At 39.6% G+C, this 72,089-nt stretch overlaps 2 protein-coding genes across 2 annotated transcripts; one reads left to right on the plus strand and one right to left on the minus strand.

Annotated features, from left to right (window-relative positions):
* Positions 1–8,729: 8,729 nt before the first annotated feature.
* LOC141651494 (protein FAR1-RELATED SEQUENCE 5-like) lies at positions 8,730–10,400 on the plus strand. Its single transcript, XM_074459204.1, has one exon. It carries the CDS (start codon positions 8,730–8,732, stop codon positions 10,398–10,400), a length of 1,671 nt encoding a protein of 556 aa, XP_074315305.1.
* A 19,657-nt stretch (positions 10,401–30,057) lies between these two features.
* On the minus strand, positions 30,058–30,684 carry LOC141651502 (uncharacterized). Its single transcript, XM_074459211.1, has one exon. It carries the CDS (start codon positions 30,682–30,684, stop codon positions 30,058–30,060), a length of 627 nt encoding a protein of 208 aa, XP_074315312.1.
* Positions 30,685–72,089: the final 41,405 nt, after the last annotated feature.

Here is a 72,089-nt window from a genome sequence, read left to right on the forward strand (position 1 = left end):
TTTCGTCCACAAAGTTATTCACAAATTCATCAGACACTTCACTTTCTCGAGGAGGCATCCTCGTTTGCACGGCATATATTCGGCCTTCGATTGTGACAAGGCGATCGTTTACTTGGTCTTGAGTGACTTGGAGACGAGCTAGCGCGGCTAGGATTTGATCATTACCATACTGGAGTTGGTTGAAGTTCACATCGCTTGTTTCAGGCATCTTGGAAACTGAATAAGAGATCGACGACGAATCAAAACACGATCGACCATTCTAGCACACTTACTTGAAAAAAATGTTTTGGCTTGCGAAGTGGGAGTGTGCCACTTGTGTCAAGTGAGTTTTGAGGAAATGATGAAGTTTGAAAATGTTGGTCCTAGTCAACTTTACTGAAGTTGTAGGAGTGGACTCGAAGTGAGGTTTTGAAATGGGTTTTGAGGCCCGAATTTTGACTCGCCAATTGGACAGAGTTTCGACTGGTTTTGCGCTAATATTAGGCCTAAGTTTCGAAATTTTTACATTTTTAAAAGGGATTTTGATTTTACAAAAATCGTCATGGTTTTGTTTAGAAATGGTGATCACATATGGTAGAAACATTATACAAGCATTATAACGGGATGCTGAGTGCATTTAGAAGGGTTTTGGTTTAAAGGGTGGGTTGCCATACCGAAGAATCAAACCCGAGGTCTGTGGAGAGGCTCGTGCCAAAAAAGAGTAAGGCCGATTCCTAGTCCATTTCCTCAAGTAGTGAAAGCCCTTGATACAAACAAGAGTAAGTACCACGGTATGGGTGACGTCAATCGCTATCCATCCTTAGGCCCAAATAAGAATTAGGGCCGTTTAGACGGGACGATTGGTCGAATGGGTTGGGTTGGGCCTAGGAAGGCCAAATGAAACGATCTAAGAAGATCGAGTTATGAAAACCGACAATTGTCTTGTACAAACTATTCCCTAACCTTGTTCAAGTTTCACCCTTTTGGCTACACGTAAGTGTATTATCCCCAGCGGAGTCGCCAAACTATGGACGCGGGCCCACGGGGGCGAAAAGCGAAGCAAGCTTTTCACTCTTTGGTTTATTTGAATTTGTGGAGTCGCCACCAATTTATTGTGGAAAATTGGAAACCGTTCGAATACCTCGTGTCATGTCAAGACACAAAGTATTGACATGAACACTAAGCACTCGTTACCCTTAGCATTCTATGTCTAGAATGACTCTCGTGGATGCCAATGAACACGGATGTTCACAGAGATCTGGAGTAAGGGGTGAGGGTACGTATTAGGAAGCTCTTTTGATCGAACACCTAATCCCGCCCGCCTCGATAGCCGCCTCTACTAATGATTAGGGAAATTGTCTATATTCGATATATTGTCGATTATATGCATGCAATGCAACATCCGACGTTTTAATCCTAACATGTGAAAAATTAGACTAAGTCGGTGAACAATTAATTTAACATACAATTAATGTCAAGGTAGAAATTTAAGTTGATTATATGTGAAGGCAAAAAGCAATATGACAAAAGAAACACAATAATAATGCAATAAAGAAAAATTACAATAATTACATCGGATTTAATGATTTATGTCGAAAATACATTTAAAACGGATGGTCTTAGAAAAGAAAGAATAAATAAATACACGAATAGATTATTAGGGTGATAAATACGAATAATAGTTAATTAAATACGTAAGCTAAACTAGGTCAAAGCAGAAACGGGAGTTCAGGGACAGAAATCAACCGGGAACAAGCCCATCAGAGCTGCGTCCCTTGGAAGAGGCGCAGTAGTCGCTGCGTCTGTTCCTGGGTTGAGTTCTGGCTGTGAAGTCGGAACCGCATCTCGTTAATATTCATTGGTGAATTTAATGGTCGATTAGTGAATAATTGACTCGGATGAAAGTGATTAACATATTATTTACATATGAATAGGGTCATAAAAACGATAAAACATCAATCAAACTGATTAGAACGAATTATTACAAGATTTATAAGAGATTAATTAATTACAAATTAACAAACTAAACAAATTAATTAGGTTGAACAAGTTATTAATGATGAATTAATGATGGCGACGGTAAATAACAGATACAAGTATATCAAAGATGAATTCCAGAGATTCAATATGGGTAAATCGAATCTCTAAAACCCGAATTGCCTTTAATGACGAAAACCCGCAAATATGGATTATAAGGAATTTAAGTCGGGATTTTGAAAGATGAATAAATTAACAATAAATTAATGAATTACAGGTTAAAATTATCATGCTTAAATTATCATGTTAATGAAACAATGAACAATTGAAAACGAAACAAAACAATCGAATTATCAAAAGACGAAGGAAGAAGAAAGGAAGCAGGAACTGCGGCAGCCTCACGAAGAGGCGCAGCAGGTACTCCGTCCCTTCGAAGAGGCGCAGCAGTTTCTGCGTCCTTTCTCGACGGTTGTCTTCTGATAATTCGTAAAAAGGGTTTTTAAACAAGGTTTTACAAATCGGTTTTAAGAATACTTTCGACATAACACTTACATTAATGATTACAAAAATAAATAACAATAAATAAAAGAAGGATTTACACCCTCAGACTTACATGTTTGAAACGAGATGAACTAAGTTAACGTTTAGTGATGCTCGACTCGAATATAGACGAAAGTGCCCTCTAGGAGGAAAACGAATAAGATTGATTAATGTTGATTGATGTGGAGTTGGTCAAATTGGTCGGTCATGCAAATTGAGGCTGGTACTCAGAAGGATCCGAGTTTACGTGGTCGAAAGTTCAAGCACGTAGACGCCAAAAAGTAAGAATGTGGCCTCGAATGCAAAGGGAGAAGAGAAGGGCGGACACTCGCGTGAGAAATATGTGAGACCGAAGGTCTCTATTTATACTAATCAAACGGAGGAAGTAAGGTTTTTGGAGAAACATTGGAAGTGAATCTCGAAAAGATCGGAAAATACGCAGAAAAGGACTGAGGAAGAGGCGCAGCAGGCACTGCGTCCCTTGGAACAGGGCCAGCACCTGCTGCGTCCTTTCCTCAGTGGTTTCCTCCTGCGGAAGAAATATTTCCACGTTTTTATTATGCAATAGCGGATTAATCACATTTCCTTAATATTTTGTGTGAATATTACAGGAGATATTTTACCAAAGATCAAAAGATTGGAAAATATGGAGTAGAAACATCCGGAACATTCCAGAACATTCTGACTCGATTTTAGAAAATAAAGACGGCTTTTTGACCCGGACTCCAAATGTACTCTAATTACTGCCAAAACGACCGTATCGGCACGTAGATGACAATTAAGAGGTAGACACAAGTGTTTGAGCGACCACTTGACGATAAACTTACGAACTGTCAGAAATCGTTCCGTATACCAAACATGCGGCCCAATCATCACCGGGTGGTTTGCGGGAGGTGCAGAAATGAGGTATCTACAACAGCAACACTAAGCAAAGGCTTCTTACCTTTATTCTCAGAGCCCAACGGGTCAAACGGAAAAGCAACACGCTTACCATTAGGATTCACAGCAAGTGTGTCAACCACAACAAGGAGCTCCCGACTAGCATCAGAATTATTTGGATCAAGATGCAAAACATGCTCAAAGTCATCAAGAGCATCTTTGAGATGATTCAGCTGCTTATAAGCAAAGCCTCTCCGATATAAGGCTTTGACATTAGAAGGGTTAAAATGTAAAAAAAGTTTACAGTAACGGCTAGCCATATCATAACGGGAGGGTTTTAATTCGCAAGAGGCTAAATTAAGCACAAGGGATAAGCCTAAGGCCGAGGTACCCTGTTGATCACAAAAGGACAAAAATCCGACAAAGCACAAGAAATTTAAGGCTTGTCTATAAAGACTACTTGCAAGGGCTATATTTCCTTTTTTAAAAAGAGATTTTCCCATATCCTTCATCAATCGAATAGAGGAAAAAGATGGCTCTACTAAACTCATAATCTAGGCAACCAGGTTCGCATCGTTTACAGTGTCGCCATCGAAAATAAACAACTCACTAAGATTGGAAATAAAAGATTGATAATTCATCGTAAAGGAAATGGAGAAATGAGGAAAGGAAGAACTGAAGAGAAGAAAAAAATAGGGTAGAAAAGAAAGAGTCAGACAACAAGAGAGTAGAAATCTACTACAACCCACCCACACAACACCAACCCAAACGACCACCTCCGCCAAAGACGCGACCAAGAAAGACGCCACCTGAAGAGAAGGTCCTGACAACTTATGGTACAACACGAACTTTTGAAGAAAAAGGTCCAAATTGCAAAAAACAAGCAATTGACATACGACATGTTGTAGAAATCAAACTTAGTAAAAAGACCAAATCAGGTAGAGGGAATGAAGCACTATAGCGGATGTAAAAATCAGAAATGAACTAAAAGTAATTAAGACGATTTATTATCTGAAATTAGAGATGAGCTTACGAATATGAAAAGAAAATCATGGTAGAAAGTTACTACATCTCTCCAAAAATCAGATGAAAGAGAGATTTGACTGAAGCGAAAAAGGGAATAAAGCAATCCCAGTGACCGACATATAAAAAGGAGAGAGGATAAACCGACATACCAATTAAAGTGGCGGCCAAGATATGGGTGAAGAGTGCCGATTACAACCACTAGAACAACAAGTTCAAACAAATCAAATTCGTCTCGGGACAAATGGATAGAAAGACGATGTTGTAGAACAGGTGGGTCAAATCGGAGCTAGGAAGCGAACAAATTCTTGGTCGAGCGATGGAAGCTGCCAGAGAGTAGCCTTAGGACATGCCACATCTCCGGCAGCACCGGAGGGGAGGAGGGAAGGTCAGAGAGGGTGGCGGTGGTAGTAGATCAAGAATTACTTAATGGGAGAAGAAAGGTAGAGAGAAAGGGGGATAGCTTTTTTCGTGTTTCTTATTTTTTGGTCCTCATACTGCAACATATTAGTAAAATCTCTTCATAAAGCGAGAACCGTAGAAGTATTAAAAAAACAGCTTTTCATATAGTATAGTATATATCTGGTATGGATTTGGGAAGTCGTACATAAGACAGTAATATAAGACAACATTTATTTTAGGCGGTAAAGAAAGCCAGCATTTGTTTTAGTTTAAGATTGCTATTGTCTCTAATAAGTGACAATAAGTGACGGACATATCCTCGCAAAGTCATAGTGCTTCCGTCGCAGTGCTTCCCGCACTTCTGATTTTCTTTCTCGGTCATAGTGAATACGAATGCGACTAATATTCTGACTCGGAGTGCTCTTGTGCTTCTATCTATATTCAACAAAAAACTCAATCAAACAAAAGAATGTCTAAGCTAAATATGTACTCTCTTTTAGTAACAAACATAAATTTCATATACGATCAAGTAATCAACTCAAAAGACCACGGGACTCACTCATTGTAATTGTATATGTGAAAATTTGTAGTAACAGAAATATATGTTACATGAAAATTGTACTTAGTATTAACAAAACTACAATTTCATATACAATTAACATAATCAGCAAACTTCATCCAAAAGAAAAACATCATAAGCAAACTAAATAAAAAAGAAGATAACTCTAATCATTTTACTTGAATTAAAAATCATATTAAACCACAAATAAAATTTCATATTGAGCACCAAATTATCTTTCAAAATTTAATTACGAGCACTTATATGTGATCAGGTATAATTACCTTTGTATTCGATCTTGCATGAATATTGAATATGCCAAGATGAACCGATTAAGCAAAAAGGTGGTTTAAATACAATTTCAAATGGACTAACAATCCAACATTATTAAATAAGGTTCATTCGTCCTCCTATCTCTGAAACGAAAAGCCATGAAAAAACGTTAAGATTACGAAACTATGTCCAGGAACCATTAGGCGAAAAAATAATTAGAACTCAATGTTAAACATGTTACAGTAAATACTAAAATTGGACAAATAAGCTAATATCCGGGAGGGCAAAGAAGCTAAGGCTCTGTTTGGCAAAACTACCTGAAAAGGTCGCTGAAAACTGAAAAGCTAACTGAAACCTGAAAAGGTAACTGATAAGGTAGCTGAAATTATGAGCTGATAAGGTAACTGATTATATAAAAATGTGTGTGGCAAACTAGCTGAAAAGTTAGCTGATTTTGGTAAAATGACGTAAAAGGATATGAAAATTATTAAATAATATAGAATAAAAGGGTAAAAAATGGAAAATAAGTCATTTCTGGTACCTGATTTCTCAAATGCTACCTGAGGTAGCATTTCATTTCAGGTACCTTATTTGACCAAATAAACTACTTGCCAAACATTTGCTAAAAAATCAGGTAGCTGAAATTTTGGTCAAATAAGCTACTTTGGTCAAATAAGCTATCTGAAGTGTCATACCAAACGAAGGCTAACTATGAGTCTATGAGGAAGGAGAAAGACGATCAGGGGCATATAATATAAATAGTGTGATTAAATTTCCCATAATACTTTAAAGACAAAGAAGCTAAGTTTAACCATAACCCATAGGGAACACGTACACTACAAGTTCACACAGTGTTAATCGTTTTTACCTTAATTTGGATAAAGACTAAGCACTCATCACAATGCAATGAGTCTACCCCATATAAACTAATCATGATGCAAAAATTAAAAACAAATAAATCAATCATCAGGTCAATACCATGAGCAAAGGGATAAAAATTAAGTGTAAAATAAAAAGAAAGATTAATGGTGAACCAAAAGAATTGACGAAGTGTGTGTGTATATATATATATATATATATATATATATATATATATATATATATATATATATATATATATATATATATATATATATATATATATATATATATATATATGGGCGGGTTTAGGTACGAACTACCTTATTGTACGAACCACCTAAAACGGGAAAGTTAACGTGCTGTAATAACTCACAACTCACCTAAAAATCCTACAACAACAAAAAAAAAAATTGTTCGAAGACACGCGAATCTCCATTGCTGCAAATCATCCTACTTTCCGCCATTTTTCTTCCTGTCCACGCGAATCTAAGAGGTAAGCTTTTATTCAGATTTCTATTTTGATAATCGAAAAATTAGGGTTTGAACAAATTGAAATTCTTAAAATTAGGGTTTATAAATTTTAATCGTAAATTGTATTTTGGGATTTTAATGGTAATTTAGTTTGTGTTTTGATACTATTTTTAGGATGGTTATAATTTCATCATCTTCTACTGCTTCAGGTATGAATTATTGTTGTAAATACATTTTTGGGAACTATTTTTCGATTGAATTTGGGATCCATTTCTGAAATTGCTTAAGGTGTTGTAGGTGATAACGGAAAAGAGGATGATTCAATCACAGAAGAAGTTATAGGTACACATTACTGTTTTTTCTTATTGGGGGGATGTCAGATACATGCTTCTAGCTAGAACTGAACGAGTATGTATCTACAAAACTGAACTAGTGTATCTAGGACCACAAAGATGTGTATCTATGTATAATTTTTCTACCTCTGGATAATTTTTATGCCTATTTTTGTATTTTTTTGTGTTTAATGGAGGCATGACAGAATAAAATTCTTAGCCAAAGATACATCTCTTCAAGCTGTTAGATACATGATTCCAGCTAATTTGAAAAAAAAAATGCATCTGGCTAGCTAAAACAGTGTATCTGAGGCATGGTGTTTATGTATTTGATCAAATTTAGAAGTTGTGTAATTTATAATTTGTGGGTATCATGTACCTAATGTGGCATTTTGTGGAATATTACTCAACCATATTGCTCTCATCTATTTTTTGGGTCGTAGCTAGCATGGTTGCGGCTTGAGTGAGAAAGTCTGTGCTCCGTATTTGATAAATACTCGTATTGATTATGATTTTGTGCACTGTAAAGCAGACTTTCAAAAAATTGAGCTAGTATAGCATTTGAAAATTTTTGGATGAACCTTTAGCAGTTTGAAAATCGCAACTTCTTTTTCTCTACAGCAAATTGTTGATGTATAGTGACATATGAATTATTGTATCTAATTTGAATGAGATGTGTACCTCTGCAGATAGTATAACTACTACTAATGTCCATGCCTCAGATACACTGGTTGTACTTCCCTTGACAGATGCAACAGATACAAAAAATGTAGCTTGAGCATGTATCTAAATACATTAACTATTGTATCTAATATCATAGTAATGTGTACCTATGGAGTATATTTTTTGGCTGATTTTAGTACTGGAACATAATTCGTTTTCTACTGTGTGTCATTTCCTATGCAGACAGTATAGCTGCTGCTAATGTTGATGCTCTAATGAACAATGATATACCTCATGTGCTTCCATTGACTAATGCACCAGGTAAAAAAAATTGTGGCTTGTTCATTAACAAGATTTGATTTCACTAATATAATGTACTTGCCTTAAAATAACAACCTTTTGGTTAAACCATCTTGTAGAAACCCCAAAAGTTAGTTCTGAAAACACAATTTTTGGATTCCCAAGTTGTCCAGAATATCTAAAACCAATCAACGGTATGATATTTTCAAATTTGGAAGATGGAATAGATTATTACAACAAATATGCAAAAGTTTGTGGATTGGAAAGGTTAGATTCAACAAAATTAGTTAATGGGATTATTACACACACGCGTTGTGTGTGTAATAAAGAAGCCAAAAGTAGGAACAAGGGGACTGAAAGAAAGAGAACTGTTACGAGAACAGCATGTGAAGCTAAGGTTAGTTTTAAGAGAATTGATACCGGTGAATACCAAATTTATGATTTTGTTGAGGTACACACACACACACATAATGGTTACACCAGCTACAATGGTTCATATGAAACCATCTAGGAATTTGAACCTCTTTCACAAGAAAATGATCATGGATAATTCAAGGGTAAATCATGGTCCGGTGGATTCCTTTAGCATGTTTAAAGAATATGTAAAAGGGTACAGAAATGTTGGGGCTTCTTTAGAAGATTTCAAAAACTTTTCAAGGGATGTTAAGAAATATATCAAGGAATATGATACTGAGATGTTATTGGAGACTTTCATGCAAAAGAAGGCTATGTCTCCATCATTTTATTTCGACTTTGAGGTGGATGATGAAAAAAGACTAAGTAAGGTTTTTTGGGCAGATCCAATCTCAATTAAAAACTATGCCCTTTTTGGTGAAGCCGTCTCTTTTGATGCTACTTATAACTTCAATGAATATAAAATGGTGTTTTGTCCGTTCACTGGTGTGGACAACCATAAAAGATGCGTCACTTTTGCGGGTGGTTTGTTAAGAAAGGAAGATGGAGAATCATTTACCTGGTTGTTTGAGAATTTTGTGAAGGCTATGGGTAATTGCTATCCTACTACAATTATAACTGACCAATGCAAAGGCATCAATCAAGCTGTAAAAGATATGTTTGGTGACAAGACACAACACCGATTATGCATGTGGCGTATAATGAAAAAGTTGTCAGACAAAGTCGGGCCACCAATTTGCCAAAACACAAACTTTTTGAAGGAAATAAATTCTATTTTTTGGGATGGAGATATTGATACACAAGAATTCGAATTGAGATGGAAATCGATCCTTTCTTCGTATGAGCTTTCTGATCATGAGTGGCTAAAGTCAATGTTTGTCATTCGTTCAAGTTGGATTCCTGCCTACTTTAGAGACAAATATCTTGGTGGGATTATGCGCACAACATCAAGGTCAGAATCTAAAAATAGTTTCTTTGGAAATTTCACAAACCCGCACCTCACTCTTGTTGAGTTTTGGATGGGTTTCCAATCGGCTATGGATGCGCAGCGTTGGAAATATGCTAAGGTGACTGCTGATGATAAGAACACTTCTCCAAAATTATCAACATCTCTCCTTCTAGAAAAGAAAACTTCTGAATTTTACACCACCACTGTTTTTTATCAATTTCAAGAAGAACTCCAAGCTGCGTGTTATACTTGTGGTCTTTCACCGAGGACAACTGAAGACAACAATGAGCATATTTCAATAATGGACCGCGAGAAAGACAAGGTATACAAAGTTGATTTAAGTGGTAATAAATTTTCTTGTTCGTGTAAGATGTTTGAAAGAATTGCGTTACTTTGTAAGCATGTTATGTGGGTGTTAAAAGATAGAGGGTTTGATGATATACCTAGGGAGTATCTATTAGACAGATGGAGCAAATATGCAACCTATCGTCCTATTTTTAATGTTGTTGGGACAACCCTCCTAGCTGATTGTATGTCAATAGAAAACCACCAAGGCAAGATAAGTGAATTGTGGTCGGAAGTATTTACTTCAGTTTCGCTTGTTGAAGATCATGAGGAACTTAGTGATGAGCTGCATGAACTTCTTCGCGGTTTCAACGAGAAATTGATGATTTCAGTTAAGCGTGGGAAGTCAAAACACAAGAAAGCTGAAATTGAGATGCTTATTGGCTCGAAAATACCGTCTGAAGCTAGTGTTCTACCACCAGAAAAGTGTTAGAATAAGGGATCAGGAAGACGGATTACTTCAAACAAGGAAAAGGCAGTACAAGAAAATGCCAAGCCTTTGAGGAAATGTCGTGCTTGCGGTGAAATGACTCATCATGATAGTAGGAATTGCCCTAGTCGAGCCACTCAAAAGTGACTCCAATATGATTTCAGCTAGAAAAAGTTTAAGTTTTATTAAGTATTCTAAAAACTTTCTAGTATGTAAAGACTTCTAATAAGTATGTTGTATTTGACTTTAAATAGTGGTCTTTCTAGTGTGTAAAGACTTTTAAAAACTTTCTAGTGTGTAAAGTCCAAGGTACATTGTCATGTTTAATTAACGCATCTTGGGCCATAATTCCTTAGCGTGCTTTGTGCTTAGTTATGATGGATCCCTATAGTCGCGATGGTTTGCTTTTGTCTAATGTCTCACATTTACCGTTCAAACACTTTGCTTCTCTATTATTATACAAACTTTAATTGTGTACCCTCAAAAGTCGAGCTGTGACACACGTAAGAAATATTGATTGATATAGAAAACATACAAAGTAGTTTTAGGCCGAAGGACGATAAACATAGTCTTCTTGTTTCTACATATGTAGAATAGTCTACATGTAGGAAGGGGTGGAAAAATAGTGGTGGTACCATAATTAAAAATAAAATATTAATACAGATTGTAGATTAAGTTCATTATTTCATAAAAATTGATGAAACAATGTGAATACTGAATTGGTGTAGTTTTTCTCGTATCTTGAATGTTGCATGTGGTGTTTCTTCTTACCATAATTGTCATATGTGTCATTACTACCTCGCCTATTGTTCTCACCAAATCATTACTAAAGTCATGGTAGCTATACTTAGCTACAAATCGTTTGACCCACATCAATTAAGATTATTTGACCCACAAATTGTTCAGAGGAATTTTGATGAATTAAAAATTAAATTTACTTTATTGGTTATAGGAATTTAATAACTACTAGCTGGGTATTATTAATAGTCGCCATGTATATACACAAAACATGAAAAAAGTAACGTTAAGTTAGTTTAAAATAATTGTATCATCTCCGGCACATGTGTATCCACAAAGCTGGGGATGTGTATCCAGACAGCCAACAATGCTTATCCACACAGATGCAGGTGTGTATCCACACAACTGCAGGTGTGTATCCACGCAGCAGCTGTGGTGTATCTGCACAGCCGAAAATCTGTATCCCCACAGGCAGTGTACCTAGAAAGTCATAGATGTGTATTTACACAAACAGTAATCTGTATCCACGCAACAGCCGCAATATTTGTTAATAGGAATTTAATAACTAAATAGTGTTAATAGTAGCCCTACATTGAAAAAGGATTGAAACAAAAACCATTGTATCAAAAATGTTCCTGGAATGTTTGAACACAACACTATTAAATTCGATTACACTTCAGTACGCACAATACATCCACAAAACACACTCCCATCTGCTAAAATAATCTACGAACTCACCTGGCCATAAAACATGAAAAAAGTAACGTTATGTTAGTTTAAAATAATTTTATATGTAAAATAAAATTAGCATCTCCGGCACATGTGTACCTACAAAACAGTAGGAATGTGTATACACAAAGTTGGGGCTGTGTATTCACACACCAGCGGGTGTGTATCCAAACAGCCAGAGATGTGTATCCACACTAGTGGCAGGTGTGTATCCACAGAACAGTAGGAATGTATCCATCCAACAACGGAGGTATATCCGTACATTCTGATATGTGTATCCAGACAGGCAACAATGCGTATCCACACAGCTGCCGGTGTGTATGCAGAGAGCTGCAGGTGTGTATGCAGACAGCTGCAGGTGTGTATCCACGCAGCAGCTGGGATGTATCTGCACAGCCGCAGAAGTGTATCCACACAGCAGGAGGTGTGTATCTACACACTGAAAGAAGTCAATCCAGCAATTTAAGATTGTGTGCCCTACTAACGTGTTCTATCGCACCTACATATATGTATCTATCAGTTCCACATATTCAAAAATTACCTTTGCAGTATTTTTCTCCCACTTGAGTAGTTTCAACATAATTTGTCGACGATAAGCAATCATATTCTGCAAATTAAAATGATGATAAGCAATGACACGTAAAGTGAAAAAACCGTAAAATATGAAAATTTCTTATCAAGTCTATTAAACTCCCTTTGAAATAGTTTTGGTCCTCCCATAATTTCTTATCGTGTATTGCACCCTCCAGAAACTTCATAACAAATAGTCCGCAATCATAACTACACATACAGTATGAAAGTATTAGATTGAAAAACTGCATCCTGTTAAAGGACAAAACTTTATAACAGTGGAAATCTAATATATGAAACCCCCCTAACCCCAGCTTAATAAATAAGGAATTTTTTAGAAAACTTACGTGTTTTGTTGCTGAGGTACATTGATAACAACAGTAGTAAACAAGATGATGCTCCTAAGATGATTGTAACCCTTGTGGGGCTCAAACTGATTTGCAACATGGAACACCTTTGAATGACAACAACTTATCAAAAATAGTAATAAAATAATTTCTTCCTAACTGATAATAAAAATGCAAAAATATAACAAAAAAAGTGGAGTCCATACAATATCCTCCACATAAGAATTATACTCCTCAATATCATCTGCTTTTTCTAAGTTTGGCTTGCATGAGTCCAAGATATAGTTTTCCTGCTTCTTGAGGTCCGACACACAAGCTAACCAATGATTACCATTTTTGCCAATTGTGAAAAACACCTACCAATGTCATAGCAGCAAAGGTCATACAATGACATTCCACCCAACTCCAAAACAACTTTTCCACTAGATTCTCAACAAATTTACCTTTCCAATAGTTGCTCCATTTTCAGGCTTGTAGTGCATCTTAAGATGAGGGCACTAGACAATATTTCCCTTCTGAGGACTTAATGCGGGCTTAGCAAACTGAAAATTATAAAATTATTTAGATATTGAGGACTAATACATCTGAAAAAACTGCATTTTTGAATCTGAATCAACATGTATAAATAATAATAATAATGTATAAAAATGCATTTTCGAATCTGAAAAACTACATTTTCGAATCTGAATCTTAATTATCTACCTGCCCTGTTGTTAGCAAGTAGAGAATATCAGTTCTATCATATGTGCACATCACACCATACATATCAAGCACCTACATATAAATGATCATGTTCTAAATATCACAAAAAGATCAGTATAAATAATAATAATAATAATTATATAAATAATAATAATAATATAAATAACAATAGTAGTAATAATAATAATAATAATAATAACAATAATAATAATAATAATAATAATAATAATAATAATAATAATAATAATAATAATAATAATAATAATAATAATAATAATAATAATAATAATAATAATAATAATAATAATAATAATAATAATAATAATAATAATAATAATAATAATAATAATAATAATAATAATAATAATAATAATAATAATAATAATAATAATAATAATAATAATAATAATAATAATAATAATAATAATAATAATAATTGTTCCGGGTGTAATTCCAGATCAAGTATAGTTACCACCCTTGGCTTGTTGAATGATGTCTTGAGTTGGATTCTCCTTTGGTCTCAATCGTTCCTCACGGCCTCTCCTGCAACAATGAACGAACTGAGGGCTTGGCTTTGTGCCAAGCGTACTCACTCCGACGCTCAAGTCAGTAAACTTAAGAGATAAGTTGTTACTTGGCTGAATGTGTATTGTAGAGAGATAAGGAAGATATTACCAGATGAATAGTGTATTTAGGTTGAATTGTGGATCCTTTCCTCAATGAAGGTTGAGGAGTATTTATAGGCTTTCACCTTTTGTCACGTAGTGGCCAAGTGGCCAAGTGGCTAGCAGGTGGAAAGACTGATCTACCCCTCGGCCGAGGGGCCTATGGCTGGCCGGCGGATCCTGTTGACTCGCCGCCGAGGGGTCTTGGATATGAGTACGCGGATATGTGTCCCGGCTGGCAGGTTACCATGCCGAGACCAGTGACAGTGAGCCGATGGGTCAGACGGCTAGGGCCGCATAAGTCGTTGACTTGCTGTGGGTATCTTTGACCTTGCTCAATCATGTTGACTTGGTCAGCGGTGCAGAATATGCCCCATCAATTTGCCCCCAGCGTAGTCTATGCCGTGGTATGGGCTCCGATGTATTTTTGAGCGTATATTCTGCGCAAGTAATTTGTAAAAAATTTTCCTGCATCGGCTTCTTCTGCGGCGGCTTCTTTTGCCTCGGCCTGGTCTTTCTTAGGCCGTACCATATCCCCCCTCCACATGGATGCGTAAAGGGCATCCGATGTGGAAAAGAAAGTGACGCTGGCCGAGACCAGGGTTGAGAGTGCCGGTTGTTTTTGATTGCCCCCGGCCGGCGCTTTTTAGCTTGGTTGATTATGTGGCCGGCGGAGAGCAGATGCTTGGGAATTTGTTGAGGAAGGTGAATAGGCAAGGAGATATGAATAGGCGTGTTGAAGACGCTTGGTCACTGTTGCATTGATTGACGTCTAACTGTTGCAACGATTGACATCCCGTGGTTGCATGTCCGACACGTGTCTGCACGCTGATTGGTTGACGCTTCATGGGCTGTTCTCTGATTGGTCCTTCTTCATGGGCTTTTCCCTATAAAGAGGGCAGTTATCCCGTGAATTTGGCCACCAATTTCATTCTCTAAAATTTTCCTCTGAACTTTCAAGGGTTTTCTTCGTCTTCGATTTTTCAGAATTGTTATTCCGGCGAGTGTTTTCTTTAAGGTAAACAAACAAACTTCCTTCTTATTTTGTTAAGTAACTATTGCTATCATGTCTTCTGTCGACGCTGGGGCTAGTACTTCTGCACCGGGGGGTGCTAGGTCTCCTTCTCCTGAAGTTGATCCTCGAGTTTTGGAGGAATGGGATGACTCCGATGAGGTTGATGACGATTTTGGTGATGATGCTGAAAAGGCTCGCCCTAATGAGGAGAGGCAGCGCGTTATGGATCACGGCGACGCTTGTAAGGTCAGCCTTGACTGTGCTTGGACCCATAAGCTTGCCCGTTGTTCCGGCGAGAGACTTTTCGAGAACCATTTCTTCTTTGGCGAGGGGTACGAGATCGTTATTCCTAGGGAGGGTCAGGCGGTCTGTTGTCCTCCCCCGGGTCATACTGGTGTATACATGCGGCATTTGGAGTACGGGCTCCGGTTTCCGCTAAATGAGTACGTTATGGCTATTATTAGGGCCATGAACGTTGCCGTTGCCCAACTACACCCGTTGGCCATGAGGACCATAGTCGGTTTTGTTTGGCTGTGTCTCTTCAAGGGAGAGGCCCCGACAGTGAATTTATTCCGCCGGCTTCATTATCTCCGGCCATCAGTACCTAACCGTGTCGGATGGTACAGTGTGCAAACGGAGCATGGTTATGCTTCGTTGACAAACTTACCTCCCGCAAGGACCGGAGGGATCGGTGGGTGTACGTTAAGGTGCCGGATGACTATCCACGCCTCGCTCCTTCCGGCAGACCGGTTAATTTGCGGTGCGAGACTAAGGCGGAGCGTGACAAGTGGGTTTCATACAAGAAGCTCAAGATGGATGCCACCGTGTCTACCTTAACGCGGATGAGAAGGCGGCGATGAGGCTCTTTGAGACGGATGAGAGTGGCTGCCGAGAAGATGGATTCCCCGACGCGAGATCATTCTTCGGGATGAGCCGCTTTGCTATGTCGGTCTCATACCCGCCTAGCGCGGGGGGTGAGTGGGGTCGGTGCGAGGCCCATCATCGCTCTCAATGTTCTTGTTCTTCGAACTTTGATTTATTTCTTCCACCTAATTCCTGCTTTGTTTCCTTTGCAGACCACTTTGGGCCGGACCTGTCTGAGAATATCCTCCGGAGAATGGGGCTGCACAAAGATAAGACCGTGTCTCAATTGCATCCCAAGGCTCTAACCCATGACCGCAGGACGTCGCCGAATGAGCTTATGGACCAGCAGCTGAGACGCTTGAATGCGGTGGAAGCCCAGGCGAGGGTCATTAGTCAAGTGCCGCGCCGTACGCGAAGAACAAAGTCTTCGGCGGTGGTGGCGCCGACACCAGTTCCACCCCCCATCCCCCCCCGTCGAAAGGAGACGGTGGAGATCGTTTACATCTCTAATGGGGATGATTCTGACGAGGAGGAGGGGTCTCCCCTTGTCCGTAAGAGAAAACAGACGACCTTTACCGCTGCCGTTGCTTCTGCTGCTGACGAGGAGATGTGCCCATCGGCCAAGAAGGCCAAGCACGGTACTGATCTATCCGGTGGCTCAGATTTAGCCGGTTCATCGAGCGCCGATGACAAAGCTCTTCGGCATGTCGATGTATGTTGATACTGATGCTTTCTTTAAATTTTGTAGATCAGCCGCTGTCAGTCGCCGCTCCTGTTGAGCAGCAAGTGAGTGAGAAACCCGCGCAGGCTGATCATGACGTCGCCATTGGGTCCTCATCCCAGAAGGTTTCCCTTTCCCGACCGCAGACTAGCGATCGAAATGTCACTGTTGACCCTTCATCCCAGAAGGTTTCCCCCTCCCGGCTCGTGGCGGAAGGTGCGAGGTTGGTCGAGGAGCTGGCGAGGTGGAACGAGCTGGCCGGTGCTCGCATTATAGAGCAAGAGAAGGCCGTGGCTCAGTCCGCTCTTGAGGTTGATGTCACTAAGAAGGTGGCCGCGAAGGCGAGGCTGGATCTCCTCAATGAGCGAAGGCTTAGGGAGGACGCTGAAAAGGAGGTCCTTGCTGAGAGAGCCAAGGCCGAGGCTGCTGCGGCCGAAGCTGCAAAGTTGCTGGAGAAGTGTGACCTTGTTCAGAGGCATGCCGACCTTTATCTCCAATGAGAGGAATGAATTTAGGAGCAAGTTTCGAGATCCGGGGAAGGTGATCCGGAGCAAGGAGGCCATCATTCGGCAAAAGGAGGACGACATTGAGATGCTCCAAACCAAAATGCTCCCGACCCGTGTTCCGACTTCCGGATCCGGCCGGCAAGCAATGCCAGGGAAGTAATTGAGGAGCTTTTTCCTCTTGAAGGTTCCTTTCCGTGGGACAAATACGACAAGCTGTTTGACGATAAGCTCGAAGCTAAGGAGAAAGCCGTGGAGGAGAGGGTCAAGGAGGCGGCGAGAGTGAAGATAGAGCAAAAAGCGGCCGAGGAGGCGGCAGCTATCGCTGAGAAAGCTAAGGCGGCCAAGGCGGAAGCCGACTGGGCAAGGGCAGTTGAGGCTGCCGAGGCTAAGGCTGGGGCTGCTGAAGCTGAGGCTGCCGAGGCTAAGGCTGGGGCTGCTGAGGGAGCTACTGGGTTGCCCCTTGAAGAAGGTGCTGCTACCGCTGCTGATGGCGAGCAACGGCAGACATAGGGAGATGATATCCGTAGCCTTTTGTCTTTTGGTTTGTCCTTGTAATTTCTTGTAATTCGTTTGAACATTTTTTTAATAAGAGCTCGTTTCTTCTGCCTCCGGCCTGGCCGAGGTTTTTACCTTACCTCTTTTTCTTGCGCTAGTGTTTGAGCCTCAACTGTACTTTTAGCGCTTCTGTCTTCGTCTGGGTTGTCTCCTTACGTTATTAATTGAGTGTCTCTTTTGTTTCCGCCTCGGCTTGGCCGAGGCAGTCTAGAGCGCGTATCTCAATCGTGTTAACGCTTCTAAGGCATTTTGATTGCTTCGCGAGTATCAACTGCGATGGTCGTGATTGCCGCTCTTGTCGGTGTGACAAAGGTGAGCCGATCGCTTCTTCATGAATCTGCCGTGGCGTCTACCACTTGGAGTGACTGCGACGGCGTCCAACCTCTTGGGGTGACTGCCGTGGCATCTACTACTTGGGGTGACTGCGACGGCGCCTATTTCTTCATGAGACTGCCGTGGCGTCTACCACTTGGAGTGACTGCGACGGCGTCCAACCTCTTGGGGTGACTGCCGTGGCGTCTACTACTTGGGGTGACTGCGACGGCGCCTGTTTCTTCATGAGACTCGCCGTGGCGTCTACCACTTGGAGTGACTGCGACGGCGTCCAACCTCTTGGGGTGATTTGCCGCTACTTGGGGTGACTGCGACGGCGCTGTTTCTTCATGAGATCGCCGCTCTTGTCGGTATGACAAAGTGAGCCGACATCTCAACTTCGATAAAGACTGCCGCTCTTGTCGGTATGACAGTGTGAGTCGGCGTCTGCTGCTTTCTAGCGACTATGGGAAGAGCGAACATTTTGGTGGAAGACTTGGATGATTTTTTATTTAGGTAAAAACATGCGTCGGGGTGCCCACAGCTGTTTTGGACACCTCCGCCGCTACATAGGTTATTCCCGAGATTACCAGCGTCCTAATGGCCTGTCGAAGGCACAACGTCCTAGTCAGCCGCTAGTTACATCCATGAGGTCGCCCTCCTGTTGTAAGGATAGACCTTTCCCTTTCTCTGATTTCTTGGCCACTTTGAGGGATTGCATGTTGCATCCTCTGGCGGCTATCTGGACGTTGACCACCTCGTCATTCTCGTCTTTGGAGACGAGCTTATGCGCTTCCCCCCGGTCCGAGACATACATCAGTGTTAGGGCCCGGATGGACATTACCGCGTCAGCCTCGCTCAGGGTGACTCGGCCTATGAGAACGTTGTAGGCGGACGAGCCGTCGATGACCACGAACTCAGCTAGGACATTTTTAGCCGCATTCTTTTCGCCGAACGTCACCGGAGTCGATTGATCCCGGTGGTACCAAGCCGGCCCTAGAGAAGGCAGTATAGTGGGTTGGTGCGGGGGCTCAAGTCCTTGACTTTCGGAGGCCGAGGAAGCACTCCCTGAACATGATGTTCGTGTACGCGTCTGTGTCAATCAGGCACCTCTTGACCAGGTGGTTGGATATGTCCAAATTGACTACAAGTGGGTCGCTGTGAGGAGCGATGACTCCTTCGTAGTCCTTCCTTCCGATGGTTATATCGGGGATGTTGGAAGCGGGGATCGCTGTGTTGGGCACAAAGTTGATGGCCTGATATAGCTCGTTCAGGTGCCGTTTGTGCCCATGAGCGGACCCTCCGTTCTCGTTGCCCCCGATGACAACATGGATCACTCTTATCCGTTCGAAGACGGATTTCTTACCTGAACTGTCGGCATCAGTCTTTTGGCCTTTGGCAACGTACTTGCCGAGGCTCCCCTTCCGGATCAGCTCTTCAATGGCATTCTTTAGATGCCGGCAGTCGTTGGTTAAATGGCCGGTGTGGCCGTGGTACTCACAAAGATCGGCTCGTGTCACCGTCACTTTTTGGCTTGGGGGGTCTTTCCCACTTCTGGCCCTCGCTTTTGCTCAGGGCAAAGACCTCGGCGGCTGATACGACGAGAGGGGTCTTATCACTATACCGCCTCTGGTGGTACGTTCCCGAAATCCACCCGGCGCCTGTCGAGTCCTGTCTCCTGGCAGGTTTGTCCGACCGTGACCTATTATTCTCACGGCGTCTTTCATCGGACCGTGACCCGTTGTTGTCGCGGCGTCTCTCATCCGGGTTGTCCTCCCGGTGACTCTTCTTTTCTGAGTGCTCGGCCTCGCGGGGCCTACCCGTCTTGTGATAGTCCTCTACCTTGATGGCCTGGTCGGCCATTTTTCTAGCGGCGTCCAAGTTCAGCCCTCCGCACTTGATGAGCTCATTTTTCAAGTCTCCCCTTGGGAGGCCCTTCATCAGCGCGAAGGCCGCCAATTCGGGATTAATTTCTCGAATCTGCTGGACCTTTCCGTCGAACCTCTTCACGTAGCTTCGTAGAGACTCGCCCCCCTCCTGTTTGATAGTTAGGAGGTCCGATGTCTCCACGGCCCTTCTCTTGTTGCAAGAGTACTGGGCTAGAAAGGCGTCTCTTAGGTCGGCGTAATAGTATACCGAGCCGTCGGGAAGCCCCTTGTACCGACTTTGAGCCATCCCATGCAAAGTTGTCGGGAAGACTCGGCACCAGGACCTCATCGGGCTGTTCCCATACCGACATGTAAGACTCGAAAGCCTCGGCGTGGTCGGCTGGGATCACCGTCTCCCTTGTATGATAGAGGTGGTAACTTGAGCTTAGTTGGCACCGGACGTCTAGGACGTAGGCGTTGAGGGGCTGTCTGACCGCGTATCGAACGACGCGCGGCGATCGGCTCCTCGCATTCCTAATCCGGCTCCTCTCCTCGTAGTGGGAAGGACTTCTTCTTCGACTCGGACTTCTTCTCCAACTCTGCTGAGTCGGACTCCTCTGGTTCCTCCGGGGTAAGCCTCGTTCGTGTTGCGGGGACGCTGTCCTCCCATGAGTGCGGGAAGGACTTAGGTCTACCACGCCCACTTTGGGCTCCCCGCGACTTGGGCTGGTCGGCTTCTCCCAGTGCTCCGTTCAAATTTCTCGGAGTTACGTTTCGGGCCCTGGTCTCCTGGGCGTTTTCCGCCGCTCTTGTCGGCGTGACAGTGTGAGCAGGCGTATTACTAATTAGGTCCAGGACCATCTTTAGTTTTGCTATGTCAACCACGTGTCCCATGATGGTGACCTGGTTGGCTGGCGGCGACGTGTCCGGCATTATTGGCATGCCGAACTCCGGTTGGATTACCCCGCCGGTGGAGGGCTGCACGACTCCAGAATTGTTGAAGGTGTCATCCTGGTGGAATGGGGTTTCGTCGGTCACGACCGCGTCTTGTTGTTTTGACATCTTCTTAGCTTTTTGGGTGGGTTTTTGTTGTTTTTTTTTTTTCGTTTGGGAATGAATGTGACTAGCTTCTAGTGTCTTTTCCCACAGACGGCGCCAATTGTTCCGGGTGTAATTCCAGATCAAGTATAGTTACCACCCTTGGCTTGTTGAATGATGTCTTGAGTTGGATTCTCCTTTGGTCTCAATCGTTCCTCACGGCCTCTCCTGCAACAATGAACGAACTGAGGGCTTGGCTTTGTGCCAAGCGTACTCACTCCGACGCTCAAGTCAGTAAACTTAAGAGATAAGTTGTTACTTGGCTGAATGTGTATTGTAGAGAGATAAGGAAGATATTACCAGATGAATAGTGTATTTAGGTTGAATTGTGGATCCTTTCCTCAATGAAGGTTGAGGAGTATTTATAGGCTTTCACCTTTTGTCACGTAGTGGCCAAGTGGCCAAGTGGCTAGCAGGTGGAAAGACTGATCTACCCCTCGGCCGAGGGGCCTATGGCTGGCCGGCGGATCCTGTTGACTCGCCGCCGAGGGGTCTTGGATATGAGTACGCGGATATGTGTCCCGGTGGCGGGTTACCATGCCGAGACCGAGGCCGACAGTAGATGGTCAGACGGCTAGGGTTGCATAAGTCGTTGACTTGCTGTGGGTATCTTTGACCTTGCTCAATCATGTTGACTTGGTCACCGGTGCAGAATATGCCCCATCAATAATAATAATAATAATATTAATAATAATAATAATAATAATAATAATAATAATAATAATAATAATAATAATAATAATAATAATAATAATAATAATAATAATAATAATAATAATAATAATAATAATAATAATAATAATAATAATAATAATAATAATAATAATAATAATAATAATAATAATAATAATAATAATAATAATAATAATAATAATAATAATAATAATAATAATAATAATAATAATAATAATAATAATAATAATAATAATAATAATAATAATAATAATAATAATAATAATAATAATAATAATAATAATAATAATAATAATAATAATAACAATAATAACAATAATAACAATAATAACAATAACAACAATAATAATAACAACAATAACAATAACAATAATAACAATAATAATAATAATAATAATAATAATAATAATAATAATAATAATAATAATAATAATAATAATAATAAAAGGTCTAGGAAAACTTACCAAATCCATTACCCAGTGCCGATTTTGCAAACTTTGCATTCCTTTTCGACACACTCCCATCCACTCAGTATTTACAAGAGTCTCGTCTAAACTGTATATGAATATAATTAGAACATAAAAGTGCATCAGCAAGAAGTTCTGTGTCTGTGAGTTGACGTTGACATTGATGTTGTGACTGCCTTCTCATTTGGAACTCTGGGTCAACTGTTTCAAATCTAAAAAAATCAGGGACAAATAAAAAATTAAATTTATCAAGAACTTTACAACTTCATTAGAAAGTTATGATTATATTTACTCAAAGGAATAGAGGGATACCTCATATCAAAACTCAAAGATCCAGCTTTTGATAAGAGTTTATCCTTCAGTTTATTACCGTCGAAACAACAAATCTGAGAGCAAACTCTTGCAGCAAAAAGCATAACTTGGTTGTGCTACAAAACAAATTGGAATATATATTAAGCATTACATGTGTGTAGAAACAAATTGGAATATATGTTAAGCATTATAGAGACTTGCAAATTGATTGAATTGTATCTAGGTAGCTAGATGTATACTATATGAATCATAACTTACATCATTTAGACCCAAAGGAAAACCCTTTCTAGTGCCTCCGTACTTCTCCAACAAACGCATGAGATAAATCCCAGAATCAACTCCATCACCCATATTTGATTTCAGAATTCACTCCTCTGTCACCAGATTCTTGACGTCTTGTATAGATGGGATCTTGTTTCGGACCAAGCAATTCATAACAAATTGTACCTGCGTTTCACAAAATTGTTTAGCAAACCAAAATAAATATCACATTCAGAAAAGGACTTTACAGGTCATACCGTAGACTCAATCATTGTTGTATAATTGACAGATTTTGGCTTCATCACATACAGGATTTCCAACTTCATTGCTATGAAGTTAAAACAAAACACAAATGGTGTCTCAGAGATTATTGGAACAAAAATCTGCAATTTCATGTTTGTAAAAAGTCAGTAAACTTGCAGTTTAGAAATAATAGTAAACTGGCACATTGAATAAAAAAATAAAGTCAGAAAATTTGCGGTTTAAAACCCAATATTTACTTACGAGATTTTCTCCTGCAAAATTGTGATTAATGCCGGTAGTATGAGTAGCAATAAGGGGATCCTGGTGATTAAAAAAAATTATAAGAAAACGTAGCGGAGTATGACTGCAACAGAGATAAGCATGAGTAATTCCAAGAATATCATCAGATTATTATAAAACTTACTTCATCATCGGTTTGCGGGAAATACAACCTATACGGTGAACTGGCTGCTCTACGTGTTTCACTTTCGTTCAAAATGAAACACCAAGCATGTATGACAGATTTAGGCACTATGTCACCTGTCACTACCGTCTTCAGATCTGCCCGACTAAGTTTATGGTTATCACATTGGAATAGGATCTCACTGAATAAACATGTATCGATAAAAGTTAGTTATCACAATCATACTTTATAAACAAAAAAGTGTGTAACACAAATTCATACACAATGTTAGTAAAATCATACCTTTCATCAGATGACTCTGAAAATACATATTCCAATACATCTTTTTCAACTTTATTCAAATTCCCAGCAACTATAATACTTCTCTGAAGGAAAGGAGATCTGAAAAATTGTGATTCAACTCTCTTCCTCTTAAGCATTGCTCTTGTAATGTGCACTGGTTCTTTTGGTGGCAATGAGTAAATCGGTTCAACAACAAGTGGTTCCACAATTTCAACTCCATCTCCAAGATTTATAGCCATATCACAGAACTTTTTTAACTTATCTTCTTGTGATTGTGATTCCGAACTAAGTAATCTAAATGAAGGTGGGGTAAAATCATTATCCGATGGGAGGGAAGCTGGTGTAAACTTTGGAGGGGAGGGGTGTATAAACCGTGGAGACCGTCGAACAAATGTAGAAAATTTTTGTTTCTTCTCAAAATTCAGTGGCTCAAACTCTTGCGACTCGGAGTCCAAAACAATAGGAGAAGCTGACTTAGCTTTGGTGTTGACAGAAACAGGAACTGAAGCCGTTGCACAAGTTGGTTTGTTGATAACATTACTTGTCTCCTTTGCTGGCCGTTTTCCCAAAGCAATTTCTAGTTTAAGAAGAGCTGCCAACAACTCATCCTCATTTTTAAATTTGAGTTTACCAAACTTAGTAAGTGGATCCTGCTCCTGACTATCACCTTCATTACAAACAGCTCCATTATCTCCCACATTGTCAGCTCCTCTCTTGTTCACTTTTTCAGCTCCCTTCTCTTCCACTCTTACAGACTCATCAACTTTCTTTTCAGGAATATTCAATCCCTCTGTTGTAGGTTGTGATGAATAGGAGCAATCACTTAAAGTAGACGCGATTTGAGCCATCTGTTGTACAATCTTACTGTCAGGATAATTCATTCTAGCTTCTGCCAAAGACTTTGAGAAGCTAGAATAGGCAAGAGCAAGATTGTTTGCATCTTCTGCCAATTTCTAGAAAGTAAACATACTGCTCGGGTTACCGTCCTCCTCTACTGTCTCAGTAGCCTTCGGGTCCTCAGTAGGCTTTGGGTCCTCAGTAGCCTTTGGGTCCACTCTAGCCTTTAGGTGCTCAGTAGCCTCTGGTTCTCGAATAAAAGCCTCAGGCATATCCAATTGTATTGGGATACTAAAAGTTACATGCTGAACCGTAGCCTAGACAATGCGACATAGAACACCTCCAATACCAAACCCATCCTTCATCTCATCCTTAAGCCTAGATTTTATTCTTTCTTTCGTCCATGATGCTATTGTTGGGAATACCCGAGGGACTGAAAAATAACTGAAGGATACTCTATCAAGATAGATAAACACGAACACCATGATAAGCCCAGCAAAATTATCATTTTCAGACATTCTCCAATTTTTAACAGCTTTAATAAACTGTTGTCTGGTAAATTTACACCAGTTTAATGATTAAACAGCTGAAATATCTTCTAAACACTTCAACCCTCGTAAGCTGGCACAAGTCCCTTTTACGCCCATCAAAAATGCTGAGACAGTGAATACAATAAAGTTTCTTTTAAACTCTTCCCCTCCGTCTATTTGGCTGATTACCAGTTGTAATATATCCTTAACATCAACCTTTGTGGGATCTTTTGTATTGAATTGTGTCAACCATCTACTCTTTAACTCAACAAAGTCAACACTCCTATCAGTTGAGGAAGCTATCGTGACATCATTTGCACCCATAGGAATACCAAGTGATAAATGAACATCTTCATCCGTTATTTGAAGTTGCCCTTTCATATAGGAGCATGACGATATGTTGAATTTGGTAACTAGCCAATGTGCAAGAGCACCTGGAACCATATCTGTCCGGAGATTAAGAACACCACAAAAGCCCATGTCCTTTATATCAGCTACTTGTTTTGCACTCAAATTAGTGTTGATAAATGTCAACAACATTTTAGGTGACATACGTGTCCTCAAATAACACTGCCCCAAGCCATCATCATCTTTTAAATTCTTTTTAACATCTTTCTTGGATCGACTTCTCTTAGTAATAGCATTCTGGGTTTGTTTGATTGTACTTGCACCATCATTATGTAGCATGCATCAACTTATCCATGTGTGGTAATCTGAAAATATGATTAAAATGTGTGGTTAAAAACAAGTGTATCTATAAAGCAAAAAAATACCATTGACAAAATACATTATTCACGAATGACAAGAATTTTACATTGTAAAGAAGAAAAATGGAATACGAAGCACAAATAGCAAGCACAAATCTTCCAAGGAAGTGAGACAATGACATTTGACAGACACACGTATCAAACTTTAAATAGTGAAGCTAGCGTGCTAGACGTAAGTATCTAACTACTGTAAAGATGTATATATATAATAGACATATATAACTAGTTACTAAACACAGATGCATCTACATAAGCAACAAGAGCTATGTATCTATCCAGCGGAAAAAGGATGAAAAGACGGGACATAGATAATAAAATTACAACGTGAAACACTTTAGGGTGAACCCTCTGAAGGACCGTGATTAAACTAGAAGATTCATGCTAATATTGGATACAAAAGAAAAAAATTATATTACAATAGAGGGTACGCAAAATGTTAAACAACTTACTACATAATTATACAAAAGAAGTACATAATTATATAAAAGTTTATAACAACTACATAATTATACACAATAACTACTAAACTGCTAACAAAAGGAAAAATTTAAAAACCTTACACATATAACACCCTAAGTACACATAAACTAGCTTGGGCTATATGTCGAGCAGGAAAGGGAAATCAAAAAAAGAGAAATTTTCACGAGTAATTAGCAAATCTACAGCAATGGAAATTGCTGTGCTTCTTGTCTCAGATGGCAGAGCTCTAAGAAACAACAACACTTCGCCAATTGCAATATCATTAGGAATGTTAATATGCATATTAGGACTTTCATTTTTTGCATGGTGAAAATGGAGGATGAACTTCGCTATCATATTGTCTGTTAAAAAACATTTGCATCTTTGATAAAGGATGTTAGGACCCCTACGAGCAATCCGTACCCCATTCAAATCATTTAGTACTAAAGCCCCCAAGAATGCCATGCCAACACGAGGTGTATTTGGATGTATGAGAAAGAGTTGACACCAATTTCTACAAACCATTGCCCTATTTGCCTTATTTTCGTACAAATCAAGTCGTGTGAAGATCTCATTCACTAAATGTTGATTATTATTTTTTTTTTTTTTTTTTTGCTAAAAGGTAAGAAATTATATTAATCATGAAGAACTGCAAAACAGATACATTTTGAGTACCATACATTTTTCAGTGCAAATGCTTAAACAAGGTGCACTCTAGACAACCAACAAGTATCTTTAGCAGATATAACTTGAGGTTTACAAATATGAAAACGCTGTGAAATACTGGCCTTAATAAACTTGAAGACATTCACAACTCTCTGAACTTGTCCATTAATCCGGGCTTCATTCCTTTGAGTCCATATCTGATACCACGCAGCCAAGATAGTAATGGTACATACTTGCTTTCTAAGTTTACTCCACCTCTTGTTGGCAATACTGGCTAGAATAGAGGGACAGCTGAAATCAGCAGTCGGCCAATTGCCAAGTAACTGCAAAATCTGTTGACTGTATATACACTCAGAGAAGAGATGCACATGAGTTTCAGTCTGATTCAAGCATATACAGCATAAATCATCAATGCTGATATGCAGCTTGAACAGTTTATGTTTCAGCATCAAAGCTTCATTTGCAATTATCCAAGCGATAAAGGAATGTTTTGGTATGGCCATTGAATTCCATACAGAATTACTCCAAGAGACATGATTCCTTTTAATTCTCAACCAGTTATAGCAAGAGCTGACACTGTAACCCCCTTGACTGATACTCCAACTATGATTAACAAACCCATCCTGTATAAGATCACGAACTTGACAAATCTTCCTCCAATGCCAACTAGCAGTGGAAGTAGGTTGATGTTGATGCCAAGCCTGACCCTTACAATAAATATGATGTACCCATTGCACCCAAAGCTTGTCTGGTTTCTCTGCCAACCACCAAACAAGCTTCCCAATGATAGCTTGATTCCAAATCTGGCTTTGCTTGAGCCCTAACCCACCTTCCTTCTTAGGAACACAAACTTTTGACCAAGCAATGAAGGAAGCCCTATTATGCTCTGTGCTTCCTTCCCATAAGAAATTTCTACAAATGGCATCAACTCTGTGCAACACTTCTTTGGGAAGAACAAACATAGAAGCCCAGTAATTATAAAGAGTAGCAAGCACAGAATTCACTAGTACAAGCCTGCCTGCATAAGATAGACGTTTGGCTCCTAAACTCTTAATTCTAGCAACAATCTTGTCAATTAAGACAGCACACTTCTTCTTTTTCAGTCTTCTTGCAGTGATAGGAACCCCCAAATATTTAAATGGAAGTTTACCTTCCATAAATGTTGATTATTAAAAACATCATATTGTGCTTCATAACTTGTGCCATTGAGGGTAACTTCCTTTAACGGATCAAATGAAAACCGCATTCCCGTTTGCTTTTCAGGGACATAATTTCTAATAAACTGTTCTTTATCTTCTGCTAGAATATTAACAACACACCCATTGCACCAATTTTCCATAGATGATTATGTAGACTTAATTAAGACTAAATTATCTGCACCTACATTTTTAGCAAGTTAGTAAAAAAAGACAATTAGTTACAAACAAAGAAACTGAAAATAACTAACATGAAATTTTAATTCTGTTTCGACACAACTCCCCCACATCAGACTTATCAAAAGAATATTCAGAGATGTACAAACTATTGATAGCAGTTACATGAATCATTTTTTGTATCCAGTATAAGAAACATGTGTATTCCATAAGTGACAAATGTGCATCCTACGTCTAGGCTTAGCCAATTAAAATCTTCTAACCTAACAAAACTCGCTAAACATTAATATAATGGTGAGACATGCACAGGCTATTGCTAGCGGATACATGAATTGGTTTGTGTATCCTACAGAAGTAGCATGTGTATGCTGTAGGCAAGAGATGTATATCTAGAGGTAAAGTACAGCTATGAACACAGCAACAAATGCTAATATTGGAAGATACATAGGCTAATGCTACCGGATACATGAAGCAATTTGTGTATCCAGCGAATGTACACTCTTCCTATTCAAGGCATCTACCACCACATTAGCCTTACCCTCGTGATAGATGATCTGCATGTCATAGTCCCCAGTCAACTTCATCCACCATCTCTGTCGCATGTTTAGCTCTTTCTGTGTGTAGATATACTTTAAACTCCTATGATCTGAAAACACCTTAAAGATTTAACCCATAAAGATAGTGCCTCCAAATCTTTAGAGAACAGCTGGACCCAGCTCCAAATCATGAGTAGGATAGTTCTCCTAATACGGCTTCAGCTGCCTCGACGCATAAGCGATAACTTTCCCATTCTGCATCAATACACAACCTAAACCATTCTTTGAAGCTGTTGTGTACTTCAAAGTTCTCACATCCCTCAGGTAGAGCTAGAATATGAGTTGTGGTCAAACGCTCCATTAAGGTTCGGAACGCCGTCTCACACTCTCATCCCAATGAAATCTGGTTTCTTTCCGCATCAAAGCTGTCATAGGTATTGCGACCTTAGAAAAGTATTTCACGAACCTCTTGTAGTAGCCCGCTAAATCCAAGAAACTCCGGATCTCAGCAACATTCTTTGGTGATTCCCACTTAGTCACTGCCTCAATCTTGCTAGGATCCACCGACACACCCTCCTTTGAAATCACATGACCCAGAAAGGCCACTTTCTTCAACCAAAACTCGCACTTAGATAGCTTGGCATATAACCGATTGTCTCGTAAAATCTGCAAAACTAACCTCAGATGCTCCTCGTGCTCCTCCTTAGTCTTAGAGTAGACCAAGATGTCATCAATAAAGACGAACACAAACCTATCCATGAACGGGCCGGTTCATAAGATCCATGAAAACTGCTGGTGCATTCGTCAACCTAAAAGGCATCACTTCGTACTCATAGTGACCATATCGTGACCGAAAAGCTGTCTTAGGAATATCCTCATCTGCTATCCTTAAATGATGATAACTCTATCTCAAATCGATCTTAGAAAACACCCCTGCGCCACTTAGCTGGTCAAAAAGAGCATTAATCCTTTGCAAAGGATACCTGTTCTTCACCGTGATATGATTCGGCCCCCTATAGTCGATGCATAGCCTCATACTCCCGTCTAATAGGTCATTCAGCTGCTTCTTCAACTCCTCCAACTCTTTAGGTCCCATACGGTACGGTGCTTTAGATATAGGTCACGTCCCCGGTTTGAGCTCAACATTAAAGTCGATAACTCTCTTAGGTTGTAACCCCGGTATCTCATCTGGAAAAACATCACCAAACTCCCCAACCACAGGTATGTCAGATGCCGACGGCTCCTCCATACGCATATCCCTCACTTGAGAAAGGATCAAAGGACACTTCTTCCTCAAACATGACTTTAGAGTCATTACCGCTATAAACTTAAGCTTAGGTATCACCACGAACCCCCTATATGATACCTTCACACCCTTAGGCCCCTTTAAAGATACCCTCTTTTGTCTGCTATCTATCTTAGCATCATACTTGCCTAACCAGTCCATCCCAACGATGACCTCGAACCCATCCATAGGAAACTCTAACAAGTTAACCGGTAAGTCTACCTCCCCCACCAACATGGATACATCTCTATAAACCTTAGAACATGACACCGACTCCTCTAAAGGTATAAACACACTATCTTTTACAAGCTCATACTCTCCCAAACCCATAGCTACGGCATGACTCATAGACACAAAAGAGTGGGTTGCCCTCGAATCAAACAGGATAAAAGATGGCGTATTATGAACAAGAAAAGTACCGGCAACAACATGAGCATTGTTCTCCGCCACCTGCTTGCCCATCGTAAAGAGCTTCCCACTACTTTTCTGACCTCCACCCTGGACCGAGGTAGTCGACGTAGTCGGCTTGGCTGTCGAGTTCTGCGTCACACTGTTGTTTGGACGCTAATAAGACCCTCCGTTATTGCGGTTGTAGCTACCATTGTTGTTGTTCTGCCCTCCGCGATTACCCCACGACCCAGATGGCTTGTTGCTAGCAAAGCTTTGGTTTAGAGCCTGAAAGTTCCCCTGGTAAGTCCCTGGAAAGCCTCATCCTCCTCCTCTAGAACTAGTGCACTCATGCCTCTTAGACCCACTCCGCCACAGTTAAAGCATGTAAGGTTGGAGTTATCACTAGTACTTCGATCGCCTCCTCTTCCCCAAGCCCGATATCCCCTTGTATACCCAGACCTTCCAGAAAAGGCCCTAGCCTGACCGTGATTGCCCCTCTTGTGGTCCAACTGGTTGTCACTCTCACTCTCCGCCTTTCTCCTCTCATCATTCCTTTCCTTAGCCTCCTTCGCCAAGTCCACTAACCTCTCAGCATGCCCAGCTTGTGCATATACCTCTTTCAGATCGGTTAGTACCCCAGCTGGTAGTATATCCATGATCTTCGGGGCCAACCCCTTTTCAAAGCGAAGAGCTAAACCTCGTTGACTCATCTGCATATCCTCTATGTAGCATGACAACTCTAGGAACCGGTGAGAGTACTCCGTGATGGTCATATCATCAGCATGGTGAAAGAATCGAACTCAGCTCTCAGCTTGTGACGAATGTGCTCCGGCACAAAATGCTCCCTCATAGCGCTCTTGAAGCCTGGCTTTGGGATAGCGTCATACCCCTGATCCTTATAATATGCCCTATCATCCTCCCTCACGTTCTGCCACCAGACCCCAGCCTCATTCCTTAGGTAGAACGCAACCTGTTCTACCATCACGACCTCTAGAAGACTCTCCATCTCGCGGTGCCAATTGTCGAGCAGTTTTGGCTCACCGGTGCCCTCATAAGTATAGGGGTGGAAGCGAGAAATGGTGGTGCTTAGTTGGGATGCGTCCACCAGTTTCTCACCTCTCTTACCCATGTTCTTGAGTGCCTCCATGAGCGCATCTTGCTGCTCAATCATACGGGCAATATCATCCACAGTCATCTGGGTGGCTTGGATATATGCAGCTGACCTCTTTGGCGGCATTTTGAGCTGATATAACCAAGGAAACGTAAGCACATAGCCTACGGCACGAGTCAACTCGGTGGGAGAACTCGAACAAGGCAGTAGACGATGAAGCGTCGGAAGTTGTCGGAGCAATGACGGACCTTTCGGTGGTGATGGCGTAGTGCATGGTCGGTTTGAGAGAAACAACGTTTGTTTGATGGGGTGGTTATGGTAATGGTGGTTTTGTAGTTTGGAGAGTGAGGGTAGCATCCATGGTGTCGGTCTTAATCGATCATCTCACAAAATGTTGATTATAGAAAACTTACCAGTTTTATGTTCTTTGTGTCGGCATAAGATCTCAGCCATCTATTTGCTATCATCTAATGGTTGAGATTTTCCAAACTCACAACTCACCATAAGAACCAAACTCATGAGATCCCGCATATATATATATATATATATATATATATATATATAATCAGGATCCTGTACGAACCAAATTATACTGCGAACCGTACGATCACTCACAATCCCTCATTAGACTCCCGATAATAGCAAGGACGACTTCTCTGTCATCACCGACCACCGCTCCCCGACGGCGACATCACCGACGACCGCTCGTGACGGCAATGGTGGAGACTTGATCTCCTATTGCCTTCCGACGGTGACGTTTCTGTCCTGCCATAACCCTAATTTCTTCATTTTATGTTTGTTTATGTTTCAGCTGATTTCTATTTTTGATTTTTGATCTTTATTAAGCTGCAAATATTGATTATTGAAGCTCAAACGTATATAATTAATGTTTTAATTGCTATGATTATCTGTTGTGTTATGTTGTCATGTGTTTTGAGGATATGCGATTCATTTTCTGGTTGTCGTACTGGTGTGAGTTCTGTTGACTGGTATGCTCAGTTGTGCTGTGTTTATTGGTGTATTTTTAAGTCTAGCTACACGTCTCTTACTTAAAGGATACACATGCTACTTCTATAGGATCCACACAACTGTGTCATGTATGCAGTAGCAGTAGCTTGTGTATGTCCCACCATTAATATTAATGTTCGCGATTTTGTGCTGGGTCATAATTCAGAAGAGTCTAACGTTTTGGGCTAAGTCCACAATTAGGATGCCATCTTAGGTCTTTGTTATTCTGGATACACATTTGTCACTTACGGAATATACATGCTATAGAAATCGATGAGTCAATGTCTACCGCCGACGAGTTGTTCCTCAACGGTCAGATCCGTCAAGCTCTTCGCTCATCTTAGTACTAATCAAGACGATGTAATCAGAATTCCTAGGGAATTGAGATTATGAAGCAAATCAGGACGGAGAAGTCGATCAAATGTTTCTTTACTGTTGTTTCTGTACTCAGTCGGACTCACATCTGCGTTTATCTTCCTCTCGACGCGGTTTCCATGGCTGCTTCTAGCAAGTTATAATATAATCATTTTATTTAACTAAATGTGATTATTTTATTCGAATTGTGGCTTAATGTTGAGTTCAGCTACCATTTCTCGTCTATATTTCAGCAAATTTACAGCAAACAAGTGTTCAACTGTCTCTACTGGATAATCTGTTCCTCTGAGACGCACTTCCAGATTAGCTGCATAAGCAGCTCTTTTATGATGATGAACAGTAAGTAATTGCTCACTTCTCTTTTAAAATTCAATTGTTTATATGAATCGAATTTAATTGGTTTACCTCCTTTTCCGCGTCATTGCTCATGATTCAAATCGTTTTGATTTCTAATTATGCGTGATGTTTGAAAAGAGTTCAAAAGAGATAGCAATGGATAGAATTAGGAAGATTATGTCATAATTTGGACGAAATTAGTAAAACTTAGGCGATATAATAAATTAAGGGTATGATCTAATTTTGTTTTTATTTTCAAGTTTGTGATGTTAAATCAGTAGATGAGACTGAGAAGACTGCTAGTGTCGCTAATAAGACGGAAATAGATCTTCTGGATACATTTGAGGGCAGTCTAAAGAAGAGTATGTCTTCTGATGGATCATGGAAGCGGATATTTTATATTTGTTTGGGTGTTCGTATGGTTAATTCGTTACTGGTGCAGACATATTTTAACCCGGATGAACATTGGCAGTCCCTTGAAGTTGCACATCGTCTTGTTTTTGGGTATGTAGTTTTGGTTAGAAGTTCCAGTGAGTCTTATGTGAGACGGTCTTGGACGCGAGACCAACCTAAACACTTAATTACTGCTCGGTTAACTATATATTTTATAGTTGATCTCACATGTGAGTCCCTCTCATATATGTTTTTTGTTCGCTAGAATAACAGCACAATAACACGTGGTAAAAAAAGAGTAAAAAAATCATAGTAAAAAAAATAAAAGTGACACCGGAATAACATCACAATAACACCAGAATAACAATAACACTAGAATAACAACACAATAACATGTGGTAAAAAAAGAGTAAAAAAATCAAAATTGTAAAAAAAATCAAAGTGACACCGGAATAACATCACAATAACACCAGAATAACAATAACACTAGAATAACAGCATAATAACATGTGGTAAAAAAAGAGTAAAAAAATCAAAGTAGTAAAAAAAATCAAAGTGACACCGGAATAACATCACAATAACACCAGAATAACAATAACACTAGAATAACAACACAATAACATGTGGTAAAAAAAAAAGAGAAAAAAAATCAATGTAGTTAAAAAAAATCAAAGTGACACCGAAATAACATCACAATAACACCAGAATAACAGCACAATAACAAGCGGTAAAAAAAGAGTAAAAAAATCAAAGTAGTAAAAAAAAATCAAACTAGTAAAAAAATCAAAGTGACACCGGAATAACATCACAATAACAGCATAATAACACGTGGTAAAAAAAGAAGAAAAAAATCAAAGTAACAGCGGAATAACATCACAATAACAGCGGAATAACAATAACAGCACAATAACATGTGGTAAAAAAAAGAGAAAAAAAATCAAAGTCGTAAAAAAAATTAAAGTAAAAAAAAAAAGCACAATAACAGCATAATAACACGAGGTAAAAAAATAAGAGTAAAAAAAATTCAAGTAAAAAAAAATCTGGTACAAAAAGAAAAAGAAAAAAACACAATGAGAAAACTAGAGAAAAACATAAGAGAGAAAAAAAAAATCAAAGTTGTAAAAAAAAAAAAAGCATAATAACACGAGGTAAAAAAAAGGAGATAAAAAAAATTAAAGTAAAAAAAAAGAGTAGCACTAGAAAAAAGAGAAAATAAGTAAATGACAGTGATTTTATATGACAGGTAAGATAGATCTTGGTCATTCATCTCTAATATAATCTAGTGGCTGAGATTTCCAAGCACAAACTCACAACTCACCATAGGAAACAATACTCACAAGAACCTATATATATATATATATATATATATATATATATATATATATATATATATATATATTCGGGATCATATGAGAACTACTAGGATGATGAGAACCATGAGAACCACTAATAATACTACTAATACTAATATAAGTAATTAATAACAATAATAATAATAATTTTACGTTGCTCACCCCCAAACCCTTGAATCTCAATCATTCCCCATTTTCACTTTCTCACTCATCTTCTTCTCTCTCTCTTCGACCATCATCATCTCCGTCGCCATTTCCGATCAACTTCTCCGACTCCGATCATCACTCTCCTACCTTCATCGTCTCCGATCATCACTCTCCGATCATCTGCTTCTCAAATTACGGTTCAATTCATTCATCACCAGCATTTTCGCGAGATTTATCAATCTCATTCCTACAAATTAAGGTAATATGCTTATCAAATTAATGGCTATTCCACTCTAATTTTATCATACATGTATTTTTCCCCCGACATTCATCAATTCCTATCCAGCTATTAACCCTAATTTGCAGTAATTTCCCTAATTAAGGTCTTTCATTGTTATTCTATGACGAATTCTTAGATTTCTAGTCTTATTTTCGACTGCATGTTCGAGTTTTTGTTCTACGTTTCAAAAATGTGGAATTTAGATGATCTCTGGATTATTAATGATCTATATTGCTAAGATCTGTCAATTTGCTTGATGATTTCGGATGTTTGCTATAGGTTTAGGTTCTACGGATTATAATTTCCGAGTGTCTAGCATGGTAATCTGATTGTGTCACCAATTCGCATTGAATTTATTTTGAATCAAATTTGTACATTTTTCAAGTCTTTCTGCAGCAACATCAGATTGTGTCAAGAGTCAAGACTATGGATTTAACTCATTTGCATAGAAATTCATAGTTTATATGTTGCTTATAGTTTAGTGAGTTCTGCATTTTTGTTCTGATTGCATGTTCAAGTAATTTTTTATAATTGAATTTGCGGATTTGTGATGATCTTTTGGTTTTAATGATCTGTATTGCTCGGATCTAAAAAAATAGTCCAGCTGGTAGTTGCTTGATGTTTTCAGCTTTTTTTAGCCAATTAGGCTTAGGTTTTAGGATACCCGTCCTCTGCACATGCATGAAATAAGGTCCAGTGTGCATGAAATAGGGTTCAATGTGTATCAAATAAGGTTTGTTTTTTGGTGTAAGGTAATTATATATTAAGCTCAAAATTTGGTACATCGGTCCAGACCCCCTTCAAGGGTATACAAAAAATCTATCTCAATATAAAAGCTATGGTATTATAAACATGACAATTTCCATCTATCTGTAAATGTTGCGAATACTATGAAGCCACTCAGTTTCTTTAGGTCGAAGAGGTTGTTTGTTCTTGCTCTCAAATATTTGGACCACACTCCTGATAATTGCTATGATCCGAGGTCGAGGTTGTTGTAGGTAAAGTTGATGTAGTGCATTGTTGCGTGCTTGCCAAATATCGTAAATTAACCCTACATGACATGCTAAAATTACTTGTCTCTGCATTTTGCTCCTTCCTCTGTTGCTTTTCATCCACTGAGGCATATTACCATGGCTGAAATCCACTTTTAACAGTTGTTGCATAATGGCGACACAAAGCTTCGTGTAGTTGCAGTGGTAAAACAAGTGATCATGAGACTCACTATCATTCTGGCACAAATCAAATAAGGTTCTGTCTGCATCAAATAAGGTGTCACTTTAAAATTAGCAGTTGGTCCATTGTCAAGAAGGTGTCAATACTTAATTAGTAGTTGGCCCTTGGCTCGGAAAATCTGCATATTTTGTTTACATTTTAATGCTCTCGATTGTGCATTGGCCGAAATTTCTATTTTCACCCGTGATAACATCAGTCAATGCATTCACAGATATGAGGCGAAAGACTGTTGCAAGGAAGAAAAAAAACACCAGTAATAAAAACACCAATAAAAGGAGCTAGATCGGTGAAAGGTTATTTCCCACCAAACCCAACAAATTCAAGCATAAATGATGCTGTTGACCAAAGTACGTTGAGTAAGAAAATCTTCATAGCTTCGTCTGTTTTTTGTGTTTCATCCCTTACCCCAAAGTAATGATAGACTACATTTTAATGCTCTTTTTAAACTTGGATGCAATACCTGTACTGCATGCTTAATGTGATATTACCTGAATTTATCTTAGTGCTTTTCTGCATGCTTAATGTGATATGTCAAATGACGGAATGCTTGCACTCTTTTCCTTACTAGTTTCTATTTCTGCTTTTTTCATTCGAGAGATCAATTTGTGATGCTTGTAGGTCATTCTCTTCTTGGTCAATTACTTATACACAGCCAAGTATGGTCAATTGGTGCAAGGGGTGGGTAGTTAATATTATTGCAGAAGATAAAGCACTTTTTGCCGAAAATTACGTAAGAGAAAAAGAAAAAAAGAGGCTATGAGTTTGCCATTTGATCCCTTCGTCAAAGTTCAGCTCACTGACAACCGTTATCAAGCCCAACTTGATGATGTTTTCAATAATCAAGATCTAGTGGCTAACATATTTAACCGAGTCAATTGTTACGAAGATAAGGCAAACATGGCGTTGGCCTGTAGGAATTGGTCTCAGCTTTTCCTCATACACCCAAGTGCACCTCGCATTGAACATGCATATGGCCTTTCTCTATGGACCAATGATATCAATGGTGTAAGAATTATTCGTAGGGGTCCTAGAATAATTTATAAAAGATGCAAATGCTTTATGACTGAAGATTTGGCAGCTAAACTGCTCCTGCATCACCAACAAGAGAAAAAATCTTTTCAAAGAGAATACCTTAACGCTCTTGATGATGCTGAACGCGCACATGTGAATGAGTTGCTTTATGTTTTAGCTACGCCATCTCCAGCACCTGACATAGCAGTTGCCATTTCAACAGAGTTAACAACTCGGGCAACTTTCCCTTTTTTATGGTTTTTTCCTCGATAAATAACTCAACTGCTCAAGTTTGTACCACTTTTTGGCATTTTGATATATGTGTATTTAGGCCTTTAACCGTTCAGGTGTTAAAGTTACCCTATTTTCAGTCTTTTGTAGTACACTTGTATAATTCCATGTATTAAGCCACCCTTGTATAATTATGTACTCGGCTTTTTTTCATTTTGGATGTTGTAAAACTTTGTCATGTATGGATGATGTGTTTTATTAATGAAGTTTCTTTTCCTTATTTTGTCAATCTTCGAGCTTTCATTGTTTCAAAATTACATGTTTAATTGTAAACGTAGAGGGTTTGGGGTACAATTGACTTCTGAATTCATAGAACAGCCTTATAGATGCATAAAAAAAAATCTATTTACATTAAATAACCCTGTATATGCATGAAACAAGCTGCCTTCTTGATGCTACGTACTTTGACAGATAATCCTCCCAAACTAAGTACCACAGCTGTAAGACCAGAATAAATTCCTCCGCGTCGAGAGAGTCCGCGTATCCAACCAAAAGTTACCGAGCAAGTAACACCAGATATGCTTTCTAGTAACAACAATGGTGAGGGTTTACCCTTTTCTATCCCTTCTAATGATTTCCAGTCCATGTCGTTTATTCCAATATTAATGGTGATGGTTTGGGGTGCAATACCCTTATGAATGCATCAAGTAGCCCTGTAAATGCATCAAAAAGCAATCCATATGCATTAACCAACCCTGCCTTGTGGTTTTCTTCCCGTTCGAATGACAATAACAAAGGAAAAGGTTTAGGTTTGGACTAGGCAGACCCGCGGTAGCGGTTCGCCTAATCCAACCCTAAACCCTTTTCCCGTCCCGTTTTGGGATACCCGGGTCCCTATTTTTAATCCCAGTCCCAATAAAGGGGTTCACTCTGCCCCTCTAGGGTATCTTTAGGTTTTCCTCCCTTTCGAATGACAATAGCAAGGGAAAGGGTTTAGGGTTGGATTAGGCGAACCCGTGGTAGCAGTCCGCCTAATCCAACCCTAAACCCTTTCCCGTCCCGTGTTAGGATACCCGGGCCCCTATTTTTAATCCCGTCCTGCTTTAGGATACCCGGTCCAATAGACTTAATAATGGCTAGGGTTTGGGGTCCAATAGTCTTAAGAATGCATGACTTGTAGATGCATCAAAAAGCAATCTATGTGCATTAACCAAGACGGTATATGCATGAAATAAACTGCCTTTCTGATTCTCATTACCGGTGGGATTGGGGTGCAATTGACTTATGAATGTATGGCGTAATCTTGTAGATGCATCAAAAAATACTCTATGTGCATTAAACAACCCTGTATATGCATGAAATAAGCTGTCTTCCTGAAGCTAATCACTGTTCGGTTTGGGGTGCAACAGTCTTATGAATTAATGGACCAACCTTGTATATGAATCAAATAACTATCTATGTGCATTAAACAACTTTGTATATACATGAAATAGGCTGCCTTATTGATGCTAACTACTTTGACAGATAATCCTCCCAAACCAAATACTGCAGCAGCAGAGGCAGAACAAATTTCACCGCGTCGACGGAGTCCGCGTATTAAACCCAAGGCTCACAAGGAAGTCCCACCAGATTTGCCTCCTAACAAGAACAAGAGGAAGGCTCCAGAAACAAGCAAAGGGCCAACGCAAACTACAAAAAGAAGAAAGCGTTCTGAAATGTATAAGCCTCTCCTCACTCGGATGAGTCCTTCCTTGATCACTAATTTCATGAAGTTGGGCCCATCCGAAAAGCAAATTGAAGTCATCCACGGTATGGGGTTTGGAGGTTTGTTACAGCTTAAGTCAGAAGAAATCAATGGCTATTTGGCCAGATGGATTGTCGAGACGTTTAATCCGTTCAACTGTTCATTAATGAACCGCGATCTGGTTATCTCGGATGAGGATGTCCACGTTACAACTGGACTTCCTACGGGACCGATTGACATTGTTACAGCTGGAATGTTCTGTAAGGAAAAGGAGTACACAAAGTTTGTCAAGAGGTATAAGGCTCAGTTTACCACCTCAGATATTACGAAAAAGGTTCTCTTAGATAAGATGATGGAGCAACAGGATGGTGGAGACGATTTCAAGAGCAATTTCCTCATCTATATCGTCAATGTTCTCTTGATGGGGGTAGTAAGTGATCATCCTAGCCCTCGGATATTAAGCTCCCTTTCAAATCTCTCTGATGTCCCTACCATGAATTGGTGCAAATTTGCACGGTCGCATATGAGCAGCAACGTCATGTCGTGGGAGGCGGCTGTAGCTAATTCCCCTAAAACTTATTTTAAGGGACCGATTCTGATTTTCTAGATTATCTACTTAGATAAATGTGTTTTCATGACGAGAACGGTGCGTCGATCATTTCCCTTATTAGAGAATTGGACGGATGAGAAAATTAGAGAAAGGGTTAAGTTGGAGAAGCATAAGGGGGCAGCTTTGGCAAGGGCTCTGTTGAACCCATATTTGCTTATGTTGCACCTAAACTTGAACGTGAACGTGAACCTGAACCTGAACCTCAACCTAAACCTTAACCTGAACCTCAACCTTAACCTGAACTTGAAGCTGAACCGGTTGATGAGAGGAAAGAATACATCAAGGTTTTGGCGGGCACATCCATTCGACTTGTAGACATTTATGGTGACTTTACCAAAGCAGTTAAAAATGCTAAGTGTAAGGCTCCCGCTTTTTCGGCTGTCACGCAAATGTCAAAGTTGGCAGATTGTTTATTTGAAGGATTTTCCCTTTCACGACAGAGTACAGAAGAAGGTGAAAGAGAAGGTGTTGAATGTGAAAGGAAAGGTGCTACCAAGGAGAAGATGGAGGAGGATGAAGTGTAGGAGGACAAGGAGAAAGATCAGAATGAATTGAAGGAGAGAAAGGAGGAGGGGGCAGTGGAAGAGGAGTTGAAGAAGGATAGGGGTAAAGTGGTGGAGGAGTTGAAGAAGGAGGACTTTGACACGAGTTCTGTAGATGATGCATTTCTAAACAATCCCGCTGTCATTGCTGAATTAGAAGGGATCCTTAATGATGTATACACTCATATTGGCAAGGTGTTTGATTCACATCATGAAAATTTGTTGAAGGAAAAAAAGAAAAAGGGAAAAAGGGAAAAGGCGCTTCTGGAAGGACCGTCTTTCAGGCTTTTTAGTGGTGATGATGCACCATATAACTCTCAAGAGTTCCTTGAGTCCAGGTTACAGGCTGCTTCAAGTGTTACTCATGCAAGCACAACAACTACGCCATCTGTTCCAGTAGTTTGTCCTTTATCGCCAATATCGCCAATTCTGATCTCGTCCCAACCATCCCAACCATCACCTGTAGTTATCTCCTCTCAAGTATCGTTGGATTAATCGCCAATTGCGCCCTCTTCTCCAACTACCCGCTCAGATTATGCCATTGAGAGTCGGCAACATAAGAGGCAGGTAGCGAATGATTACCGGTCACCTTTCTTTATCAGAGACGTGGACATGGTTCGTGACTTGAGTCGGTCGGAAAAAGTGGCAGGAGACTAGCATTTTCAGAGAACTTAGACGAAGAGTACTTATCACTCACCTATATTTTTTTAATCTTATTCGACATATATGTATTATATTTTCCTTGTATAACACTAAGGTTTCATGTTATCATAACTATATAGGGAGGTTTTGTTTAGCTGTACGGGCAAGACTCTCACACGAAGTCATATGAAAAGTTTGCTTCTTCATCGTCGAGTTCATACAAATGTCATTTCTGTGTGGTGTGATTATTTGAATGAGGGAAATATATTCCGAGATCGTAAATGCCTTTGCCGTCTATTTATCACAGAGACAACTGACGTAAGTTTTCCATGGTTGTTATCAACCTTGGGCTGCAATAGACTTTTGAATGCATGAAGTAACCTTGTAGATGCATGAAACATCAATCTAGGTGCATTAAACAACACTAAACATGCATGAAATAAGTGTCCAATTATTACAGGTCTTTATTCTCTAATACGGGTCACCTAATTTAATGAACAGATTGACTCATTGGATGTCAACTTTGCAGACGTGGAGTTCGTAAGTCCTTCAAGATTTTTACATTACCATGGCTGTTCTCAACTAAGCGTCTTTCTTTTCATTTTCGTCTTTCTTTTAATTGTTGTCATTGTTTTTAATGTCATACAGGTCTTAATTCCTATTGTTACACCCTTGCCATTTGTTTTCTATTACCATGTTAGTAAGAAGATGTTAGAAGTGATGCACTTGATGCCTCCGTCAACTGACTATTCTCGCCATGTTAGACCTGTGGTATATCTTCAGATCTTTTGGCAATAAAGTGCCTGATTTTCGTCTAATTTTTGCGCGAGATTATTTACCTGTCATTATTTTTCCTTTATCAGAAGAACTTGTTGAGTACGCTTTCAAGTAAGATTCTAAAGCTGGTGTCTTCATCGCTTTTAATTCCTAAGTTGTATCTTCCGCACGTTGTCTTAGATATCGAGCATGATATTAGAATCTACCTCATGCGTCATATGGAGATGTACAATGGGGTTAAGGGACGCTTAGGTTCAAATGTGGGTCTAAAGGGAGTAAGTCCGTATTATTTAATTCAACTTTTCCTTGTATGTGCATTAACTATGAAAGCACTGATGTTGATTTCTTTTCTTGTTATTCTTCAGAGAGTTGATGTTAAACATTATGTTGTGAGGGTTTGCAATGAAATTCAAACTTGGAGATACAACTCTTACAAACTTCAAGTGACGGCTGTAGCAAAGGCTTACAAGAATCGCGGTCAGATTCGGTAATGTGAAATCTTAAGTAGCTTTGTTTTCCGTTTTTCCTTTTTCCTTTTTCCTTTTCCCCTGTTAATCAACGAGCCTTTATTTTCTCCTTTTCCCCAATAATCAAGCGTCACACGATGATTTATCATATACAGATGCACACTTGATCAATTATATTCGGAAAAATGGGGAAATAAGGAGTAAGTTCTAACTAACCATACAACTTTTTTTAAACTTCGTTTTTTGTCCACTCTTTGTTGTTCCGTGTTTTCTAATTACAACATGTGCATCATTAGTGAGGTCGTTGTAGAAACCAATTGGTTGCAAGTAACCCAAGGCGCATTGCAGACCTTGCTGCCAGGAAATTGGCTAATGAATATGGTTATTGATGCCGTTGGTATTCGTACTACAGTCGAAAACCCAAGTGTTATGTATTTTCCGACAATAATAAAGGTACTCATATTCCTTATTGAGTCAAATGCTTGTTTTTGGTTTTTGAAGCTACAAAGAATTTTGACAAATGTTCTCAAATTTCTGGGAGTTGTCGGTAAAAAAGGGGTTTCGAGGTCAATACGTCCTACTTGACTACTTGCCCCTCAATCTAAACACAACCCAACTGGTAAATAAACATTCTCTTACTTTTTTTTTCCATGCACTTTTTTTTCAATGCACTTTTTTTTTCATTTGAAGTCGATACATCCTACTTGACTACTTTATAATATTTCGGGCTTTTTTTCCTTATTGTGTAGAGAGATCACATTGGTTTGCATGTGTTGTTGACTTTGGGAAAATGATGAACTTCATACTCGACTCCAGCCTGCCCAGGCACCCTGAAGTCAGACAAAAATTTTTAGTTGAACATGTATGATTTATTAGTTTTTTGCACAAAAACATGTTCCCCCTTACTTATTATATCCGGAAGGCTGCTCAACAGTTTTTGACTGCCCAAAATGCATTGTCGAATTAAAATACTGTTGCTGATCTTTATGTGCATGAAATACCCTTGTATGTCCATGAAATAACCTTCAGCGTGCATGAAATACTCTTTTAGCCTTGGAATAGCATTGGCATTTATTTTTTGAAAGTTATGTCGGCACATTTAGCTGAGATTTTATTCAACGAGTTTATTCAATTGTAAATATGATATACAGAAGGCATCTCAATGGTTTTCGACTTTCCAAAATGAATTGTTGGATAAGAATATTGTTGGCAATCTTTATGAGCACGAAATAACCTTGTCTGTGCATGACATAACCTTGTATGTGCATTAAATACCCTTATACCACAATCACAATCCATCACTGTCTTGTTTTTGTATAGTTCCTGCTTGCTTTGGAGATCATCGCAAGAGACTCTCCGAGATACACAAGGTTGTTGGAGATCAAAACTTTTCAGTGGGAGGTTGTGCAAGTGCCTCGACAAAAGAACGGGTACTCTTGTGGAGTTTATTTGTTGAAGTGGCTAGAAAATTTGTGTGATCAAGCATCATGGACTGATGAGCGTTCTTACGAGGTATAAATTTTTCAAACTTTTGTAAACATTATTCAGTATATTTTATTTCAAACCTTTCAATATTTGTTGTCAAATGAAATTTATATGTAGGATTTGGATGAATATGCTACGAGTATGATTGCACGTCTCATCAAATGGAAGCGAAACACGAGAAACGTAAATATCAAGAACTTTCGAATGCCTAACTTTAATCTTCTTTTCATTAGAATCTGTCTCGGAGTAACTTTTACGTAACAGTATCCCCCCCCTGTTGGGGACACTTTGGAGGCCTGATTCAAAAATATCGACGACGCTTTAGTAATTATCGACGACGTTTTTCATAAAAAAGACGTCGACTACCCCTACTCTCTCACTAACATACTAACTATCCTCTCTAATTCAAAAAAAAAACCCAAACAATATACTCACCCATCCACCAATTAACCACCACCACCACCACTACACGCCACCACACCACACCACCACACTGCCTGCCGGCCGCCACCTCACGCTGCCACCAGCCGTTCATTGGACCGACCACCACGACATCCACTACTTCCACCACCACCATAACAAGTAAGTTTCAATTTTTTAAATTTTTTTTTTGTTAAAGTTAGCTAAATCATTGTTTTTAATTGTTTGTTTTCCTTTCCCTTCCCTTATTGTTGTTGTTAATTGATTATATGACTTTAATTTTGTTTTGTAATTGAATTAGTTAGTAAATTAGGTTATGTGTTAGGTTTTTATTAAAATTAATTGAATTAGTTTAGAAATTGTTAGTTTTTTCTTGTAAAATTCATGTTAATTAGTTGTTATTATATAAATTTTATTATTGTTAGATGTTGTTTGCGAAATAGACTTGATTTTGAGTCGATTTTTGATGTTGTTAAATCGGATTGGGAGTGATTTAGGGGTCGATTTGGGGGCGAGACCATGGTAAACGGTCGGAATTCACGTTTGGCCATGGTCTGAACGTGCAATTTTCACGTTTGGCTGCGGTCAAACATGGGTTTCTCACGTTTGGCCGTGATCAAACAACCAGATTTTATGTTTGGCCGCGGTAAAAAAAAAATCGTTTATCCATGGTAAAAAAAAAACGTTTGGCCATGGTAAAAAAAAAATTACGTTTGACAACGGTCAAACAAGGAGTTTTTTTGTTCGTCCGTGGTCAAACAAGGGGCTATTTTGTTCGTCCGTGGTAAATTAATTTTTTTAAAAAAAAAACCGTATTTTTTGCAATTATTTGCCGATTTTTGTTACTTTATATGTTTTTTAGTCGATTAACGTGTTTTCTAACAACTTTTATTTTCTTAATGCAGATGGCAGATCGAAATGAGAGAGGAAAGGCCATCATGTATGTTCCGCCCCCGCCTAACGTACACGACCGTACCGCTGGGCGGTTTGTTACGGGCTCGAAGCGTCGTTTGCGAGTTAAGAAGGCCCACAAAGAGCCACCGCCACTTCGAGAGACGTCTCGAATGGTTATGATGCCTACTCCCGGTCACGTCGGTAGTGAGTCGGTGGAGGCGAGGTCACGGGAAGTTGCTGGTAGTTACCAGCATGATAGAGAGGATGAGCCGTCGGATGACGGTTCTGAGGAGGAGGAGGAGGATGCTGGAGAGTATCGGGTCAAAGAGAATCCGCCACCGCAGAGAGTGTTAAGTCTGAGGTTGGGCCGGGATAGTAGAGGATGTTATTCGAGTGTTAGAGAGACGTCCTCTAGCACCGATAGGTCGAGGAGGCCAATGAGGGATAGTTCTTGGATCCTGAGAGAGCCCGTTCCTGGTGGTCCTAGGAACCCCGGCACCCTACGGGGTTTTGGTGGTCACGTTGCGTTCAACTGTTGGTCGGACCCTAACCCGGAGAATATGAGGTCGTGGATCAAGCTCTACGAGAGGCCGAAAGCTGCGAGGGAGATTAGGCAGATGTGTCTCAGTGAGGCTGTTGCAGGTAGGGTACAGGCGAGCGGGCTTGGAGTTTTGAGGGAGTGTTTTACCACCGGTCTAGATGATAACCTCCTTAGTGTTTTATCAAGAGGTGGCACCCGGATACTAACAATTTCCATATGCCTTTTGGAGAGATTAGTATCATGCTCCATGATGTCCAGCACAATCTTGGGATACCTGTTAGTGGTGATCGGGTGCTTGTGGACGGTTTAAGCGAGGCTGATGATAGTTGTCTAAGGGGCAAGATTGCGAGGTTTTATGGTGTTTCTGAGTTCGATGTTGTACCACCGTGCTACAAGAATGGCGGTTTACTTACATCGGACTTGAGGAATGTTATTTACCTAGGGAACAAGCATGGCTCATTACGGGATTACCTCTTGATTTTACTGGGTCATACTATTTTCATGGATAAGAGTGGTGATAGGGTGTCCGCTCAGTTGTTTCCCTTGTTTGATAGTCTTGATCGGGTTAGTTCATATGCTTGGGGTGCGACTTGTTTGGCTTACTTGTACCGACAGTTAGGGATAGCATCGCGCCGAGATAGTACTGGTGTTAGTAGGTGTCTACCGTTACTCCAGGCATGGATATACGAGTACTTTCCCAGGTTCCGACCCGGCGGTGGTTTCTTTTTTTAGGACCGTCCTCCTGTTCAGGCTTGGGCCAGCTTGCCTCGGGGTAAGGGCGATTCTCATACTTTTCAGCTGTATCGTCATAGTTTGGACGATCTTAGGTCGGAGCATGTCCGATGGTTTCCCTACGGGAACCGTCCCCAGGGAGCTTACATAGTATCGCTTTACTCAAGTTTTATCAGGCATCTTGATATAGTAGAGCCGTACCAGCCGGATCGGTGCATGCGTCAGTTTGGGTATATTCAGGGTATCCCGGTCCCGATGCCTATTACGGTTGTTGAGTCTCGGCCCGCGAACGAGACTTACAGGCTGGACTTCGGGCAAGAGCCCGATAGGACATGGATGACCGAGAACTCCATCACACCGTTACGAAACCTGTCAAGGAAAGCATATATGCCTTTCGAGTGTACTGATGGATACATGCCCTGGTATGCGGAGATTTCACACCCCTACTTTTATCTCCCCTCACACCGCCTCCATTTTCGGTCTGTCGAGTTTCATGAGGAGCCGGAGGTCGCCTTACCTCTTAGTCGTAAGTTCAAGAATGTCTTCCAGCAAGATAATGAGGAGGCCGAGAGAGAGACTCTAGAGGATTTGTTTGCGGAGATGCGTCCCTACTATGAAGACGTGTATGAGGACTAGTTTGTTTTTATTTTTTTATGTTTGTCTCTTTGTTTGGATTATGTTTGTATGGGTATTTTAGTATCTTTGTATGGATAATTTTTATGGTTTTTTTAGTTTTCGGATTTTTTAATTTTAGTAATCTTTTTATTGATCGATCCCGTACTTAAACGATACAAATTAAAACGTAGTTTACGGAAATTAAGCGTACCCGGGAACTTAATTTTTAACACGATACAATTTAACATTAGGACATAATACAGAGACAACACTTAACTGAAAATAAAACTGAAATGGAAATGAAAAGACGACATAAATTGAAAACACAACTTAATGGAAATGAAACGACGACATAAATTGAAAAAACAACTTAATTAAAACATAATTAAATAACGATCGAACTTAATTATCTTCCGATGATGAAGATGACGATTCCTTATCTTGTTCATAATCTTGAGCGTCAATTTCTTCAGGTTGGGTAGCCACATATTGATACAAAAAATCATTGATGTAGAGATACACATTTCCTAGGTTGAACAATCTACCGGCACATAAGTCTGATAGTCTTGCGTAATCGATCACGGTGAGGATGCGCTCAAAATATGTAAAGAGATCACTTCTTAACCTGCGAAACTCCCACATCTTCTCGGTTAATGCTTCATCAGAAACAACCTCATCTCTAACTGCTGGAGTTAGAATTTGATCCGGGTTTCCGGCTAAAATTATACAAAGGCTACCAATTGGAGGATTTTCAAGCATGTGCCATACAGTGGCACTGGGAACCACTAATTCAAGTCGAGAAACTAGCACTGGTAAATTTTGAACAATTAGATGGATTCTGCCTTGATAACCTCTGATTTTATGAGTATTTGTGAGAATCATTTTAGTATTGTAGCGAGTGAATAGGATTGGATGTTGTGATTGAAATTGACATAGAATGGCCTATTTATAAGCTCTGAACTGTAATGGCTATTTTGAATTATAACGACTATTTTTGAATTATGACGGTTTTTTGAATTATAACGGTTAATTTGAATTGTAACGGCTATTTTGGAATTATAACAATTTTTTTGAATTATAACGGTTAATTTGAATTGTAACGGCTATTTTTGAATTATAACAGTTTTTTTGAATTATAACGGTTAATTTGAATTGTAACGGTTGTTTTTGAATTATAACGGCTATTTTTGAATTGTAACGATTTTTTGTCTGAATCTCAACTATATTAACATATTCATCTTCTTCCAGTTTTCAATCATCCTCATCTTCTTCTACTTTTGACTTCTATTTTCTTCCTCATCTCTCCACTAATGTCGACATCATCCTCCATGTGGAGAAACCACCCAATTAAAGGCCTTAATTTTAAGAATCAATGTTGCAATCGTTGTGGCAAAAACGCTATCATCAAGATTTCCAAGTCAATTAATAATCCTATGAAAGCGTATTTTATGTGTTTAGATTGTAATAATTTTGTGTCGTGGTTGACTGAAGATCATTTGACAATAACAAAAAGGTTGAAGATAGCATGTGAAGATGAAGGTGATGATGCATCAAGTGGAAAAGTCATGAAAGAGCAAGTGATAGGTTTAAAAGAAGAAATTTCGGGTTTGTCAAGGATGATGAAGTTTTATTTCAAGTGTATCTTGTATTTGTTTGTTTTTCTTATGTTAGCTATTGTTATGAAGTAGTGAGTATTTGCAAAAATATCCAAATTTGTATCAATTGTCATGAATTCCAGAAATTTCAGAAATTAGTAAAATGATTGTTATGGTTTTCAATAATATATTACATTACACAAGTGAACTTAATAGTTTTTTCACTCAAACAACTACTAACTGAGATAATTGTCGCACTATCGGAATTTCGGCTTCTACGACGTCTTCTCGGGGTCTCTCTCATGAATGCTTGCCAATTCTCAATGTTCTGTTGGTACAAATTATCTAGGTGAGCGACACTAGGATCTCGGAAGGTCAACCAAGCGAGATCAAGTGGCGGCATAGGCAGACTCTCAGGGGGGCTTCTAGAATGCAACTGCATCCAATGGATATGCTGTAAGACAATCCACAAAATACCACACGGTAGTCGGCCTTCAACTCGGGTCTTCAATGGCATGATAGTTTTGCAACTTCCTTCCCAAACATTCTTCCCGTCTTGCCGTGTATGACCAATCACACATATCGTCCAGTTGAACAGCGTTGCAACAACTAGCAAATCGTCACTACACATCCAATTGTCTGGACCACAACCAATCTGCTCAAAAAACTCAACTCGTCGAAGTCCTACCTCCAACCCTGTCATACCGGTGAGTGGTGATCGAAAACCTCCAAACAACTCTGTGTATATATAGTCGGTCCTCATCTCCCTCGAACACCATTCCCGCATAACTATATAATCTGTCTCTTGGCCCCGCTGGGCGTGAGATATTACCCGGAACCCACAATGACCATCATCGCCAACATCCTCCCAACCATCGAAGTGGCCCCACAGAACCTCAGGAACACCCCACCGTTTGGCCCATGTTAATATAAGGCCAATGGTAAAGTTCCTTCCCAATGGAGCACTGGGAGGTCCTGATTCGAAATCACCAAGTCTTTGTTGTGATTGATCTGTATTTGTTGAACCGTGAGTACTTGGTGTCCCAAAATTCCTTTCTGCATGCTCGAAACCCGACTTGTTTCTAGTTGTTGAACCTCTCGGACGACCTTTCGGTTGCTCATTAATAGGGGGTGGCAAAATCTCTTGGTCCTCCGGGTGCTGGAAATCACGCAACAAGTCTATGGCCGCCCTTAGTTTAATCGGGTCACTGTTTCTCACACCGTCAACTAATTCCTCCCATAAATCACCGTCATTTTTTGGCATTTATTGGGGAGTATCATACACCAATGTCTTCCTAAAGACATGAATATCCTCGAGATGGACTGGTCGGACTATATTTTTCGGTTACTTGTCGTTAGGAGCACCTAGACCAAAACAATATTTATAACTTCACAAACTACTCTACTATTAGTAAAGAGGTAATTAAAGGTCGGATCCCAAGGGACGGGTATTGATATAGGATTTTCGATTGCAAGTAGTGGTGTCTAAGGGTGTCACAATTTGGGTTGAGATAAGAATATCACTAAACTAAATAACAATGTAAATAAACAAGCAAGATAACTAAAACAAGATGTAAACAATTGATTAAAAGCACTAGGGTGTCATGGGTTCATAGGGGATTCATGGGAATTGATCATACAAACATATTCTCAAATTATAAGCAAGCAATTATTGTTGTGATAGGATCGAGTTGGTTTATATCTTACAATCCCTAGGAAGGTTTGGGTCCCGAAACCGAATCGATTAGATTGTACAACACCTACAAGTCGACTTAATCCTCCCTATCCAACTATATGCATGGTCTAATGAGACTCGAGTTGGTTTATGTCTTACACGTCTCATTGAAAAGGTAAGTGATGGGTAAAAAATGCAAGGATTCATAGGCTCGCATTTCATCAAACATAACATGTGCATAAGTTGAGATCACAACAAGCAAGCAAATAAATTATGTGAACATATTAGATTAAGCATGAATCATCCCCCATGTTGGTTTCCCCTAATTCCCCATTAACCCTAGTTAAGGAAACTACTCACTCATTATCAAGTTTAACATGCTAACAAGGTTGTCAATCATATTAACAAAGCAAAACATGATGAATAAATGAAGATGATTAACAATAATTAAAAAGGGATTAAGAGAATTATACCTAATGATGATTCCAAAATAATAAGCAAAGAATGATAGAAGTACTTGATGAATGATTGGAAGGTTGTCAATCCTCCAAATAAACCCCAAATAATCTTCAATTACCCAAAATAAATGATGAACAATAGAGAAATTAAGGAAATGATATTTGTATTAATGCTTAATTAAAAGTGGATTACAAGATTAAAGAGAGATTAGAAGAACATAAATTACACTAACAATAGAGAAATTAAGGAAATGAGATTAGAAGAACATAAATTACACTAACAATAGAGAAATTAAGGAAATAAGATTTGATTAAAGAGAGATTAGAAGAACATAGTGGGGATTAGGTACATAAATTAGGGTTACTAAGGGCTTAAATGATGATTAAGACCCTTAAGAAAAGTTGAGGAAATGCTCCTCTTGAAGAAAGATGCGAGTCTCCTTTTTGCTAGTCTTTCAGAAATATGCGCATCCCGAGTAGAACAAGGAGAAGGCGTGCTGTACTGGATGACAATCCGAGCGGCCAAGGGGTCGGGACGAGCGGATTGTGGTAGTTGAACGAGCGGGCAGGCTGGAGGGACGCTCGGATTGTGGAGGTGTTGGACGAGCGGACTGGAAGGAGGGACGCTCGGATTGTGGAGGTTGGACGAGCGTCCCGATGCTGCGACGGGCGGATTCTAGTTCAGTAAGCTTTTTCTTCTTTTCTTCTTCCAACAATCCTCAAGGATCTTGTCGGAGATGCAAGGATCGTCTTCACCACTGCCCATTATTTACAAAGGCCTTCTAGTCTCTTCTTCACTTTGATGCTTGGTCATTAGATTCGGTCAATTTAGCTCCATTTTGCCATTAAAATGCAAGGTTTGCACTCCTCTCCTACCAAGGGAACAAAACCTCAAAGAATATGCAAAACAAAGGACTAAAGATAGTAAATGACCCAATTATGCACTAAAAAGTATAGGAACGAGGCTAATTCGGGGACTAAATATGCTCAAATATTGGTCACATCATGAACCCTTCTACCTCTTTTGTGCAAAGATGCCAAATTGCATGCACAAGGTAATCCATGTGTCGTTCGTAGCACGTGTCGGCATCGATCCTCCACTTCGATACCCAAACCAAGGCCTCTCGTAAGTTCTTTCTCCATTAACTCTATGGCCTTAGTAGACACGTTTCCATGCAATAAGGAGAAGGTACGAGATGTTATCCTTGGTTTACCCATTTCATCTTCGAGTTCTTTCTTAATCTTGGAGTGTTGACCTTCGTTCATGCCGTGGATACAGGACCACATGGTGTCATGTATGAGATGATTTGATTTCAACCAAGCCTTCAATAGATAATGTGCTGACTCAACACGGGAAGTTGCCGTGTTACCAAGATGGAAGACCTCGTTTGTATAGCATAAAACGAACTTCCCTGCGTGTTGACCCCAAGCACTCCGTATATAATCGGACATACATGGCCACTTACGACAGAAACACTCCCAAACATGCTGAAACGCTTCCTTTGTAACTGCATTGATCACCTTATTCCAACCGTCTTCTGGATTTGTGATGACATGTGACTTCATACCCTCAGTTTTGTATAATTTCAAGGCTTTTGCATTGATGGCTTTGTTCACATGCCATCTACCCAACAAATGATCAACCCCGGGAAATACTGCCTCAAGAGCGCTGATCAAACCCAATTCCCGGTCGGTGACAAAAACAGAAGGGGACTCTCCGGTGACATCTAAAATGTCAGCTAACTTTCTCAACAGCCACTTGTAATTCTCGTCAGACTCGGTAGGAATCATCAAACATGCAATTAAGAAGGACGATCTCGTGGGTGTCACACCAACCATCTCAATGAGTGGATTCTTGTAAATGTTGGTTTTATAAGTCGAATCCATGATGACCACATAAGGATAAGCCCGGAACAACTTAATCGCTTCAGGATGTGCCATGAAAATGTGAGTCAACTCTTTTGACTCGGAATCAATCTCGTGCCAATGGATGTATTTCGCTTCTACCGCTAGAGCCAACATTTGCTGAGCGGTGTTTCTTTCACCCCTAACTTCTTTCCAAATTTTCCTTGTTTCATTATATAGTTGGTGCTTGACGGTTGAGGTTTTTCGGGGGTTCTCAAATGAAGACTATTTTTATTATCCCTCAGTAGAACCCCGGCCAATGTTTGTTGCCTAACATATGCCTTCTCTTCCGCGTCCAATCACGCAAAGTGCCGATCCCCGTCCTTATAAACGGCTACTTTGTGGTTGTGTAGTCCAGCAACCTCGGAGTTTACAATGTTCCACACTACCGTCTCTTGATCATTTTTAGACACGAACTTTTGAACGGCACGAATACGAAACTTGGATGAACACTTCTGCGACCTCCTTGGCTTTTCAAGATCGTCCGATTCTTTTGGTAACCCATGTCTTTTACATCAAAAAATAACTTGCCAACAACCCGTTCTTTGTCCTATTTTTAGCTCCGTTATTTACTTTAACCAAAGGGAACCCATTCTCGAATGCGATTTTATTAGCCCAATTAAAAGCATCGTCACGCGTTTCGAAATCTATAGTAGTTTCGAACAACGGGTTGTAATCAATTGAATTCTCGCCAAAAGTCTCCCACAATTCCTGTTACAAGCAATATGGACTATAGTAAGACAATAAAAAGGATTCATAACCTAAATAAATTGCGTAAAACGAAAGAAAAACAGGTTAAAACGAGTAGAAAACGAGTAATTCATGCCTAAAACACGAGACTCAACAAACGACCGTGGCCAAACATTACTTTCCAACGATCGACCATGGACGAACAAGGAAAACCAACTTTCATCCACGGCCAAACAATAAAATCAACGTTTGACCACGGCCAAACAATGAAAATAAACATTTGACAATGGCCAAACCAAGGATTTCAACGTTTGACCATGACCAAACCCAGAATTCCAATGTTTGACCATGGCCAAACGTGGAAATCCAACGTTTGGACCATGGCAAATGTGGAAATCCAACGTTTGGTCGATGGCAAACGTTGACTTCCACCGTTTGGACCATGGTCTGAACGTTGGTTTCTATTATTTTGCCATGGTTCATCTTTCGGGGGACAATTTTCAGAATTATGCAAAAAATTCAAAAATTCGCTACTACTTAGTTAATACGTCAAGTAATTCAACTATCGAATAGAATGAACGATGCGCAAAAAAAAATTGAAAATTAAGCAAATATTGAATTGATTAAGTTGTTTACGTACCGCTGAATTGAGATCCAACATATTGTTAATTGTTATTGTTGTTTTTGTTGTTGTTGTTTGTTTTTAATTTAGTTGAGTTTGAGAGAAATTTTTTTAGAGAGAGAAAGTCAAAAGGGCAGTCATCGTCTTTTTTATGAAAAATGTCGTCGATATTTACTAAAACGTCGTCGATATAAATCAGCCCTCTTTGGAGGTGGGGAGGGTTTTGGATTTGATTATGGCGGATGGCCCTCGTTTTGGACTTCATCTTAATGTCGCTAAGACTGAGGTCTTTTGGCCCATTGAGGATCCTCAGAGTCGGCTTCCTGGTGTTTTCCCTCCTTCAATTGCTCGGCCCTTGCGTGGTGTCTCTGTTTTCGGTGGACCTGTCAGTACTTATCCTATTTTTGGCAGTGAGATTGTGGCAAAGAGAGTGACTAAGACCATTGAGCTTATGGACTTGATCGTGAGGATGGAGGACCCGCAATATGAGTTGCTTCTGCTTAGAGCTTGTACTGGTATTTCTAAGCTTTATTTCTCTCTTCTTACTTGCTCCCCCGTGTGTTTGGTTCGATCCATCTTCTATTCGATGCCGCCCTTCATTCCAGCTTGGAACGTATTGTCACCGCGTCCGGACCTAGTTTTGGGGATTGGCAGTGGCGCCTTGCTACATTCCCTTTTCAGCTTGGTGGGCTTGGTGTTTATGCGGCGGGAGATGTTTTACACTATGCCTTTTTGGCGTCCCGTTTGCAGTTTGCAAATTTGCAGGCTAAGCTCCTACGGCCTTCTGGTAGATGCTGGTCCTACTTTTGACGATCCCTTGTGAGTGTTTTCTGAGACTATAGGTTTTGCTTTCTTACGTGATCCAAGTGAAATCGCTGCCCCTAAACTTATGAAGAAATTGGCAGATATATATTTCGCGACGGTTGCTGTTGCTTCAGAATCTGTTTTCTCTTTGACACCGCGTCAGCTTGCGTTGTGGAAGTCTCGATAGGGTACCCACTCCTCTGATTGGTTGCGCGCGGTTCCTATCTCTGGGTTGGGTCAGACTATGAACGGGAGGACTTACCGTAGTGTGCTTGGATATCGACTGGGTGTTCCGTTATTCACGGTATCTAGGCCTTGTGCTGCTTGCTCTCGCGTTTTTGCTGATGATGTTTATGGGGACCACGCTGTTTCTTGTACCAGTACTGTGGGTGTTAAGTATCGGCACAACCTCGTTCGTGACACCTTATTCGACATCTGCTATGGGTTTGGTATTTTTACGGGTAAGGAGGTTGATATCTGTTTGGTTGACGGACATGGTGGCTCTCTTCGTCCTGCAGATTTGCTGCTTTATTCCTGGGACAGAGGACATAATGTGTGTGTCGATTTGACAGGGTCTTCCCCCTTGACTCAGACTTGGATGACGGATTATGTGCCCGGGCGGGTTGTCGCTGATGCTGCTCAGCGTAAGTGTGCTAAGTATGGGGATTTATGCGCAGCAGCTGGTTATGGTTTCCTTCCCTTCTCTATCTCTTCGCTTGGAGAGCTGGGTTCGGATGCTGTTGCCTTGCTCAAGCGGATCCAGAAATTCTCGGTATCTCAGGATGCAGGGGTTTTTACTATACTTAGCTTTGCTGTTGCTAAGGGGGTGGGGCCCGGATTGTCTCTCGGCTCCCGACTAATTTCATGTAAACTTTTATTTTTCTATCTATAATAATAATAATAATAATAGTAGTAGTAGTAGTAATAGTAGTAGTAGTAGTGGTAGTAGTAGTAGTAGTAGTAGTAGTAGTAGTAGTAATAATAATAGTAATAGTAATAATAATAATAGTAGTAATAATAAAAGTAATAATAACAACAACAACAACAACAACAACAACAACAACAACAACAACAACAACAACAACAACAACAACAACAACAACAACAACAACAACAACAACAACAACAACAACAACAACAACAACAACAACAACAACAACAACAACAACAACAACAACAACAACAACAACAACAACAACAACAACAACAACAACAACAACAACAACAACAACAACAACAACAACAACAACAACAACAACAACAACAACAACAACAACAACAACAACAACAACAACAACAACAACAACAACAACAACAACAACAACAACAACAACAACAACAACAACAACAACAACAACAACAACAACAACACATGCCATTGTATTCTACAATTTATATACATATTCCACTATCCCCTCTACCACTCACCTTATCCCATAAAAACTCACCTTATCCCATAAAAATCTACATTCATCTTATCCACAATCACAACATCACAACCCACCAAAAACAAATAGAGAGAGAAGAGAACTCAAGAAATCTAGAGCTTTCTTGTCCTTCACCCACCATGTAAGTATCCCTAATCCTTGTATGAGTCTATTATGCTTCTTTTAAGCCTTAATTATCCATGTAATTAGTGATAAGGTCGTGGTTAAGTACATAAGATGAAGATTAACATGTCGATAAAAGTCCGCGAATTTGATTGTATTGTGGAAAATGGTTTTAAAACCTAACTTAGGAAGCTAATCTTTTATGATGGGTCTTTCTCATACATCAAATTTGGAGAGTATATTAGGCTTTGCATTTGCTTAAAAGTGATTTGTTAAACACGTTTTATAAGAAAATACTTTTTATGGGACGAATTCTGTCAGTTGTTGTAAATTGGCCTTTCATCGTTTCGATTTTCTAGAATTAGTTATGAATTTTATAGTGAGGCTGTTCTATTTTGGAAAGTCATAAAAGTCGAGTTCAGTCTTTAAAGTTGAAATTACTTAAAAGTCATAATAAGTCTAAGCGAGTTCATGAAATGGTTGATTGAGCATGAAGTAATTATAGATAATCATGCTATATTGGTGCCGGATGTGTAAGGGATTGGTTTTAGTTGCTTGGTTCTTGGTTGTGGAGCACTTGTGCTTGTTGGTAGCTTTACAGAATTGCTAAAAGGTAGGTTAATCCTACTCGGTTTCAATAATGTGTGTGTATATTTGTATGTCTTTTGCATCATTTGCATATTATGAGTTGGATTGCATCATGTGGTAATGCTTGAGGATCTTGACGAGTCTCTTATGTTGTTAGATTTGCATTATAACATGTGGTTGTTGGCATACATGGGTATGTGGTATGATTGGCATTCATGATTTATGAAAAATAACAAAATTGGTAAGAGTTATGCATATTCATTATGAAATGGGCATATTGGCATATTGTGATGAATTTAATGATATATGTAACGGTTGGTAATTGTTGGTGGTGATTCTTGTTGTTGAGGAGACGTAAGACGGTTGGGAGACCGTCTTATGCTTGAGTCACCTCTTTGAGCTTCCCACTCCAAGAGGGATGTGCACATTAATGACTTGAGTATGGAGGGACTCGTGTGGTTGAGGCACGAAGTCTGGCAGGGGATCCGGTTGACTTCCGGACCCTGTACGTCTGGGCGTGTCCTGGTACCTTTGTGTGAGGAGTTGGGTCGTGGGGGTGTCTCTGGCACCGGTGGTTATGAGTACGTCTGGGCATGTCCTGGTACCGAGATGGTAATTGTGTAATCGTATCTCATTCATATCATTAGCATGCTGCATATTTAATTATCGTGTTGTGTCCTATATTTATTTATTGAAACTGACATGTGTGTGTGTGTCTGTGTAAATTGTCACCTATTTCAAAGGTGATCTTTGTCGATCCATATGATATTTCCGATCATATGGGGAGCAGGTTAAGTACAGATTGGTTTGATGTCACGCGGGAGACGGGATGAGCATCAGACATGGAGTCGAGTAGTATAGATAGATAACTTAGATGGTAGACAAGTTGTATAATGTCTAGTTCACATTTATTATTCATTTTTTCATTTGTTTGTAAATCACTAAACTTATTATTTATTTAAGTTCTTTCTTAATTGCAACTCCGATTTCACCGCCTCGGGTAACTGAGATGGTAACATCCTCCCATTACATTGGTCGGGTAAGAACGGGGTGTTACAAAGTGATATCAGAGCGACGATATTGGAACCTAAACCAATTAACCAAAATGAACCAAGGTATGTCAAATAAAATGAACCTGACATGAGTACAATAGGAGGTCGGTTTTTGATGAGTAGGCGGCCTCATATCAAAACTAGTGCATATTGTCTCGGTTGGTCACTACGTGGGTGGTCATAAATATGGGTAAACGCTATGTTAAACATAACGTGGATGCATGTATGCCTTGGCGAGTCCTTGAATTCTTGTATGATATAATCGTTCTTGTGGTATTTGGTGATATGTGGGAGTTGGATGAAGTAAGTGATGTGTATAACGTGTTTTGAGAGTGGTTATTACGTGTTGGTGTGTGAGGGACATTAACTCCGTCCTTTGACATTTTAATACCGAATGTGTGTTTGGATTTCACTAGTGCTATAGTTAGAGTGTGATCGATAATAGTTTTTAGTAAAGTAGTCGCTAGTACAAGAATAGTAATTTTTAGTTGAAAATTGCAAACCATAGAGAGTCAACCAACCGAGTGCGAGCTAGTACTCGTCCGAGTACCAGTCACTCAACCGAGTGAACCCTAGCACTCGGCCGAGTGGACCATTTTCCGGAAACTTGAAAATTTCTGAAGTGGTTCACTCGACCGAGTGGAGAAGGCACTCGACCGAGTGGACGAGCACTCGACCGAGTGGACTCAACACTAGACCGAGTGCCATTTTCTGGGTTATGAATTTCGCGAGATTTTTAAATCAAATTTAGGTTCTTGAATAGCGGTAGGACCGGTCAAAGTCCACCACCTATCGGCTTCCTTCACAAGAAAGTGGGAGGCTAACTTCATTTTGTCCCTCTCTTGGACATCATAAAGAGAGAAATTCTTCTCCATGTCACGAAACCATTCTGATAGCTCAATAGGATCCACTTCACCACCATAGGTTCTAGCTTTGTTCCTTGCAAGTTGGCTTACAACCCAAGCAAAGCTTCGTTGTTGGTTTCCTTCTTGTTGAGCGGGATTGACATTCACATGGGCATTTACATCTTTTTGATTTTGGAGAACTTGGGTGAGCGCTTGCATGATAGTATTCTCCACATTGGTTGGTCATACCATCTTCTCAAGGCAAAACAAAAAAAGAACCAAACAAGTTAGCACCTAACAAATAGCACATACAAAGAGACTACCAACGTAGGTCCTTAGTTCTACCCATCTCTCATTCATTATTACAGGTCACGTTCAAGTTTAAGTTCGGGGTACACGTGTGTGCGTCGGGAGCAACTTAGTCTCCGATACCAACTGTAAACCCCCGCGATAATGCGAAAAATAAAACAATTAAAAAGTAATGGAAATCATGGATTTTTAAAAACTTATTGAGTTTAAATGCGAAGGTTCACTAACATAACAAAACCAAGTGCGATGATAAGTAAACTTAGATTATTACAAACCAAGTCTAGCAAAAAAATAGATAAAGTCCGAGGATCAAGTACTCGCTAGCTCACACGTCTTCACCCTATAAATGCACCGACTAATACCTGTCATTCATGAAACAAGAATGTCATGGTCAGTGGGGAGTAACTCGGGATTCTTTTAGCCACATTATATAAAAATGCACATAAAGAAGAACTCAATTAAACATGGCAAATCAACAAATGTAATTAACTTGGATAATAATAAGCATGGGATCATACATATCATTAATGAGGGATAGTAAGATGAGATAATAAAAGTATAGCATAAGCTCATCCAACATGTGAGATAAATGATAAAACGAATAGAAGGATACGATAATTAGTCACGAGCACGAATTCCAATAAAACACGCCATATGTAACTAACCAAGCAATGCGAGACCTTTACTACTCTTAGGCTATAATTCTCCCGGTAGGATGACGATTATATAATACGGTCCTAGTCTAAACCTCGCTAGACTCTCGGGATGTACTTTACCCGATTCGACATGCGATACACATTTTGCATCCAACACTCGGTCGACAGAACGGAAGTCGAGTACCCCGAATTCGGCAGAACGGCACAAAAGAGGCGGAAAGGTCATGAGTTAACCAACACTTGGCAGAACGGCACAAGTAAGGCGTAAGGACAAGTCAAGCAAGAAATTATAGGATTATGACATTTTTATGAAAATACGACTCAACTCAAGTAATTATTTAAATTAAATCATTCATACTTGAGGTACGATAAATAAATGAAAATGAATATAACCCGCATATGAAATATACTACGTCATTTCATAAGATTATAACAAGGGTAACCAATTTATTTCAGACTTAAATGTCATTTTTATAAAGTATAAATAAACGATAACAAATGAATTGTGTTATATAAAACACGAGACAAAACATATATAATTGGAATACGGAACAAAAATACACATGAAAAAGGGCCATATTACACGGCCAAGGACAGCCATTCACGGCGTAAAACCGCCAAGGCAACACCACACGAGCCACCATAGACGGCCATGAAGCAAGGCAGCCATGCCGGTGGTCCAAGGTGTTTGCCGACCGGTACGGCCAAAATAGAGGAGAGGAACGGCTGCAAACAGGGCTGTCCCAGTGGGACAATACACATACCGGCTGGTACGGGCACATTCATGCCGGTGGGATGGTGACTGGTACCGGTGGGACGAAGCAATGGACGCAAAGGGGTGTTCCCTGGACTCCATCCCGGCCTGGGATGGCCACTGTCCCGGTATGAGGCCTGAGAAAGTGTAGGGAAGGGGCGGGATCGCTAAAGAGACGAATGGTTTGATTTCAAACTTATATGGGGCGGCTTTGGGGTGGTCTTAAATCGTTCTAAACTCGTCTCGCTCGATAAAATTCATATTAGGTGGTTTTATGAAATACAATTTCTACCCCTTTTAAAAACAAATAAACATTTTTCATACAAATTTTCCAACAAAATTTAACTTGTAATAAAATGAGACAATTTTCATAAATTGAGACGGAATTTATTAAACCAACTACGACTCACCCAACTTCACCCATATCGCTCCAACATCCAATATTCCAACAACAAAATTACTACTCATCTTGAGACGAGAAATTAAGGCACCTATAAGACGGAAAAATCAATTGTTAACATTTCCAGACTACCATCTTCACCCAATTGTTCTTAACTCAAACAATTCTAAACTAGTGAATTTAAACCATAATTAACCACAAAATTTGCCATGAATAAGAAGGTTTACGTACTCACTCAACATGTAAGAAAACATATGGTCACAAGATGGAAACTTTCAACAATCAAACATGTCATCTTTCACATATACACACTAAACATGAAAATCATACAAAGATACATACTTTAACATTCATAAGATTAAAATTTAAAAACTAAACACACAAAATTGACATAATGTCGAGTAACCCATCACCGTTACCTTCTTTGCTCTTCAATCCTCAAGAGTGTCGTCAATAATGTAAGAATCTTCCTCCGGGTCTCCAAGTCCTTCTCCTAAACATAAGAAAGTACAAATTTAGACTAAGAACCGAAACTCCCATAAGATGGGTCATTTTGAAATTCCTACAAGAGGGCACCTTTCTTACCTAGAAGGGTGGAGGACGGAAAGGGGAAGAATTTGGCACAAAAATCGACGAAATTGGTTGAGAAATGAAAGAGATATCTTGGATCTAGGTTAGCAAGGTTGTTGTGTGTCAATGGTGTTTGTTGTAGTATGTTTTTCAAAAAAAATGGAAGCGAAGAAGATGATATGTAATGAGTGGAAATGAGTATGGAGGTGTTAGGAGTAGTGAGGAAATAGGTCCATTAGTAAACTAGGCCCAATGATTGAATTGAGATGGTTTTCACTAAAAACACGTCTCATAGCTAACGATACGACTATGTTTATCATAATTATTATTATACGTCTAAACTATATTTTTATGAAAATAAGATTTAAAATATAATTATTTTAAATAAAACGATTGAAATATCTTAAAACTATAACGTGAAAAGTACGGGTGTTACAAAGCACGCAGGAACCACGCTGGGTGAAAGGCTTGTAATCTCGAAGGTCATTTAAGACAAGTTGGGTAAGAGATTATAAGCTAACCGGGGTATGCTACTTAGCAAGGCGGGGTGGGAAATTATGACAAAGGCGGTTGCCCTGTAATACTCCACTAAACCGAAGACGTTATTCGGGTCGAGTATCCCCTTGAAGAGGTCCACTGTTCGGCATAAAATCTAACTATTGCTTAAAAGGATTGAAAGTACTACTCATATCAACAAAGTGCACTTTCTTTTCTAGTTATCCATGAAAAAGAACTCACAGTTAAGCGTGTTTGGCTGGAACTAGTATTAGGATGGGTGACCTCCTAGGAAGGTTTCCGGGATACGCATGAGTGAGGACAAAATATGTTGGAAAGGACCCGTGTTGATTTGTGGGCCATGTACACAGCCTGGCAAGCTACCGTGAGTGATCGCTCCCGATCCTAGGCTTGGGCCGGGGTGTTAAATTGGTATCAAAGCGACCCTGCGACCGTGTGGTGAGCCTGTGGTCAGGAGTACCCGGGTCACCCACCTAGAGGAAGAGGATTCCGGGCTTGGCTTAGCTGCGGTCAGATGCAACCTGGCGCAATGAGGATGTTGCGTTCTTCAAGTGGAGGTGTGTAATACTCCACTGAACCAAAGACGTTATTCGGGTGGGGTATCCCCTTGAAGAGGTCCACTGATAGGCTTAAAATCTGACTAGTGCTTAAAGGGATTGAAACTACTCCTCATATCAACAAAGTGCACTTTCTTTTTTGGTTATCCATGCGAACGAACTTCACAGTTAAGCGTTCTTGGCAGGGAGTAGTCTTAGGATGGGTAACCTCCTGGAAAGGTTCCCGGGATGCGCATGAGTGAGGATAAAATGCGCTATAAAGGATCCGTGTTGATCTGTGGGCCATGTACACAGCCTGGCATGCTACCGTGAGTGACCGCTCCAGACCCAGGGCTTCGGCCGGGGTGTTACATGCCCAATATATCCCGACATATGCCATGAGCATCTTCATGCTGCCCGCTAATTTTTGTAACGAATTACGCTCTCTTGTGTCTTGGTTTTGGTAGGGTCCGGATGGGGAAAAAAGGAAGATGGCGTGGCTAGCTTGGAATAAATTATGCGTTCCCAAATCTAAAGGAGGCCTCGGATTGCGCGACTTCAACAAATTTAATTGTGCTTTTCTTGGTAAACAGGTGTTACGACTCGTGACCAAAACGATCCCATCATAGTACAAGTTTTGAAGGCAGAGTATTTCCTGGATATGAGCTTTATGGTGGTGGAGTTAGAGGCTCCTTCTTGTTACACGTGAATGAGTATATAGGAAGCTTGGGATTTTATTAAGTTGGGTGCGAGAAGGAGGATTGGGGACGAGCTAGACACGAGTGTGGGTAGACTCTCGGATACCAGGAACGAAATCAAAATGAGTTTTGAGGCCACAAAGAGAAATAAACATGGAGATGCGGGTTGCAGATTTGATGACATAAATTTTATGACACAGGGGTCTGCAAGATGGAACGATGCCTGCCAAGTTCAACTTTCTCTTCTTTTGAAGCTGAACGAATTATGAATATCTGATTGAGTCATAATAGCCCAAAGGATGATGGGTGTTGGATTGTTGGGAGTTGATGAAATATTAAGCAACTACACCGTGAAGATGGCATATTGGGTGTCAGCGAGAGAAGGGAGTGAGCAAGAAGAACAGTCGGATTATGCGAATGAGAAGTGGTTGTGTAATAAGATTTAGAAGGTCCACGTCTTACCTTGTATTAAAATATTCTTTTGGCAGTTGTGTAACAAAGCCATTGCTATGAAGTAAAACATAGCTAAACGGCTTAGTGGAGTAGCGAATGGTTGTCCCATCTGTTTGTTCAACGTGGAGACTTGTCTCTATGTTGTACGAGGTTGTAATTGGGTGGGAGGTTTGGGACCGGTTGAGTTTGGAGGTGATGAAGGACATTGGGTTTTGGCGGGTAAGGGAGTGGGTGAAGGCTATGCTAAGGGAGTTTGGGATTAAGGAATGTAAAGAGTTGATGACAAGTTGTTGGACAATATGGGAGATGCGCAATAAGGTCATATTTGAAGGCGAGTGGTGAAGTGTGGATGTCGCCTTGAGAAAAGTGAGGGAGCTTATTTGCGAGATAAGAGGGATAAAGTCGGGAATGGATATGGTGCGTGTTGATGAGGCCAAGGGAAGGAGAAAGCCTCGGTCTGGCTGGCTCAAAATCAATGTTAACACTGGGAGAATGGAGGGAGTGAGGGTGGGGTTAGGTGTGGCATGTAGGGACGAAGAGGGAAAGGTGGGATGCGGAGTTACAGTGAAAGAATGTGAAGACCGCGATCAGTCGTCTTTGGAGGCTGAATCGATTCAACAGGGTTTGACTGAAGCTAGGAGCAATGAGCAGGCAAAAGTGGAGATCTAGAGTGTCTATTTGAGGGTGATTAAGGATTTGCGGAAGCGAAAAAGAGGACGAAGTGATATATGCCTTATTTGCGATGATATTTACTCTTTGTGTTCTTTCATTGAAGAAGTTGAATTTTCTTATATTAGAAGATCGTTTAATAGACTGCACATGAGTTTGCTCATGTATGACCATGGTTCGTAGGTAGATGAAGTTGGGTTGATGTACTTCCTTCAAACAGTAATGCACTTGCGTTGTTTGACTGTGTTATTAATGCGATTCACAAATTCTCATTTGTGACGAGCACTTTTCGTCACAAGCTTGTGACCTCTCACAAGATGCAAGTGAGAGAGCAAGTGGAATTGCAAGTGGGAGAAGGTATGTGAGATGTCATAAGCTTGTGACGGTCACAAGTGAGACCTTTTAAATGTGATTAATGCCGTTGTGATTTTTTCTTTAAAAAATAATCCCTTTATTCAGTATCTGATGAGAGTGTCATTGGGGCTCTCAATCAAACACATTTATATTCTCAACAAAAAAACTAGTTAGTGGTAAGTCGAGGTCGATCCATGGGACTGTGGTACTCAAATTATTCAATCTAATTATGGTTGTGCTTCGGTTTGTCACATTTGTAATGGGTTGATGATTCTAATCTAATAGAAGCAATGCAAAGTAAACAAGCAACAAAATTAAGAAATGTAAACAAATGACTAAAAATGCTAGGATATCATGGGTTCATAAGGGATTCATGGGAGTTGATCATACAAATATGTTTCCTACTAGATGCAAGCAATTATTGTTATGATGGGATCGAGTTAGTGTATATCTTACAATCCCTAGGAAGGTTTGGGTCCCGGAGCCGAATCGATTAGATTGTACAACACCTACAGTCGACTTAATCCTCCCTATCCAACTATATGCATGGTCTAAAGAGACTCGAGTTGGTTTATGTCTTACAAGTCTCTTTGAAAAGATAAGTGATGGGTAAAAAATGCAAGGGTTCATAGGCTCGCATTTCATCAAACATAACATGTGCATAAGTTAAGATCACAACAAGCAAGCAAATAAATTATGTGAACATATTAGATTAGGCATGAATCATCCCCCATGTTGGTTTCCCCTAATTCCACATTAACCCTAGTTAAGGAAACTACTCACTCATGATCTAGTTTAACATGTTAATAAGGTTGTCAATCATACTAACAAAGCCAAACATGAAGAATAAATGATGTGATTAACAATAATTAAACAAGAGTAAAAGAGATTATACTTATGAAGATGATTCCAAATAATAAAGCAAGAATAAAAGAAGAGAACTTGATCGATTGATGAAGAGTTGTCAATTCTCCAATAATAACCCAATAATCTTCAATTACCCAATAATAAACTTGAATTGCCCAATAATAAACTTGAACAATAATTAAGGAAAGATTAATGTGTAATTTGTGGAAAGATTAAAGAGTAATCTATTCTAATCTACTCCTAATGAAGGCTTAATCTAATCTAAAGAAGGATTGATTTTATCTAAGGAAAACTTGATTGTTTGATTATTACAAATGGAGTATATATAGTGGTACATCATTAGGTTAAGTAAGGGTAGATTAGTAATTAACAATTCTAATTGTTGAGTTGAGGAAGTGCTCCTCTCCAAGGAAGATGCTAGTCTCCTTTTTGCTAGTCTTCAAGAAGTATGCGCGGATCATGGATCACTTAGCAAGGAAAAGCTTCCTATCCAGCAATACGCTCATCCCGTGCTGAAAATGAGGATCCTGAGCCTCAACCCGAGCAGGTTGAATTTGACCCGAGCGGGTTGTTCTGTGTCCCACTCCAGATAAGCTTGACCCGCGCGGGTTGAGCTGCTGTTCCCTTTCTTTTTGCTTTTAAGCCTAAGATGCCTCTATATACTCTTTATTTTTACCTCCTTGGTCATCATTCTTGCCTCCTATTCATACTTAGTCCATCAAATATCGTCAACAAGCTTTCAAATATGCACGAAAGACGGGAATTTTCGCCTTAATATCTCCTTTCCTATAAAACATATAGAATGCACTAGGAAAGCAAATAGGAAGGTTTTGACGGATAAAATGGCCATGAAATGTTATAATAGTATGCAAAATAGGCTCAATTAGGGGACTAAATGTGCGTAATTATGAGTCACATCAAATATCCCCAACCGGACCTTTACTCATCCCGAGTAAAGAGGTGACAAAAACTAGGACCCTTATTCAAACTAACCTACTAATATAACCGATGTGAGACAATTAGCGGGTCTCACTCTGCCCCTTCAACTCACAACAAGACAACCATGAGGTAGGATGCCTTATTGCAATTCAAGGTGGGTCTTGCCAAAATGGCGACACATCCAATCATTAAAGCACGTAAAATCAAGTAATGGATGCATCTACAAAAGAGTAGCCACTTTCCTCATCTAAGTGGCGGAAATTATCTAAAGGGGAAGCAATTCAAGGGTACACACTCCTTCAAAGATACGGTTTCTTCAAACTACTAGGCCTAGAAGGATACCAATAAATCACATCCAAGTTGTGTCAAGCTAGGTTACCTTTGTACTCAATCGTTAAATGCTTTTGTCAAGAGTAGACTCCTTATGGTGTTAGAAATACTGGAGGATCGCGGAATTCCCTCTCTTGCCTAGACAAGAAGAAGGGTCGACCCCTCTCTACCATGCACAAAAGTGGATACAAAGGAAAAGGGATCAATAGAATTTGAGTTTCATATGGGAGTTTGCTTTTTGTTGTTGTTCTCCCCCCCCCCCCCCCCCCCCCCCCCCAAAATTTATTGTGGCATTTTGACATTTTGAGAACATTTCTTTGTCATTTCTTTTGATGTTTGGCATTTTAATACTTGACAATTTCAACTTTTCTTCGCATTTCTTTTTGAACATTTTCAAAGTCACCCCATTTGTAGTGAGGGTGCTATTTTTACTCCTCTTTTCATTTGATGTATTTGCAAACTTTTTCACTTTTCATTTCAATTCTTGAACTCAAATTTTTGAACAATTTTTGTGCCCATTCCCTTTGATGACAAAAATGTGGTAGAATATGGATGATGGTTGCATGGTTTCAAGGGTCACCTTGGAATAAACGGTAGCCAAGGAGTTATCACACCACAAGGTACTCTTGACTAGGCCTTAATCCATGGGTCAAAGGATACTAGCATGACACATCCTAGGGTGTTTTACAAGTATTCTAACAAGCAAAGTCTTAATAAGAAAAAGTATCAACAAGGGCCTATATACACTTGTCAAGTTTCCCAAATAGATGCTTTCACAAAGTTTTTCTAACATGCAACTACATGCCATGATGCAACTAACATATATACATCCTAATACATATGCTTCTACCAACTAGCATGCCAAATAATCTTAATGCAATCCTAATTTCACATTGTTTATACCGCATCAATCAAAATAAAGCCACATAGTCATTAACATAAAGAGGAAAAAGGATATTGTAAAGATCATACCATGCGATCTTCTATATCCTCATGTCTCGGATGTGGCATAATCGATCAATGTGAAAAAGGATGAACAAACACAATATATAAAAACAATATATACAAGACTACACTATAAAGGAAATGAACATGTTTTTGGATTTTTCAATTTTTCAAAATTTTTATGGGTTTTGTTTTTATGAAATTAAAAGACATATTTTTGTGATTTTTCGAAATTTTTCAATTTTTATGCATTTTTGGAATATAAATTCTCATCCCCCACTTTATTTTGGATATTGTCCTCAATTTACATGTAGGAGTAGGAATAAAAAGGAAATACATTTTTATGGATTTTTGATATTTTTTTTTTTTGAAATAAAGTACAAATGCAATGATATAATATGAATGCATGCATGCTCTAACTAAATGCAATTCTAAATGACATATATAACAAATGAATGCAATCTAAACTATACTATATGATGCATGATTTTTAGTAAACTATGGTCACCTATGATCAAACCTCCCCAAACCGATTTAAACACTATTTCTAGTGTAGAAATGAATAGGTTTGGCCATTAGTGACTATGCATGAATTCTAGTCTATATGCAACTAACTATATGAATCATGTGAGATAAATTATAATGCAAACTAATCTAATCATATGAAATATATTACAATGCTACTATACTATATGAGTTAACTAATGTAAATGCAGTATGAAATATAATATAAGTGCAAGCCTAAATTATATGATATATGTATGTTGCTTAATGGTTTAACCTCCCCAAACCGATTTTAAACACTATTTCTAATGTAGGAAGAAAGGGGTTTAATCATGAGGCAAATACATAAATGCAACTATACATGAGAGATAGGGAAAGAAAAGGGTTCTTACAATCATTGTAGGAGATGAAGATGGTAGATAGGAAGCATATATAGCCATGACACGAGCCAAATGAGAGAAAAAGATGAATTTTAGCCTGAACCCGCTCGGGTTAGGATTGACACGCTCGGGTTGACAGTGAACCCGCTCCAGATTAAATGAACCCGCTCGGGTTGTTAGTGAAGACGAGCATTTTCCTCAAAATCTGCGTGGATTCTTGGTCAGAGAACTTTTGCTTCTTTTTTTTGTCCTTCAACCCGTCGGATTAGTCTCGGGATGCGCATATTTCGATCCAACACCTTTCTCATGATAACAAACATACTCACAAGCCCAAATTCTCCATTTTCTTCATTTCTTTACATTTTTCATCTTCTCATTTTCATTAATTTCCTTCAAAAGCTCAATTAAAGTATGAGATCCCTCCCTTTCATCTCTCATGCAATTTATTAAATGAATGCAAAACTACACTAAATGCATATATACAAATTAATAGCTATTAAGGAACTCCATCAAACCAAAGATTATCAATAAACAATTTCATGGAAGATTATCACTAGCACTCAAAGCACGTAGAAGTCGGTCAAATTCTTAGGAGTGAGATATAAATAAGCATGGATAACAACACAAGATTATGCGATGAAATAATGCCCAAGTAAAAGACCGAACAAGCATGTCAAGAATGCTATGACAAAAATCATAAGAGATGTGATGGATGGAAGGAACATGAAATGGGTAGTTGGTTGGCAATTCACTCAACTCATCCTCCAAATAGTCAAAATCACCACATTCAATGCAAGTACTCTCATTATCATCTAAGGTGATTTTAAGGGTGTCTATTTGGGGTTCCCAAATGTCCTCATCATATTCCTCATCCCAACAAGGTCCATTATCAAAGGGGTTGTCTTAACAAGGCTCACCAAGTTCAACACAATTGTCTCCCTCTAATATGTCATCCTCAAAGGGTGAGTTTTCACTCAAGCTCACATCCATATCACTCTCACTTTGCCCATTAACATCAAATTCCATGGAAGTTGGGTTCATTGATACACAAGAAGAGTAAGGTGACGGCATCCAAGCATTGGTTTCAAAATCAAGAATGTACTCCTCCTCATCATCACTCTCTTCATCTAGCACACCATCTTCCCAAGGAGGGGCAAATTTGTGGGCATAGTAGGTTGACTCAAGGTTATAGGAAGGTTTCTCATTCTCACATATCTCATTTTCATCATAATTTTCATCAATGAATTTTTGAAATGTGGTTTTTGTCGCTTCCATACCTTCCTAGGCACTCTCAAAGATGTCATGTACAATTTGCTTAAGACAATGGATGGTCATGAACTCAACAAATTCCCAAAATTCCTCACAACTCATCTCACATATCATACCACCACTCAAGTGAAATGCCAAGTTGCGGGTTTCAAGGTTCATGCCATTATAAACAACACAACATGCTTCATAATTTGAAAGAGTAAAACCATGATGCCAAGCATGAGTCATATAATCTTCAAATCTTTTAATTTACTTATCAAAAGAGTCATTTTCATATTGCCAAAAGGTGACTGTAGACATGTTGATCAAATGAAATAAAACAAGTACAATAAAACTCAAGAAAAATAAGCACAACTAAAACTAGACAAAAGAACGATTCAAATACACAACACCATCCCCGGCAACGGCGCCATTTTGATGAAAGTGTCGTTGGGGCTCTCAATCAAACACATTTATATTCTCAACAAACGACTAGTTAGTGGTAAGTCGAGGTCGATCCAAGGGATGGCGGTACTCAAATTATTCAATATAATTATGTGATGGTCTCAAGTTAAACCTCGCAAGTGCACGATTTTATCGTTGTACACTTAAAAGGGTCGATCACACAAGGAGTAGGTGGAGTACTAATCGTTCTAATTCACCGGTTTAGCTAAGTCGATAAATAACAAAGAGGGTGGTAACAAACTAGCACTAGAACTAACCAATTTAAAGACTATAAACTAGACTAGATAAGAACAAGCTAAAAGACAACGGATAGATCAAATAAAGAGAAGGACTAGAACTCGGTTCTCCCACAAATATAGGTAATTCCACATACTAATCGTCTCGGCTAATCAAAAGGGGTAGAAAGGTAAGGGGGAGATGGCTCTAATTCGCCTAGAACCTCCCTTCCGGTCTCACAATAGGACACTAGCTACTCCGACTAACCCCCCCTCCCGGGTTCGAAAGCCGGTCTCCCTAACTCAAAACCCGATAACCCCAAGAACATGCATTTTCCCTAGGAGGTCAAGTAATGGTCAAGGTCATTAAGTACTCATCGTATTCCGGGTCATCCCACTCCCCCTTCCGGAGGTCGATTTCAAACACTAGCCTAGAGGCACCCTCCCTCGGTTCTCCCTTCCGGTCTCAACCTTAGTTGGTGACAAGGTCAAATTTCGGGTATCCAACTAACAACCTAACCAACTTCCGTTGGTGGACAAGGGTCACAAATCGGCACAACCCAAAACCCAAACCTTAAACATGCAAATTCCCCTAGACTACCCTCACCAATTTTCCCCACAAATTAGCCTTAGTGATAATTAGTTAGTGAAATTACCCATATCGGGTCAAACCGAGTCCTAGAAGGAGACTACTCACTAATCATGTTTTTAGAAGTAAAGAAAACAACAAAGATAGAGTCTTTAAGCATAAACATGGTGATAGGATGAATTTTACTTATAAACATGCAACAACTCAACAATAATTATGAAGAAAGATGATTTTAATCTAATAGCAAGGATGAACAAACTAAAAGACACAATCTTTAACAAAATCAACTCAAAGATTAAGTCTTTGAGGACAACTAGCCCAAGATGAACAAAGGAGAGAGAAATAATGAA

The sequence above is a fragment of the Silene latifolia genome, chromosome 1 (genome assembly GCF_048544455.1).
Source record: "Silene latifolia isolate original U9 population chromosome 1, ASM4854445v1, whole genome shotgun sequence".
NCBI lineage: Eukaryota > Viridiplantae > Streptophyta > Magnoliopsida > Caryophyllales > Caryophyllaceae > Silene > Silene latifolia.

Excerpts from the sequence above, each read along its gene's own strand:
- LOC141651494 (XM_074459204.1), top strand. The coding sequence starts at position 8,730 with ATGGTTACACCAGCTACAATGGTTCATATGAAACCATCTAGGAATTTG.
- LOC141651502 (XM_074459211.1), bottom strand. The coding sequence starts at position 30,684 with ATGGGCAAGCAGGTGGCGGAGAACAATGCTCATGTTGTTGCCGGTACT.